Raw genomic sequence first — 60948 nt, forward strand, 5'->3', positions numbered from 1 at the left:
TTGTCTTCCCAGAAATGGAGGAGAAGCTTTCTTCTTCTTTTGAAAATAAATGGGCTTTGTTAACCCCACTTTTATGTCATTGATGTTGAGGAAAACCGACTGTTGTAGTGTTGAACGGTCAAGATGAGTGTGTGAGGATGATGATGATGATGATGATGATGGACCATGATCATCAGCATTATGCATATGCATATGGCCATGATGATGATGATCCTCATGATCTTCTTTGCTAGCACTTGGAAGTCTTATATGCGAGCTGTATTGATCTCCATTAGTCTCTTGATGACATTCACTACTCCAAGAAAAGTACTGCAAAATTCATATATATTAACTGTTATAAACTGATCCATATTACTATACTGTCATATTGATCTTTATGATGAACAGCCAAACATATTATTACAAGATTAACAAACTTCTAATAATTAACTAAATAGATTTCATGTTTTATACTTTTATGTACACAAATAGTGATGATGTTTCATGAGTTGATATAAAAAAAGAATAATTACCAGGAGGACAAGAAACGCACACCAAGAACCCAATCCCATCTTTAACATTTTCTTATTCTGCTCTGCACATTTTCCACTACAACATTATTATATAGTGGAGAGAAAGATAAGTTGACATAATAAATTAATATAATATTTATGTATAATTTTTTTCTTTTTTTGGTTGTGCTAGAAATATATTTATTTATATAGAGAGTTGGTAAGCTGTCACAAATCATCCCAATCCTCATTTAAATTAATTTGTGTGAGAACAATAATGATAAATTTTATCTACACATCACTTAATGCTCGAAATAGAGTATGTATAAATGTTTACACCCCATCATTAAATTTAAATAATTTATAATTGAAGACAATTAATTATATTTAATAATAATCAAATTTGAGTTGAGGTACTATTTTGTACCAATTTTTGTTTATAAGATGCTAGGAAAGTATTATTGGTCTTAGAGGAGTCAAAATCTATATTTTGTTAAAATATATAGGAACGAAAAATTTGGGATAAAATTACCTAAACTTTTAAATGTATTACGTTTAAATACTCAATTTTTTTTAGGAAAAACTACCTATGGCACACTATTTTTTTTCTTGAAATGAAGACACATATCATTTTTCCCATTTGTCCATTTATTGAGATCCATCGAGATTGATCCAGTGTTCATGTACATCATCATGTTTCTGGGGATAACTGAAGCATAACGTGTATCATTTATTTTTTATTATATATCTTGTAATAACTCATGAGATTCATGCAATTCAAATCAACAGACTCACCAAAAACATTCACCACTGAACAAACTCAGGAAGTAAAAAGCTATTTAGAAAGATTTGAATGAAAACTACTCAGAAGCATTTGATGAGTTGCTTAGTTGAGTAAAATCTTATTTGTATATGAATTAGTTATAGGAAAACAAGAACATAATTAATACAACTAATCTTGTAACTAATTACATGATTAAGCTAAGACAATAACGACTGAAATAACAGACTAACTAATCTATAACAGAAGGTCTAACTGTCTTGGCTATCATCCCCCTCAAGCGAAAAGGTGTAGAGACCACTTTGAGTTTGGACTTTAAGTAGAGAAAGCGATCAATGGACAAAGACTTCGTTAAAATGCCAGCAACTTGGTCAAAAGAAGGAACATAACGAACATCAAGTTCGTTGGCCAAAATTTGATCCCTCACAAAATGTAGATCTATTTCAATGTGTTTAGACAAGGCATGAAACATAGGGTTAGCAGCTAATGAAGTTGCACCTTCGTTGTCTGCTAAAATAATAGGGGAAGCAGGAAGAGGACATTGCAATTCTTTGAGCAGAGAAGTGAGCCATTTTATTTCAGCAGCAGTGTTTGCTAAGGCATGAAATTCACTTTCTATGCTAGTCCGAGCCACAACCTATTGCTTCTTGGCTGACCAAGATACCAAATTGTCACCAAACAAAACAACATAGCCCCCAGTAGACCGTCGATCATCTGGACAACTTTCCCAATCGGCATCCGAATAGGCGTGAAGACTAAGATGCAAAGCTGGTTTGATGATAAGACCTTCATGAAGAGTACCTTTGAGATACCTCAGCAAAACATTTGCAAGCCTCCCAGTGCACATCAGTAGTTGCATGAATAAACTGACTTAGTTTATTTATAATAAAGGCAACATCTAGTCGGGTTAAGGTGAGATACTGAAGAGCACCTAACACACTTCGATACAGAGAAGTATAAAAAAAAGGAGCACCTTCATGAAGAGATAGCTTTTGAGAAGAACTAGTAGGACTTGGACCGGCCTTTGCTCCTTCCATATGTAACTTGGCAAGAGGATCTGTGATATATTTGGTCTGAGACAAATACATTCCAGCAGTTGTTCTACAAATTTCTACACCAAGAAAGTAATGCACTGGACCAAGGTCATTTAAAGAAAAACCATGATTAAGGTCGCTAATAAGTTGAGTAATGAGAGACTTATTTGGACCTATGAGAAGTATATCATCAACATATACAAGAAGAATTACCAACTGCTTTCCTAAACCATAAACAAACAAGGAGGAATTTGATTTTGACATAATAAAACCTTTTTTGAATAGAGAAGCTTTCATGTTCAGGTCTTTCTGTATGAAAAAATACTTCAGGCTCTTGTGGTCAGTAGAAATCTCACACTTCTCCCCATAAAGATAATGTCTCCATACCTTTAATGCAAAGACCACTGCTGCCAACTCTAAATCATGATGAGTGGGATACCTCTGTTCATACTCTTTCAACTGATGTGAAGCATAAGCAATCACCTTCCCTAACTGCATAAGAACATAACCCAAACTCTAATGTGAGGCATCGCAGTATATCACAAACTTCTCCTGATTTGTTGCGAGACTCAGAACTGGAGCTGTAATTAACCTCTGCTTCAGATCTTGGAAGTTGTTCTCACACTTGTAACTTCTGATTCTTGCGTGTCTGCTCAGTCAATGAAGTGGCAATCTTTGAGAACCCCTCCACAAAACGCATGTTGTAATAACCAGCTAACCCAAGGAATCTTCTAACCTCTGTAGCATTCTTTGGCCTTAGCCAATCCCTGACCGCCTTAATCTTGGCTGGGTCCACCTTAATCCCCTCCTTACTAACAATGTGCCCAAGGAAAGTTACCTGAGGTTACCAAAACTCACACTTCTTGAATTTTGCAAACAACATGTGTTCTCTCAATCTCTGTAAAACCAACCTCAGATGTTGCTCATGTTGTGACTCTGACTGAGAATAAACCAGAATATCATCAATGAAGACGATCACAAACTGGTCCAAATAATCCTTGAACACTATATTCATCAAATCCATAAAAGCAGTTGGGGCATTAGTCAACCAAAAGGATATGACTAAGAGCTCATAATGCCCATATCTGATGCGACTTCAGTATATCTCCCGCCTTGACCCTCAACTGATGATAACCAAATCGAAGTTCTATCTTAGAGAATACCCTTCTACCTTGCAACTGATCAAACAGATCATCTATTATTGGCAGAGGATACTTGTTCTTGATTGTTAACTTTTTCAGTTCTCTGTAATCAATACACATCCTCAGAGAACCATCTTTCTTCTTCACAAACAGAACTGATACACCCCACGGTGAGAAATTAGGTCTGATAAAACCTAAGTCTAACAGCTCCAGCAGTTGTACCTTCAATTCTTTCAATTCTGTTGGGGCCATTCTGTAAGGTGCTCTAGACATCGACTCCATCCCTGGTGTCAATTCAATCACAAATTCAATCTCTCTATGTGGTGGAAATCCTGATAAATCTTCTGGAAACATGTCCAGAAACTCACAGACTAGTCTGGTCTCACTGGCATGACCTAGGTTGTATCAATTACACTGGCTAAGAATCATATGCAACCTCATTGCAATAGATCTCTGTAATGAAAAACTAATCTAGACTCTTGGACCATTATCAAACTATACATACAAATTCTTACTAAAACATACATTTGCAAAAATACCATAATTTATTATAAACTTGTAGAAACAAAGGTTACTTTCATAAAAATAAGTAGGATATGGGTACCCATTTTCTTTAAAACAAAAATAACTTAAAGTGAAAAGAGTTACATAGAAAATGCGGAAAATACATGTAAAACCATAAAAAGTAAAACAAGACTACATCCTCAATCGAATAACGCTCGGCCCCTTGACTCCATTCACCATCAATACACATCCTCTAAGCGTCACGAATCTTACCGCCTCTAAAACTATTTTCCTGCACATAAAACAAAAAGGAATGAGCCTAATGCCCAGCAAGGAAAATCTAACACATAGTCATAAACATAAATTTCATAATAAACGTAAAGACATATCATAACACTTAATACATACACTTATTATAATGGCCATTATTACTTGGGGTCCCATAGACTAAACAAGCTTATGCCCATGAGATTAGTGGGGTCCTACTAGCTAAGTAGGCATATGCCCATAATCTTTTGGGGTCTTGTTAGTCAAATAGGGCATAAGCCCAAGCCTACAAACATACACATACATAACATATTCATAACATAACACATAAGCAATACACATATAGATTCTACCCTATTTTCCTTACACTACAAGAAAACGGGGTCTTTACCTACCAATTGTAAGTGTAGGTAAAACTAGTCTAATGGTGGGTAATATGGTTTACCTACCAATATTGAATTGGTAGAGATTGGTAGGTAAAGGTTAGTGGGGAAAGAGTCTTTACCTACACTTATTAATACTGGTAGGTAAAAGAATCAGTGGACCCCACTAAGTTATAAATCAATTGATGAGTCAGCAGATGACGTGTTTGATGATGTGGCATCCTACATGTCTGCTGACATGGTGTCCATATTTTATGTGTCTGATGACATGGCATCCTACGTGGCATACATCAAAACTACCACTTGGCATCTTGTGATTGCACCACGTGTCAGACAATAATTTGTCCACGTGCTACAAGAAATTTGAATGATTGTGTTACTTATCCCCTTTTTATTGGTTATGTGGCACTAATGATTGGTCTACGTGACATGTTGACATGTTGTAGTATATTTATTTTTACCTACACTTATTTATTTGTGAGTAAATATAATATTTCTATGTAGGTAATTTTAATTATATATAAATTTTATTTAATATAAATAATAAATGAAAGTAATTAATTTGAAAAATATTTAACATTATTAATCAAATAAATTATTTAACTTTAATAAAAAAAATAAGTAAACATATATTATACAATATTCATTGCTTATTAAGAAGCACATTTCATAAAAAAAAAATATCTATACATTATTTTTAGGTCATTGAAAACTCAATAATGTCATTTTTCTTGACATTCTTCCTATTCTTCACTTTGGGATCATTGCATGAGAGCCTCCTTTTCTCTGACTGAACTCATTATGAATGTCGATGATGACTTTGGGAGGTGGACACCGACAATGGCCGAAGGTGGGGTTCGAATTGGCGCCAGTGAGAAGGACTTTATAATTAATTTCAGCAAAATAAATATCCCCAATTTAATCATCATAAGGATTTCATAAAATATATGACTTATTATTATGGGCATTTACGACACTTGGGATACCAACATATATTAAAAATAAAAATAAAATATGAGCACATCAAGTGTCATAATCACCAACATAAAATAAGTATATTTATTCTTGAACATCATAGGCCAAAATAATTCAAAGTAACAATGACACCTACCACAACAGATTGCCTAACAACAAACCAGAGCAACAAAAAAGGATCGATACATATTATAAAAAATTACCTCAAACAGAGCATAAAAAAAATTGCCACAGAATTTTAATACAAAATTTTAATGAACTGGACACACATAAAAAGCCAAGTTTCACATATATTTACTATGCTTCTGCATAACCAGCAAAAACTTGGATGGACATTAGTTAAAACCTGCATTCCTAAGAGTTTAAAGAAGACAAAGATAAACAAAATTAAGTATGAGCATGAAATATTTTACATAATAAATTAAAAAATTCATAAACACAAAGAGAGACCTCTGTCAGTTTTGGTACAATCTTATGGAGACACTGGGACAATTGCTCAGGAGCACAATAGGCCATTGCACCAAGTAATTGAACACTATTTTGCTTTGTTGCTAAGCTTTATACTCAAGACCCTACAAAAGAAATGCATTAAATTAAATCCTTCATATAAGTACTATATTAGGACAATCTTTCTCTAAGCAAACAAAAAAATCTCTTTCAACCCCAAATCACGTCTCTTAATTGGCAACCTATATTACTAACAAAAAACCATTGAAAAAAATTCAATTTCAGCATCAAGTGGAAAGAAGAAAACTGGGTTTACATAAAAAAAAAATGCTCGACAAATATGTAATAATCAGAACCTAACCTTTTTGCAAACAAAACAAAGAAAAAAGATGAGGCTTTCACCAACAAGTTCCAACCCGAGCTGTCATGGGATCAAAACACATAAGCCAAGCATGACAAATGAGATTTAGATGCAGAAGGCAAATTGGAAAAGATAAACAAGTAATTCAGGTTCAGTTAAATCAATCGTGAAAAGCACTTTAGAAATTATTTATAAACACCTTCTCAAAGGAGTAGTTTAGAAATTATTCATTGTTTAAAGTTGTTAAAAAACAATTTATTTTTACATTAAAAAAATAACATATAGATAGGTTCAATGCAATGCAAGTCTCTCTTCAACTATACCCCTACTGCCCAAGTAGATCCAATTGCAAACAATAGCAAAATCTTTTCTTTTTCTAAGTGTTATTCTTTTCATAGGGATTCCCTAAGTCAACCATGCATATTAACATATACTATAAATATTATTTTCATAGGAACACACAAACACATACAATAGTGAGCTCTTCAAGTATAAGAGATATACAAACTAAGTAATACTGAAACTGAATAATATATTATACTAAGTACTACTTCCAATACTATATTATACTAATAATAACTCCTAGTTCAATCTTTTCCATATCCAAAAATCTCTAGGACCAAAGTCAACTTAACAGTTAACACCTAAATAAATGGTCAGGATGGGCATCCCTCTTCTAGTCATCAATCAAAACTTGCCATAATAAGACAAGAAAAACTTTCACTGAAAATGAGCAGCTAAGTATTAAGAAAATAATTTATACTTCACTGATTCAACGTGATGTATCAATAATAGGAAATTAAATTAGAAGGGTACGAAAAGAATCTCCTAACATGGCTGAATGTGAGATCAAATGTTCATTGTCAAGCAGGTAGGAGAGCTGGCAGGAATTGCGGTAGGAGCAACTGTTATGCTCAATATACTTGTTGCAGGGTATGTTTGAACTCCGACCTTCTATCTAGCTTCCTGAGTAAAGACATAAGTACACATAATTAACTACATTAGCACATTTTTAAACTCATACAAACAAAGTAGATAGCATAAATACATGCATGTGGGATAAGATATATAATTATATATTTTTTTGAAAGAAGGTAAAGATGTCTTCAACTATGACTTGAACTCATCAACCTTTAATTTTGTAGGGAGACAACAGGAGCTTCAATGAACCCTGTGAGGACTTTAGGGCCTGCAGTAGCTGCAAACAACTATGAAGCAATATGGGTCTACCTCACTGCTCCTATTCTTGGAGCACTTTGCGGTGCAGGGGTCTATTCTGCTGTCAAGCTTCCAGCGGAAGATGGAGACAATCATGATAAGCCTTCAACTAGAAGGAGCTTCAGGAGGTGACTGATTAAGTCTATCACAAGAAATATCTATGAATAACTCAAGTTCAGAGAGGAACGCAACTCTAGAATGAGCTCTAGTACAGATAGAAGTCCATCTGGGAACATAGACATAACGAATAAACTAAAACCAATCATGTGCATCATTAACAATCAAGTAAGGAATTCCACTCATTCCTAGTTGACCTTTCTCCACTTAGTATAGAAATATAGTCTTTTTATAATTAAATTGGAAGCAGAGGAAGCTTATATTAGGAGGCTCAATTTCACAATCCTAGTAATCTTGGGCTCTTTTCTCCTTTCATAAGTATGGTTGATCATGTATGTAGTAATGCAAGTTACAGAAAACTAAAGGATTATCTTAACATTATGCTTATAACACTCCAATCGGTGTGCTTATTTATTCTATGAATTGCCTTCACATAGATAATAAATTTTAAAACTACCAATCTTCCTTTCCGTAAGCTGGAATCATGGTTGTCTCACTAAGACAATCTAATCTAGCTTGGTTGTATTAAATAAACAAATTAGCTTGGCTCCTCACTATATTTAACAAATTCTAAATCACAAGTTCTGTGTTGTTTTTTGCAAACAAAATTCAATCTTTGCAATCCTTTCAGTTTCCAAAAAGGCATAAAAATAATGACACCATGCTATCAGTTAGAATGATGAACACACAGTTTAGAAACAACATTCAATAAGCGTACCGAGATAATGAGACTAAATTTGTAATACATTACGAAGTGAAATGTAAATCAACAAGAAAATGTCCAAAAGTAATTGTTCAGTGATTCCTATTCAAGAACCTTGTTTCACCATTGGCCTTGCTTACATATAATATTGTGTCAAAATTACTAAAACCCCAATATCAAAATTGTACCTTTTGCAATTTTCCATTCTGAGATCCTTGAAACTTGTTACACGAATAGGTTGTTCAAAAACTGGTCTCATCACACTTTTTTTACACTGCATATATATATAAATGTTTATTCCGAAAAGATACAATGCATAAACATATATAAATGAATTTAATGAAAAATGATACCTAAAACTTTGATCGAACGTTGGAATCAGTCAGAAAATCAGGAGAAGACGACGTCGTAGAAATAAAGGGCAGATCGCCATGTACTTGTGTTGAAACGGCGTCGTTGGGTTGAGTGGGACTTGGACTGGAACTGGTCGTCGTCAACAAGTTCAGATCTTCGTCGATGGAGTTCTGCACGTTATTACACAGAGAGTCTCTTGATCATGTTCATTTCAAAAAAATATACGTATAATAAATAAATAAATATGGTTAGTGAAAAATGATAACCTGTTCTTGGACGATGATTCTTTCATCGGAGGTTATGGAGTCGTGATCATCTCCATAAGTGGTGACGGTGGAAGTCGGAGGAGGAGTAGAAGAAGAAGAAGAAGGAAATAAATAATCTAAGCACTCGGCAATGTCACCCGAAGTTTTGGGGTCTGGTTCGCGTAGAGCCCCGTCGCAGTCTCCATCGAGCCTCCCGCGCCAGCCACCTGCAAGAGAAAAGGGTGAGACAGAGAGAGGGAGAGAGAAGGAGCTGAGAGGTTAGATGTGAGGGAGATTGAGAGGTGCAGCTGAGAGGAAGAATGAGAAACAAATGAACCCTAATCCCTAAAGCCCCAATCTGATTTTTAGGTCTGTTTTTTTTAATTAAAATTTTCTTATTTAATTAATAAATAAATATATTTTATTTATATTTTTTCCAACTATGTACACACGTGGCATGCCACATGTTATACAATGTGTACACATCATATTATTTACTCCACATAAGCTTCCAAATAAGCATTTATAATAATAAAATAATATAATGAAAATAAAAAAATGGGGGGAAAATTGAGCGGGAATGGTTAAAAAATTTCCCTCCATAATATACGTAGGTAAATATCATTATCTACTGATATTATTGGTAGGTAAAGCTATGTTCTGAAATATAATATAATGGACTAGCATTTACCTACTAATATTATCTACCAATAAATATTGGTAGGCAAAACATTACTTTCCCTACCAATATATATTGGTAGGTAAAAATCAGATTTCTTGTAGTGTTACCAAAGTTACCGGGATATGTGGACTGAGTTGGGAGTTTTTGGAACACTCCTAATAACCATTAAAAAGAGTGAGTCTAAAGAAGAAAAGAGATGAAATGAAAGGGATGGAAAGACTAAACCATTGAAAGTTACACTTACCAAAACTTATGTGCTCAAGAGCTTAGATTTCCTAACCAAAATAAAATGGGGTTAGGAGACTGAGTGGAAGATTAAGAGAAGGGAAAATAACTTAAAACAAATTAACTAGAGTTTTGGTTACCTCAAAGACTTGAAAGACCAATCTATACCACAACCGAAATACTATAGAACCTCACTTCCCAAAGTGTTTGATAAGCTTATGATGTTTAAGCTTATGATTTCCCAAACTAGGTGTTTACACTCTCACACTCGCTTAGCACTAGCAGCTTCTGAACTTAGAGCAAAAGGTGAATAATGGCTGGGTACTAGGTCCTATTTATAGAGTTTGGGAATGAAAGTATCTTGATTTTACTTGAATAAAAATAATGGCTTTTTAGGTGAAAATCATTTGAATAATCGTTCAGCAGAGGCTGAAGACTCGTTCAAAAGATATTGGACTTTTGAAGAAGTTTGAATGGCTGAAAGGAAAAGAATTAAAAAATGTTTGAATTTATGCTGGAGGAGGTGATATATCGCCTGGACCATTGTTCCCGAGGCGACCGTGCATCGATTCGTGTTTTCCGTATCTACGTGCTGCGATATATCGCCCCCTATAGCTGCGATATATCGGCACACACTGAATATTTAAATACGAAATTACACATTTTTAGCTAAGTTTGAATGGAGTAAACAGCCTTGACTAAGCCCTCAACGTATTCAAAGCTGCTGACTGACCCTATAACATTCAAACTTTACCCTTATTTAATTTAATCCTCAAAAAACACTTAATCCTTAATTACCCATTCATAACATGTGCTTAAAATCCTATTGGTTGATATCTAAACCTTATAGTATAATAAATATATAATCCTTAATTATCAGTCATATAATCAAACCTTAGGTTATACTTAATATTCTTAGACTATAGGTTAAACTTAGAAAATCTATAAGTACTACTATGAGTGTCCAAATAATTCCCGGTCTGAACCAAAAATCCACAGTAACAAAGATAATACTAAACATACTATAATACTACTAAATAATTAGCTAAGTAAAGTTCTTGGACTCTACAATCTCTAGCCCTTAGGATAGATATCATAGGTATAAGGGGTCCATGCACAGTGCCAACAAACACAAAAAGGATCCTCACCTTCAGGCTCAAAGGCTACTATTTTCCTTCTGCAATCTATGGTTGCCCCATACTTCACCAACCAATCCATACCCAAAATCATATCAAAGTCGGTCATAACCAACTCTATCAAATCAACTGATAACTTCCTGCCCTCCACTATCACTGGCAATGATCTGACACATCTTCTCGATACTACTAGCTCCCTAGTGGATAATAAGATTCTGAACTCCACAACATAATAATCACATGGTCTACACAGTCTATCAATAATCTTACTAGCAACAAAAAATGTGTAATACAATAATCAAGGCAAAGTTATCCTTTGAGGAGTAGCCAGTCCAGATATGAGACAGAAAGAATAAGGTTCTGAGGAACAAAGTTATACCTTGAGTCAAGGTAAGGTTACAGAGATAGTGAGCTCGGGGGAACGACCTGGGAAACTGGAATCAGTTGTGCGGAATTCTTATTCTAGGCGGTTCAGATAAATTTTGAGGACGAAATTTCTATAAGGAGGGGATAGTTGTAATGCCCCAAAATCCCTAATAAGGTTTAGGACTTTGATTAGGAAGCCGGAAGGGTCATAATTGATTTATTATGCCATTAAATTATTATATACATGTTTATGTGAATTATATTATAATATGATGATAAATGCATGCATATGTGTCCATTTTTAATTATAAGGGCATTTTGGTAATTTGGCCCATCGAGGGCGTAATTGTGTATTTTCATGCATATGGGTAAATTATGAATAATACCACATTATATGTGGATTTGTTCGAGCCATTCGTTATGAGATGATCTTTGAATGCAAGTTATCGGTCTGGTCATAACAGGGTTAATTTCGGGGCTCGGGGTGAGTCTCGGGGTAATTTTGAGGATTAGAACATTACTGGGAATTAAAGGGTAATGGGATATGATTTATTAGAAATTGAGAATATTATAAATAATGGGAATTGGAGGGTGTTAATTATGATTAACGAGATAGGCGGGAAAGGACGATTTTGCCCTTGGTGCCTGTTAAGGGTTTTAATTAGGCTTAGGGGCAATATGGTCTTTTCACCCTAAGGATAAATATAACCAAGGAAAGCTGTAGAAACCTTCCAAAGCAAAGTATCATCTTTTCCTTCAATCGATCATCATTTTCTTCTTTTGAACTTTGAAGCTTCTTTTGAGGAACCAAGCTTTGATAATCTAAGGTTGTGTTCCACCATTGAAGAGGGTTCTAAGCTGAGATTGAGGTGAGTTTCTGGCCATTAAAACCTTAGTTCTTGCTTTGTTTTAATTTGGTTTTCAGTTTGGTTTTTGAGTTGGAAAGTTGAGAATTTGATGGAAGTTTTGGCTAGGGTTACTTGGGTTATGATGCATAGGACTTGTGTATATGGTATTTGGGTTCATTTGGGGATTTGAAAGAAGTTTGGAAGCTTGATTTTCATATTGGAAATGGAGGATTCGAAGGAGGGGAAAACCCAGGGTGAATCTGCCTAGTCCTAGGGCTACAGCGCCCAAAGGGTGGCGCTACAGCGCTAGCCAGGGAAAAATTCCCTTGCTTGTAGCGATGTGGAGCTAGGGGGCAGCGCTGTAGCGCTACCCTATTTTTCCTAATGCATATTTTGGGCATTTTTGAGGGTTTTTGGCTCGGGGTTTCAATTCCTAAGGCTCGGGATCGAATCTACTCACCGTTTGGGTACAATTCGGGGTCCCAGGAGTGAGATTTAGGTCAAGTCCCCTTTTAATGTTGATTTGCTTTAATGGAGGTTATATTTGGTTATGACTAAGTGACTGCTAAGGGATTAAATGATCGATCTTTCTCAAGGATCGTTCAATTGTTATTTCTTGCTCGAACCAAAGGTAAGAAAACTTCTTACTTGTGCGTGGCACTGACTTATTAGTTAGAATCGGCAATGGTGACAAAACTGACTATGAAGCTGTGACTTACTAGTCAAGTTCGACAGTAGCACTGAGCACTGGTCATATGTTATTGACCTATGAGTCAAGAATGGCATAAGCGTCATGAACACAGAGCCGAAAAGACTAGATCAAATCGATATCAGCATTGAATGACTCATCATGAGCATTAATGTCGAACCAACCTCAAGTTTGATGAAAACTAAAAGCGCTCGTCTAGTTCTATGACTAGTCACTCAGAGCCAGGGACAGAAGGCCTAGGTGACTGCATCGTCACATGGCTAAGGGTACGAAACCCACACTAGTGACTCCCTGATCACTCATTTGGTTTACATAGTGACTTACACACCAGTCACTCATCTGAGGGTGCGGAACCCATGTTAGTGACTTGCTCATTAGTCACTCATCTAAGGGTGTGAAACCCATGTTAGTGACCTACTCCTCTGTCACTCATCTGATTAGGGCTATACGCCCCATCATGGTTATCAAAACCTCCAATGTTAATCACTCATCTGTTTAGGATTGACTTATAGTCATCCTTACAGGAGGGCATGGCCCACAACCATCATTGTTTGGACTTATTTGCATGCATGAATAGGGCTAATATTGCTAGGCATGCACATTATGATTTAGTAATATGTTATTACTATTCATGAGCATATTGAGTTTTCTTGCTAGGCTTCGGCTCACGGGTGTTATGTGGTGCAGGTAAAGGCAAACAAAAGCTAGACCATCCTTGAATTGGAGAGCTTAGGTGACGATGTGTACATACACTACAACAAATTTGATATACAATGACTCCCTACAATGCCTTACACCATTGGTGTAAGACATTAAAACTTATCAGGGTTTTAAATGTCTAATGGTGGAAGACATTGAAAGTTTATATTAATGGCTACAATTGGAAGACATTAAAAATGGTGGAAGACGTTGGAAATAGGCTGGGGAAGTGGTCAGGGGTACATCCAATGTCTCCCACTAGGAGACGTGCCACGTGTCCCACGTCTCCCAGTGGGAGACGTTGGATGTCCCCCTGCACATTTAAACACTTTTTGCCTTCTTCTTCCTCTCATTCGAAACCAGAGAGCCAGAGAGCAAAAACGAGAAGGGCTGGGTTTTTAGGGTTTTAAAGGTAAGTTTTTTAAATTTTCTTGCTTTTTAGTTAATTATTTGGAAAAAAAAATCATAGGTTTAGTATTAAGATGAGTAATATACATGATTTTGTGTTAATTTTTTATTTTTATGCATTATTTTATATACATTGCAGGATTAGTTTTTTATGGAAGTTTTTTTTATATATTTATGTCTTTTAGTTTTTTTTTTTAATTTAATCTATCACATTGTATAGATTTAATTAGAGTATATATGTTCATGATTTTTTTTAATTTTTATCATTTTTTATTTCGAAATTTAGATATATTTTTGTATATATATTTAAACTTTTTTTTTAAAATTGTAACTATTTTGTTATATATATATATAGTTATGTTAAAATAAATTTATTAAATCATTTTTAAAATATAAATATATGAACATTTTTATGTTTTTGTTGATTATTAAGTTTTTAGGTTATGAAATTTTTTATTGAATTTTTGTTTAGGTTATAATTAGTGGTGCATTGGAGTTTTTTTTTTTTTTTTTACCAATCATTTACTATTATTAGATATTTAGTGATATTTGTTTAGTAATGTTTAACACATTAATTAATTTAATTTCATAGGTTGTGATTTTGGTGGTGAGATTTTAGAGAGTATTTTGCATCAAAATTCCTATATCAATCACACATTTGAGGTAATTAAATTTCTAAAATTACAATAATACGTTATATATTGCTAGATATTTAGTGATATTTTATTTATTATTTATTAATTTAATTTTATTAGTTTGTGGATTTAATAGCGAATTTGATTACTAAGTGAAGTAATTTTGTTAGCTTTTGGATTATTAATTGCAAGAGGTATATATATATTCTCTTACTTCTACTTTTAATATTATTAAACAAATGTTAGAGGAGTTTGAATATCTTAAATACTCATCCATAGTGAAGTAGTTTCTGAGATTAAAATTGTGTGCTGCGATGATAACAGAAGGTTGAGAACTTGTGTGTTTTAGTGAAGTAGATTCTGAGAAATTTGGTTGTGTGCTACGGAGCTATAAGGAAGAAACTTATTGTATGCTGTTTGAATTATTTGTTTTGCTATTCACATGCAGATGGTTAGGTTACTATTATAGGGGAAATGCTGCTCGATTTTATCTAGGATAATAAACAATTAGTTTAATATAGACATCCTATAAGGAAGGAACTTATTGTGTGTTGTTTGAATTTTTTGTTTTGTTATTCACATGCAGATGGTTAGGTCACTATTATAGGGGAAATGTTGCTCGATTTTATCTAGGATAATAAACAATTAGTTTTATATAGACATACAACTTTATCGCGTGCTTATTTAGTGTTGTTTCTTTTCTTTTCCATAGACATAGGAGAATATATGGATAAACAGTGGATGTCAGCGAATAGGTTATCTGCAGAATATAAGAACGGGGTCGATTTGTTCTTAAGGTTTTGTTCAGAAAATGTGAAAGACCCAAATTTTACTCTTTGTCCATGTCTTAAGTGTGGAAATGTTAAAAAGATGGATCTTAAAAAGATTAAAGAACACTTATATTTCAATGGGATGGACAAGAGTTACACAATTTGGTATTACCATGGGGAGATAGCTCCGATTGCTCCAACTCTGCCAAGTAGACCAAAAGGAGTGAGGAGGAATATAGTGGAGTAGAACTGGGATCCATTAGATGAAATGATTGATGACGCACATTATGGATCAGGAGTAGACCCAAATAAGTTTGAGACACTCCTTAATGATGCCGAGAAAACAATTTACCCTGGTTGTACAAGATTTACAAAATTATCTGCGCTTCTTAGGTTGTACAATCTAAAAGCTAAACATGGCTGGAGTGATAAAATCATTACTGATTTATTTAGTTTTTTGAAGGAGCTATTGCCTGAAGATAATGAAATTCCAATTTCATTTTATGAGGCAAAGAAGACTTTATGCTCATTAGGCATGCAGTGCAAAAAATTCATGCATGTCCTAATGATTGCATATTATATCGAAATAGTTTTGCAGATGCAAAATCGTGTCCTACTTGTGGTGAGTCACGATGGCAAAAGCAAAGAAATGGTGACGATGTCAGGGAAGGAGTACCTGCCAAAGTTTTGTGGTACCTTCCGCCAATTCCTCGTTTCATCCGATTGTTTAGAAATGTCAAACATGCTAAAAGTTTGTCGTGGCATGCTTAATGAAAGAATAAAGGATGGTAAATTAAGACATCCAGCTGACACCCTTGCTTGGAAGAGAGTTGATTTGAAGTGGCCTTCTTTTGGAAATGAATCTCGTAATATTCGTCTAGGTCTTTCGACTGACGGGTTTAATCCACACGCATCATTTAGCAGTAAGTATAGTTGTTGGCTTGTTATGCTTGTTATTTACAATCTACCCCCATGGTTGTGTATGAAGAGAAAGTTTACGCTTTTGAAATTATTGATATCAGGACCTAAACAACCTGGTAATGATATTGACGTCTATCTAGCTCCTCTTATAGATGACTTGAAAACTTTGTGGGATGAAGGGGTTAAGGTTTATGATGCGTATAGGCAGGAAGAATTTAATCTTAGAGCGGTCTTATTGTGGACAATTAATGACTTTCCTACTTATGGAAATTTATCTGGGTTTAGTGTGAAAGGATATAAGGCTTGCCCCGTTTGTGAAGAAAAAGCATGTTCTGAATTCTTGAAACACTCTCGGAAAATATGTTATATGGGACATAGGAAGTTCTTGCCTAATACGCATGAACTTCAGACTTGGAAGAAGGCATTCAATGGTAAAAAAGAGTTTGAGGAGGCTCCTGAGCCATTGAATGGGATCCAAGTACTTGAGAAGATGTCTAAAATTGTGTTCAAGTTAGGGAAGCCTAAAGTTCGTATACCTACAAAGATGAAACGTAGTCGCAAGGCCAATGTTGTGGAGGAGCGAAAAGGGTGTTATAAAAAGAAATATGTTTTCTTCGAACTTGAATATTGGCCTTTCTTACTTATACGCCATAATTTAGATATTATGCACATAGAGAAAAATGTATGTGATAGTTTGATTGGCATTTTGTTGAATATTCCTGGGAAAACTAAGGATGGAATTAAGGCTAGACAAGACTTGGTTGCAATGGGTATAAGGGATGAATTAAATCCAAAACCAGATAAGAGACGAACATATTTACCTCCTGCAGCTTACACTCTTACTAAAGAGGAAACAATGGCAATTTGCAGATGTTTGTTTAATATAAAAGTTCCAGACGGATATTCCTCAAATATAAGGTCATTAGTAGACATGAAAAGTTGCATTCTGACTGGCATGAAATCTCACGATTTTCATATTCTAATGCAACATTTACTACCAGTGGCCATTCGATCTGTGTTGCCTAGGAAAGTTCGAGATGTAATCACAAGGTTATGCTTGTTTTTCAAGTCATTGTGTTGTAAGGTGATTGATCCGCTTAAGTTGCCTAAGTTAAGAGATGAAATTGTTGAGGTATTGTGTGAGTTGGAGAAATATTTCCCGCCGGTATTTTTTGATATAATGATCCATTTGACAGTTCACTTGGTTAGAGAACTAATATATTGTGGTCCAGTTTATTTAAGATGGATGTATCCATTTGAGCGATATATGAAGATTCTTAAGGGGTATGTTAGGAATAGAAGTCGGCCAGAAGGATGCATCGTCGAATGCTATATTGCAGAAGAGGCAGTTGAATTTTGTTCTGAATACATGACTGGTGTACAGAAAATTGGGTTAAATGATGTTGAAAATGTTGAGATTCAGAGGCGTTGTGGTAGCGTTGTATGCACAGTAAGTCGAGATCTTCTGGATGAAGCGCATCGTCTTGTGTTGCAGAATATAAATTAAATTCAACCTTATATCGAGTGAGTTATATTCATATAATACATTAAGTTTAAGTTGTGTAATTTTGTATATTCAATTGTGTTAACAACATATGTATAATTGAAGGGAACATTTTAATTGGATAAAGACCAAATTTCCATCCAAGTCAAGGAACCCAAAATGGTTACAAGACAAACATTATCGAACTTTTAGTAGTTGGATAGAACAAAAGGTAAATTGTGTTGATTATTGAAAGTTGTCATTAATTAGTAATTAATTACAAGATGACATTTTTGGTTGTTTTTAGTAATTTGTTTTTGGTATGTTGATTTGATAGGTTGTGTCAGAATTACAAAACACATCAAATAAGGTTTCAGACATTGCTAAGTGGATTTCTCGAGGACCTTCGGTTAATGTCATCAAGTTTTCATCATACATGATTAACGGTACTCTATTTAACACTAGGGAGCGCGATAACAACAGAAACACACAAAACAGTGGTGTTAGCCTTGTTGCTAAAACTGTGCAAGTCTCTAGTGCAAAAGATAAAAATCCAGTTGAATGTGATATGACTTTTTATGGAGTAGTTAATGAAATTTGGGAGTTAGATTATATCACAACTCGAGTACCTGTTTTCTTTTGTGATTGGATGAAAAGTGACAGCGGCATAATATATGAAGATTTTGGTTTCACATTAGTTAATCTAAAACGAATTTGGCACAAATCTGATCGATTTATATTAGCTTCATAAGCCAAACAAGTATTTTAAGTGAATGATCCTTCAGACAACCAATGGTCAATTGTTCTTCCAACGCAAACAAGAGAATGGAACATTAAAGATGGTGATTTACATAATATACCTCTCGAAGAAGAACTTGTCACATTCACCGCAATAGAAGATAATGACGAAGTTGATGATGATTGTATTTGTTTCCGTGAAAACGGTGAAGGATTATGGGTTGATGATAATGGGTCTTGAGGTACCATTTAATAGGTTTCATATGTTTATGATACGTGAAATTTTTAGTTTCATCTTTTGGTTTCATCATTTTTTTCATCTTTTGATTATGAGTGTCCAAAATTGTTATAATAATGATATTTATGTTTCACAGATGGAGGCTGGTCCTTTTGGTGGTAGATCTAATGAGGGGGAGCAACGCCCTCATTCTCAGCCAGTGGAACAAGAAAATAAAACTGTGAGAGGACGTACATGGATGTCTAAAAACACCAAAAAAAGGAGTGAAAGACATCTTACTCGTGTTGAATACAATGAGTATGGTCAACTAGTGGGTGAATCTAGAAGTAATGTTTCATCACAGCTTGGAGAAATTATTCGAGCAACTATGTCCATCAACATTAACAATTGGAACGATGTTAGTGTGGTGGATAAAAATAAAATATGGGACACAATGAAGGTATACTTTTATTAATTATATTTCATTTAATGTTTTAAAAATATATATTGTTTTGATAATATGCTTCTTATTACTTTCAAACTTGCAGAAATTTTTTGATTTGGACCCCAAACAAAAGAAACAGATGTTGATGGATGCGAGAAAGTACTTCCGAAATTGGAAGACTAATCTTACAAGGGTACACATTTACGACGCTTTGAAAAAATACCCAAATGAGTTCCCGCTAGCTATGCCATTTGGATTTGAGAATGTCATAACTCCGGATGAATGGTTAAAGTTTGTGAACTCAAGATTAACTCCCGAGTGGCAAAGAAAGAGAGAGGAGATGCAAAATTATCGAGCATTGAATAAATACAATCGCAACCTCTCTAGAGGAGGCTCTGTGTGTATTGAAGAGATGTTAATGGAACAAAGTGGGAAAAGTCTGACTGAACTTGATAGGGCAGACTTATGGAGCGTGGGTCGTCGGAATGCAAAAGGAGAGCTAGTTGAAGAGGCCTCTGAGATTCAAAAAAATATTGTAAGTGCTCATATTTAATAATGTTGATATATCAAATTATTAGCTTATATATATAACTTTCTGTGAATATTGTTTCACAGGATCATTACCGGCAACTGCAAGCTAAGGGTAAATGGGCACCTGATGGCCCTGATAATGTGCTGACGAGGGCGTTGGGCACTCCTGAGCCTCGAGGACGTGTTAGGGCTGGAGGACACGGTGTGTCTCGCTCAGTACACTGCAATACTCCAACACCTACCTCAACAAAAAACAAATCAAAAGCCTCTTCTTCGAATGACGACATTAGAAAGGAGTTTGAAGAAAGATTTCGAAAACAAGAAGAAGAGCATCGTCAACAAGCACAACGCCTAGAAGAGTGCCTTTAGCAACAAGATGAGCTCTTGAGAAAATTATTGGCCCAACAAAGCAAGTCAGGATCTAACATTGGAGTCCCACCAGCGCCATCATCATACTATGTGCCCGACCCACTAGTGCCACCAGCGCAGGCGTCCTACTATACTCCAGACCCAGAAGTGCCTCAAGCAGAACACCACATTATTGCACTACATCCGATTTTGCAAGAGGTAATTAAACTTTCTTGAATATTCTGAAACCAAATAAATTTCTTTACTGCTTCAACATGATTATTTGTATATAATATGTTTCTTACGCAGAGCCGAGCATGCCAATTAACAATTGGTTCGGTTTCAAACATTGTTGCATTAGGTAAACTCATTGAAAGAGAGGCAGGCAACAACTTCCAAGTTATGATTACGAGTGTTCTTAAGCCAACCTGTCCTCTCCCTTTTGCATATCCTGATTTGAACATGTACATAGTTGCTCAGGCCATTGGGACGCCAATAGCGTGGCCTAAGGATTTTGTCATTATATCTGAAGATGTATATCATGAGGTGATGCCATATTTTTACATAATTATCTTTACAATTCTATATTTGTTTGCAATTTTTTTAATTGTTGATATTATTGTATACAGACTCCCTCTACAAGTAAGACCAAATCACAACGACCAAGAGTTCCATCAACACAACAACCTCGAGAAAGAAGATGACAACAAACTCCTCCAACACAATTGGCCCACACTCCATTGGAATGATTACACAATATCATATCTCATTGGGATGATGCCGAGTGTGTCAATCTAGGCATAGAGTCTGAAGTTTTTGATCAGGATATGTCTCACTGTTATATATTTAAGGATGACATACTTCAGTTTGCTCGAAAGGAGAAGATTGGACAAGCAGTAGTCGTCAGCTACATGAGGTATATATCTCACAAATAAGTTTGTTCATTTAATTTTCTAATTTGATTTATTCATTCATATAACAATTTTTTGTATTTTTGTATTAGGTTCATTTACAGATATGTGGTGCAGCAAGGTCGGCAAAATAAGTTTTTATTTGTCAATCCTAATATCATCGCCACTCAAGGGAGTTCATTTGACGATCTTGTTCAGAATCTGTTCAGACGTTGCAATGACGTAAAATCAAAATAACAAGTTATGCTTGTCCCTTGGAACCATGGGTAAGTTTAAAAAGTTGTCATTTTTCTGACCCATATCAATAATTTCTTTGTTTAACATTTGAGCTATAATTTTTTGGTTTTTCTTATCCAGTGAACATTGGATGTTGCTTATTTTGGCACCATATGCATATCATGTTTATTGTTGTGATCCGGTGAATTCAGAGCTAAATAACCGTGAGGAGATTGTATCAGTGATCGTCAGCGCTTTCAATCTTTTTTTCTCTATGAATCTTCCTGATGTCGAGATCCCTGATACTTTACGCATTAAGCAACCTCAGGTAAGTAACTTCAGCAGAAATTTTTGAACATTTATAATTATTAAGTAGAATAATATGTATGCATTTTTTAATAAGTTTCAATTTAATAATGAATTACTCATACTCTTAAATAATTAGTGTCCACACCAACCGGACAATGTGGCATGTGGATACTACTTAATGAGGATGTTGAAGGATTTGATTAAACATGCGAGTCCCGGACATTACTTGAGAACGGTATTATTAATTAAAATTTACAAATTATTTTTGAAACTATAAATGTAATCAAATAATTAATTAATATATTTACTTTATATTTTTTGCAGCTAACAAGCGCATCATATACAAAGGCACAAATTGATGAGTTGCGACAAGAATGAGCGACATATATGTTGCCGATAATCCAAAGTTACCGACCTCGTTGATAGGTTTTTATTTTTATTTTTTACCTCTTTCTTCATACAAAATGCAATATTTGTTCATTTGAATATGTCTAACAAATATTGTATTTCTTGTATATGTCTAACAAATATATTGTGTTTCTTATATATGTCTAACAAATATTGTGTACTTTCAATTTAATTGATTATTAAATCAATTTAAATTTAAATTAAAATCATTTCAATTTAAATTAATTATTAAATCAAATTAAAATAATATTAATTATAAATTTATTTTTTTTAAATGTGGGAGACTTTCAATGTCTCCCACTGGGAGAAGTGGGAGACTTCCCACGTCTCCCAATGGGAAGGTTGACTGGGAGACGTGGGAAGTGACTCACCTCTCCCAATGGGAGACGTGGGAAGTCTATCACCTCTCCTATTGGGAGACGTGAGATATACACCTACAATGACCCTAGCGACAACGTCTCACCAATTGGGAGACATTGTAGACTTTCAATGTCTCCCAAATAAAGTCATACAACTCTTATTTTCTTGTAGTGATATGCAACTACTCGACCGCCACGGCCGAGGGTTGAAAGAGGAACTAGGGTTAAACCCTATTTTACTGCTTAGGTCGACTGGTTGTAAATATTTTCTTGTAATTAACATTTAAATTATATTTTTGAGATCTTAATGTATACAATTAAAGTTCTAGTGAAACCTTGCATCTTAACCAGAATTTTTAACCCTAAATCGCTAATCATACTTAGTTACACGATTATGGTCAAATGATTTTATTAGCGAGTTTAACACTATTTAAAATGCACATCATAACAGTCACTGGAGTTTAGGACGTTACAAGTAAAGTGAAGGAATCAAAGATGTTATTTGAGAAATAAAATGATGCAGAAAACCATAATTTCTTCAAACACTATGATCTCTGTGTATTCCAGGAATCGAGAAATTGATAAGGCTATTGATATTTTTGAACAACCCAAAGGTACAAAGGATTATGTGACCTGCAACTCAATGGTGAAAGGTTTTGTTTAAAATTATCAAGAAGAAAAGGTTTGAAACTATATGTGACAATGCAAAAATTATCAGTCGACTGTACAAGATCAACAATCTATGTTCTGTTTCATGCATGTTCATGTCTTGGATCTCTTCTACTTGGACAATTACTTCATGTCCAGATGAATAAGACTCCAATTGGAAGTGTGCACCTCTTCAACAATATCCTTAATGAGTACGGAAGAGGAACTCTTCTTAACACAAATGGGGAAATTGGCCCAGTAAAAAATTGTTGCTTTGGAAAAAGAATGTTGGGCTTTGGGGACAATACTCAATAACTTGAGTGACAAAAAATACTTTGTATTTTCGATTGGGTTCACAAGTTTTACCAAAGTGGGCTTTAAGAAAGAAGCCCATAGATCATACTTAGAAAATTGCTTCTGGCCCACTCACCAAAGCCCACGTGCTTGTCCCAGCAAAGCCCACCTCTTGTTTTAATAGAGGCTACCCACGTGTCCCTAATGTTTGACACATTACCATAGAAAGAGTCAGATTTAATAAAATTCCTACTTTTCTTTGACATATCGTTTTCGTAATCTTTTGAAAACCCTGGGCAAGTCAATCGTATTCAATGCTTTCCTATTTGAGAGAGATTTATCTATAACCTCCAACTGAATTTCCCTAGAAATTAGAGATTGGCATGATTCCTGAAAATCTGGAAAAGTTTTATGCGATGGAAATCTAGAAAAGTTTTATGCGATGGCTCCAAATCAGGCTTTCCCGCTTCTGTGCTGAACACCCTGCAGAGTTGTAAATGTGGGTCAGTCCGGCTTGACACGACTTATATTTTCATGCTTCCAAATAATTTGGGTTGGGCCTGATTGGACCCATATTCAAATTCATGTCGGGCTAGCCCATATTTGAAAGAGTAAGCCTACTACGGCCCATAGGCACGACCCATGTCGTGCCGTACTTCGTGCCATATCGGGTCGACCCACTTTTCTTTTTTAGATCGGCCTACTTTTCTTATTTTTGCCGAAATTCAAGCCCATTTTATTATTATCAAAAAATGTGAGGATGGGGAATTGAATCCCTCACCTTCTCTTTAATAATTAATGGAGTCATCACCAATCCAAATATATTTCTTTGTTTAAATTATAGTTTGAGATACTTTTATAAACTTTTCAATAATATTTTACACAAAATTATATCAAAAATAATTATTAGAAAATGAATACCTACTAATCAATGCTAAAAATTTTAACTCACACATCTTAAAATAAATTAATATAATTATAAAATTATAAACATTGAAACAAATAATAGACTTTTATTATCATTTTAATTTATAGATAATTGACAAATAAGAAATTATTATCATTATTAATGTCAAAATATCGAGTTTTTTTATCGTGTCATGCTTTTGGGCTAGTTTGTTCGTACTTTCATGTCGTGCTTTCGGAATTGTTGTATCATGTTGTGCTCAGGCCCGTGTCATGTCGTGTCGTGCCAATTTTAAATTCATGTCGTGTCTGGCCTAAGCCTATATTTTTTGTGTTGTGTCGTGCTCGTGCCTCCCAGGCTCATGCCAGTTTTGTGTCGTGTTAGAAAGCTCGACCCGTATTTACAGCTCTACCATCATGGCCACCGAAAAAGCTTTAGATTTCATCATTCGATCTGAAAGCTCAGGCGATCCTGTCACTTCACCCTCTCCATCTCCTCCATCATGTTTCTATTGTCCACCCTCAACTTGTACTAATTTGGAACAAGAGACTGCATTCTTCCTCACCCAAACGCTCCTAACTCCTCTGAGAGGAAGGTTGATTTGTTCACTCAAACTGAATAATTTTAAGGTGATAAAGATTCCATCGTAGGGCAAAGTGGTGGAAGCTGGAATGAAGCCTTTCGAGTTTCCAACCATTCTCAATCAAGCGTAGGACACCTATTTCATCTCTAACATTCGTTTGTCCACTTCCATCAAACCTCTACACAAAGCCCTTATAACCTTAAAAACGTGAATATTCCAAATATTCAAACAAATCCCATAAAACCCAACCCAATTATGATAATAGCTAATTTTCTTCTCCTCCATCTGTCGACTCCAACTCCAAGGGACCACAGATATCTTAGTGTCATCTGAAATGCGCACCATTCCCTTAGAGATCAAGTCTTTTTGCAAAGCTTCGGTAGGGCACCAAAGGATGGCTCTATCATCAAACATTAGAGATGTCTTGACCTTTACTCCTAATTCCCTTTGTATGCATGCGAAAATAGTTTTCCAAGAAGATTGACTATCACTCCGTAGCAGCACCACCACATATCCCTTCTTGCAAGAAAGCCCATGACTAGTCATAGGACTTTTAACGTCCTCGCCCTTCCCTGTTACCACGGAGACCCAAGACTCTAGCTTTTACAAAAGGATGAAAAACAATACCACATATACTATAACCAAAACAAATTATATAAAAGCTTAAATCCCTACATATTGCAATTTATTAGAATTTTCAATGTTAATATATTATTATCTATATCTTTACAAACACTGATCAGTACTTTTATTCAATTATTATTTTTTCTCATTATTTTTGTGAAATTTGATTTTGATGCATAATAGGGGTGATATGTCAAAATAATACCTAGCTAAAATAAAATCACATTTTTATCTTAGTATTCCCTTTCATACCCAAAATGTCCCTGACATAAGTTTCCCTCTTTTTTTCTCCTATTGTCTTCTCCTTTTCTATCTCTAATGTTTTCCCTCTCTATCTCTCTAAGCTCTCATACACAAAGGCAACCACCATTATCTTAATCTATACTAATTTTCGAGGCCATTTTGTATTTCGGATCTAGGAGCAAGTTGTGAATCCTTTAAAGCCAAGAAACTTCATTTTGGTTTCTCTTTCGGATCTAGGGGCAAAAATTGTATGGGTGAGTATATATTTGTTATATGTAGTGAGAAAACTTGTTTATCTACATTGTTTGTGCTATTTCGAACAGATGTATGTATGCCTTCATGTTTTATTGTAATTTTTCACTGTCGGAATGGATTTTCGTTCCTTTCTTGGTTTTTCTAGGTTTTTTGTCTATCTCGATGAGACTCAATGGTCCTTGATGGACCTCGATAAAACCCTCATATGTTTATGTCAATTGGCTACCTCGATATGCCTCGATGAGACTCGATGGTCCTCGATAAAACCCTCATACGTTTATGTCAATTAGCTACCTCAATATAACTCGATGGTCCTCGATGGACCTCGATAGAGGCATAGAACTTAATGTATGTAGTATATGCCTCGATGGGCCTCGACGAGGCTCGATGGTTCATAAGAAATTTTTTTGGGTAGTCTGCCTCGATGTACCTCAACTGTCCTCGATAGACCTCGATAGGTAATAAGAATTACATTGGATTGTCTGCCTCGATTGTACTTGATAGGCTTCGACATATCTCGATAGAAATTGATTTTTTGTTGTTTTATGTTCTAGTTTTAATTTTTGACCTTTTTTTTATATAAATTCGACTGTTTCCATATTTGTTGCATTTAATTGTGTTTGGGAACTGGAAAATAGGTATTGGATTTTCAGGGATGCTGAAAATCAAGTTATGCCATTGGAGAAGGATGTGACATATGAGCAACTGCTTGACATTCTATATGTTGAGCTTGAAGTAGATAAATGTGTGTATGACTTGAAAATTGAGGTTCCGTACACATGCCTCTCACAATCCGTCAAACCTACCATTATAAAAAATGATATGCATGTGCGTGCATTAATTGGGTTAGCATCAAAATCTGGGGAGAAGTCGATTCCTCTATGTGTAACATTAGTTAAGAATTGAGGTAAAAGAAATGCATCGACCTCTCCCAACGTTAATAAAGAAGTTCGATTTGAAGAGAACATTTCTCCCCCGTGTCATGGTTTCAAAAGAACTCAAAGTGAGGTTGAGACATTTGTTCTCAAGAAAAATCCGAACATTATAGTCCATGATGATATCCCTGTTAGAGATCTGCCATATTTTCATGACACAGTGGAGTACGATCCCTATGGCTACGATCCTTTTGTCAACGACGATCCAGTTGCTAATGCAGCAGATGTTGGTGGGCCAGATATCCACTTATGGAAGCTCTTCTCTTGTTGCGGGTCACACTTCCTCAAAGGTTCAGTAACTAGCCTCTGCTTATCTACTCTTAACCTCTTCGTTGGGTCGGTGAAGTCATCAAAATGCTTGTGCCTGCATTTCTTCCTGACAACTTCAAGGCCAGCTTCCTCCTCAGGTTGTAGTACTCGTACACTGGGACTGTCGGCATCACTAGAAACAAAAGATGTCTAGGCCTGTGGAGTGGAAGGTGGATCACTGGGCTCGTAGTCAGCAGACAAGATATCAGACTCTGTATCTGATTGTAAGTGGGTGGGTCGGCTCTGTTCTGTGGATCGATCTGAGACCACTAAAATCAGTTGCGCCAACTGAGCCATGATTGTAGTCTGATTCTGAAGTAAGGTCGTGTCGTGGTAAAGCAATCTACGACCCCAAGGCTCCAAGATTCACCTGCAAAACAAACCAAGAACAAATATACACAGAAAAGTGTACTAAAACACAAACACTTAGAGAACAACAATAAGAAAGGGGAAGGAAACGAATCACACAGAGAGATTTATACTGGTTCAGCCTTAAAATAAGGCCTACATCCAGTCCGAGCACTTCTCCACTATAATGAATCAATGTTACAATACAAAGCAACCCTTCTTCCTCTCCAAAGTTTCTTGAACACTTTTGTACAACTAAAAAATGAGCACTTAGTTTACACCACAGTAAACTCTCACACACTCAACAATGTACAAAGAAAATTAACCCTTGTTCTCTCTTTCTCTCTTTTCTAAGCCTCTCAAAACCTCTGAATTTCTTTTCTCTTCAACTAATGAAACCCCTGGATATATATAGCTGCAGCTCCAGTTCTTTCACGTGTTGAAAGAAAAATCAGTTCTGTTTTAACTGACTAAAAATCTGTTACAACTGACAAGGCAAAAAACGTAACAGAAGAGAAAAGTTGTTTAATGATCTCTTAACAACACACGTCATTTGCCAATTATATTAGGATTACTCCAACATATTCCACCTTAATCCTCATATTAATGGCATAAGACACTTCCTTAGATCAGTGGAGAAGTATACTCGAATTTCGGTCTCCATCATTCTTCAAGACCAATCAAGTTCAAACAATATTTGAACTTGTTCAAAGGCAACACCTTAGTACCCAAGTCTGCTGCATTTTCTTCAGTAGGGACCTTTTCCAAGTCAATTTCTTTGTTTTCAATTTTCTCCCTTATCCAGTACATCCTAATGTCAATGTGCTTTGAACGCTCATGGTAAACTGGATTTTTGCTGAGATGAATTGCTGACTGACTATCTGAATATACAGTAACTCTTCCCTTCAACATCTTTAGCTCTTTGAGTAAGCCTTGAAGCCAAATTCCCTCTTTAATAGCTTCAGTTACTGCCATAAATTCTGCCTCAGTTGTAGATAATGCCACCACAGGTTGTAGTTAAGTTTTCCAGCAAATACAATTTCCATTCAACAAGAAAATAAATGAAGTTATTGACTTCCTATTGTCTCTATTTGCTGCATAATCAGAATCCACGAATCCTTCCAATTGAATCTGTCCCTTGGCTTTCTTGAAGTGCAATCCATAATTCAAAGTGCCTTTGATGTATCTTAACAACCATTTCAAACCTTCCCAATGAGGTTCGCCTGGATTAGCCATATACCTACTTAGTACACTTATAGGATAGGCTAGATCAGGTCTGGTACTCACCATTGAGTACATTAAGCAACCTATTGCTTTTGAATAAGGAACACTTTTCATTCTTATTGTATCTTCATTAGTCTTTGGGCATTGATCATTTGAAAATTTGAAATGCCCAGCAATAGGCATGCTGACAGGTTTACAATTACTCATGTTGAATCTGTCAAGTACCTTTGACAAGTATCCAGTTTGAGAAATAATTAACTTCTCCTCTTTGTTCTTCCTTGTAATGACCATGCCAAGAATTTTCTTTGCTATACCTAAATCCTTCATTTCGAACTCCTTACTGAGTTGTCCTTTTAACCAAACAATTTGTTGCTTTTCTTTTCCAATTAGTAACATATCATCCACGTATAAGAGTAAGAAAACAACATCACTTGTTTCTAAATTCTTGTAGTATAAACAAGTATCAAACTCAGACCTTTTGAACCCCAAACCAGTCACAAAATTGTCAAACCTTCTATTCCATTGACGAGGAGATTGCTTCAGACCATATAAAGACCTCTGTAGCTTGCATACAAGTTCACCACTTGGTTGTTCCACCTCAAAACCTTCAGGCTGACTCATGAAAATGGTTTCTTCAAGCTTTCCATTCAAAAACGCTGTTGTAACATCCATCTGTTCCACCTGAAAATCTAGCTGGGTTGCTAAAGCTAACATGATCCTTATAGTCTTATACTTAACTACTGGTGAGAATACTTCATTATAGTCTATCCCCTCTTCTTGTGTAAAGCCCTTTGCCACAAGTCTTGCTTTATACCTTTTTGCCTCATCATTTGTTGCCCCTTCTTTTAGCTTATAAATCCATTTACAAGCAATTATCTTCTTGTCTTTAGGCTTTGAAACTAACTCCCATGTCTTATTCTTCCTTAAGGAGTCCATTTCTTCATTCATAGCTTTAATCCACCACTTTGAATCTCTGCTTTTAATTGCTTCCAGATATGTTGATGGCTCACTTTCATCAAGTTGTCTCGCCACATTTAGAGCATATGAAATGACATCTGCTTCTCCTAATTTGCAAGGAACACGAATGATCCTTCTGGTTCTATCTCTAGCTAATTGATAATTAGCAAGAGTTTCTTGAGGTTTCCTATCATCAGGATGTTGCTCAGGTTCCTGACTTCCACTTTGACTAGTAGACTCGTCTTCTTTTCCTTGAGACTTAACTGACGTAAACTCTATCTCTGTACTGGTACTTGTTCATCTGGGTTTCCTCCATCACAAGAAACACTACCTTTCTCTTTCAAGTGTGGAAATTCTTTCTCATTAAAAACAACATTTCTACTGTTAATTATTTTGTACCCTGGTTGTTCTAATGAGCATAGCCTAAAACCTTTAACACCACTTGGATATCCTAGAAACAAACATTTTACTGATTTTGAACTTAGTTTATCAGTGTCTTGGTGTGCATATGCTGCACAACCAAATATTCTCAAATGACTTAGGGATGGGGGATGACCAGACCATTTTTCTTCAGGGGTTTTTAGGCTAATTACTTTGTTTGGACTTCTATTTACTAAATAGGCAGCTGTAGTGACAGCTTCACCCCAAAATTGTTTAGGCAAACCAGAGTTTATAAGCATGCATCTCACTTTATTTAAAAGAGTTCTATTCATTCGCTCAGCCAGCCCATTTTGTTGTGGTGTGTGAATTATTGTTCTATGCCTTTTTATCCCCTCCCTTTTGCACCAAGTATTAAATTCCTTATTATCAAATTTTAGGCCATTATCTGTCCTAATAACTTTCAGCAACTTACCAGTTTGTTTCTCAACATAATTTTTTTCCACTCTTTAAATTTTTCAAAACAATCACTCTTGTGTTTTAAAAGATAAATCCATACCTTTCTGCTGTAGTCATCTACTATGGACAAAAAAATAGCGATTTCCACCTTGAGTAGCTATTTTGCTCGGCCCCCAAAGATCCGAGTGAACATACTCCACAATTTGAGATGCTTTATGTTTTCCAACTCCAAATTTGACTTTGTGTTGTTTACCTCTAATGCATGTTTCACAAAAAGGCAGAGAAGAAAATTTTATGTTAGTTAATAAACCTTGTTTACAAAGTTCAGTCATACCTCTTTCACTCATGTGGCCTAGCCTTTGATGCCAAACTACTATCTCTGAGCTATCATGTTTGGCCATTGATGCTTCACCGGCTGTGACAGTACTACCAACAAGTACATATAAACCATGTTTTTTTATGCTTTTCATTATTACTCTTGAACCTTGTGAGATTCTGAAATTTCCATCACTTCCTTTGAAGCACAACCCTTGAGAATCCAGCGCACTAATTGATATTAAATTCCTTCTTAAATCTAGTATGTACCTCGCATTTTCAAGAATCCTTATTACCCCATCAAAGTGTTTTATTGCTATAGACCCAATTCATTCTACTTGACAAGTTTGATCATTTCCCATGAGTACTTTGTTATTGTGCAATTTCTTGAAATCAAAAAATCATTCTTTTACTGGGCTCATGTGATAGGTACATCCTGAGTCAAGTATCCATTCAGTTATGTCTCTTGTTGATGTCACGTTGAACATTTCTCCATCAGAATATTCCAGACTTGTTCCATCTACAAGTGCAGTAGTTTCATCTGTGTGTTGATCGTCTTTCCCTTTCTTCTTCAAATCCCAACAAAACCTTCTAAGGTGTCCAATTTTTCCACAGTGGTGACACCTTCTTGTTTCTTTTCCTCTTGACTTTGATCGAGCAGGAGACCTCCGATTTGAGTTGTCTTTCCCTTTACTGAAAGATCTTCTTGGTTGTCTTCCCCTCATGAACAAAAACTCATCTTTTTCTTTCTTGCCTTTCTCAACATTCAACTCAAATTCTTTAGTCTTCAAAATAGACAGAACATCTTCCAAACTCAGAGTTTCTTTACCATATTGAATTACTGTCTTGAGTTCTCTAAATTGATCAGGTAAGCTATATAACAGTATTATAGCTTGGTCTTCTTCATCAACCTTCTCACCTATATTACTCAAATCTAAAACAATCTTGTTAAAATCATCAAGATTCTGGTTTAAGGTTTTAGAAGAATCCATTGTGAATCTATAGAATTTTCCTTTCAGATATATTTTGTTAGATGTAGTCTTAGTCATATATAATTGTTCAAGTTTCGACCACATACCAGCAGGAGACTCCTCTCTTATTACCTGTCTCAACACATTATCTGACAGATGCATCACAATTGCATATCTGGCTTTCTTCATCATCACCTTTGTCTCTTCAGATGTTTCTTCAGACTTCTTTTTCTCACCAAGCTTGGTTTCTCCCATAAGAGCACCATCAAGATTCTGATGTATGAGAACAACCATCATTTTCTCCTTCCAAGGACTGAAATCCCCAGTTCCGTCAAACTTGTCGAGATCGAAACGCAATGTCGACATCCTTTCTTCTCCTTTCTTTCTGTGTAGTAATCAAGAATCTAATCTGAGCCTTGTTCTTCAATCTCCGCAACCTGGGCTTCTAATACCACTGTCGTGGTAAAGCAATCCACGACCCCAAGGCTCCAAGATTCACCTGCAAAACAAACCAAGAACAAATATACACAGAAAATTGTACTAAAACACAAACACTTAGAGAACAACAATAAGAAAGGGGAAGGAAGCGAATCACACAGAGAGATTTATACTGGTTCAGCCTTAAAATAAGGCCTACATCCAGTCCGAGCACTTCTCCACTATAATGAATCAATGTTACAATACAAAGCAACCCTTCTTCCTCTCCAAAGGTTCTTGAACACTCTGTACAACTAAAAAATGAGCACTTAGTTTACACCACAGTAAACTCTCACACACTCAACAATGTACAAAGAAAATTAACCCTTGTTCTCTCTTTTCTCTCTTTTCTAAGCCTCTCAAAACCTCTGAATTTCTTCTCTCTTCAACTAATGAAACCCCTGGATATATATAGCTGCAGCTCCAGTTCTTTCATGTGTTGAAAGAAAAATTAGTTCTGTTTTAACTGACTAAAAATCTGTTATAACTGATAAGGCAAAAACGTAACAGAAGAGAAAAGTTGTTTAATGATCTCTTAACAACACACGCCATTTGCCAATTATATTAGGATTACTCCAACAGGTCGCATGTCCCTCCTTAACCCTCTATAGCCTCTAGGCATAATCAAACTGGCCCTCCTCAATCATTTTGAGCTTCTGCATCAACTGCTCATAATCAAACTGGGCAACCTGACTAGAGGAAGGTGCATAGGCTTGTGAAGTGCCCTCCTCAACCCTCAGGACATCCTCGTAAAAAATAGAAGCTTCCTTTGCAACCTCTGCCAGCTTCTCTGCCTCCTTCTCGGGCTCTACACCCTCCGATGTAGTCCCAGCCTCCACTACAGTGGATTCCAACTCAGGGAATAACTTGGAATCAATGTCAGGGAGGCTATTGCAGTAGACTACCTCGTCGGGACGTGGCTTCAGCATGGAAAATACCACTAAATGCATGGTCGAATAACATATGCCAGAAAAACTTTAATAAAATAAACCGTTAATCAATTAATTTATGACATTTAATAAGATAAAGTGGAACTTACTCAACCCTTGGTGAACATAGGAACCAACTCAGTTGTCGAAAGAGTGATATCGATCTTCGTAGCCCAACTAAGCATCCTGGGAATCTAGTTCCCACTATTCTCACCGAACTTACTCCCAATAACTGGCATGGTCTCAAAAGCCCAGTACAGAAGTGCATGGGCATAGCCATAGAAACTATACTTCGACTCCTTCTGCTTTTTGCTTGAACCCTCTTTCTTCTTCTCCTCACAATGTTTCAATTGCTTCTACATGTCCTTCTGAACTCCTCTAATAAACTTCTTGACGGACAGCTTCCCCCACAGATACTTGAAAAAGTAATCAGAATCCTCAACCATCTTCAGGGAATCACCCTATATCTGTGTTGTCTTCTCTGGGGCATTTAGTATCCCCTCTATCAAATAGCACAAACCCAGCTTTAATGCATATTCTGGGTTTGTCGAGGCCTTCAAAGCATCTTCCAATGCCCCGAAACTAACCTTCGAATCACCATTAAAGTATTCCTGGATGATTTGATCACTTGAAAGATGCTCTCTCAACTCATCTGGGGACGGTGTGTTTCCAAAATTCAGCCCGATAACTAGGGCAAACTCTGCAATCCCAAATCTGCAAAGAGTGTTGCCTAAGTAGAACTGGCCCTCTTCAGGCTTCTTGCTTTCCACCTTTTGCAACATAAGCTGATGCAGTAGAACCCCAGAAAAACTAAAGGGCTTCACCTTAAAGAACTGTCCCAATGAGCATGCCTCTGCCCGTTCAATAAGTCCATGCCTCCTAAACTGCTCTATAAAGGTATCCAAGTAAGCACTACTCCTATAGGTGACACGACCAGGAAAATGCTTCTCCAACGACATAATAAGGTTAGGCATCTGAAAAAAAAAAACAAAAAAAAACTATTAGGAATATATTTTAAACAATCTGGTAAACATCAAGGACCATCGAGGCATGTCAAGGCCCATCAAGGTTTAAAAAAAATCAAACGACAGATAAAATATCGAGGTCTGTCGAGGTACCACACAATATTGATGCTGACTATTACTGTCGAGGCCTATCGAGGCCTGTTGAGGTCTATCGAGGCACAGGTAAAATAAGAATATACCTAATTCTAACTAGGCCTATCGATGCCTATTGAGGGCTATCGAAGCCCATGCAAAATCATAAAATACGTAAATCTATCGAGGCCTATCTAGGTTTCAAACAATATAGATGTTAGGCACTACTGTCGTGGCCTATCGAGGTAAATGCAAAATAAGAATATATCTAACTCTATCGAGGCAAATGCAAAATTAGAGTATGTCTAATTCTATCAAGGTCTATCGATGCACAATCAAATCCAAAACCTAACATATACTATTGAGGCTTATCGATTTCTATCGAGGTGAACAAAAATCTCGAAAAAAACTCAGATTTCTTCATTCCCCAGCCTCGATCTATCCTATGAACAAAAAATTAACAAATAAACCAGACCCAGACAATTTATTGCAGAATAAACAAGTAAATCCCTCACCTTTGACTATTTCAGGGTTGTTTCGTCGATCTCTTGAGTTTTCTCGCCTACTCCGGTCAAGATTTCTTACCACTGATGTGTGGTTGTGGTCGTGGAAGACAATGTCCACAGAATAGACAGTGAATGCAAAAGGAGAGTGAGAGATTTTGGGGATTTTGATTTCGAAACCGAGAGAGTGAGGAAGAGAATAGAAAGTGTAGAGAGAGAAAGTCGTAAACAAATGACAAGATTATTTTTAGAACTAAAAAAAATATAGTAGGTAAGGTATTTTTGTTATGATACTTATTTAATGCATCAATAGTCAGATTTCCATTATTTTCCCTATTGAGTTATGATAGTTATGGGACCATTTTTATTTATTTATACATTTATTTTTTACATCTATTTTAGGACCAAGTTGATTGGATAGTAGAATAGTAGATGACTATAGTAGACATCATCACGTGGCTCAACCTGGGATCACCTTTACCACCTAACACAACACACCACAACAAACAAAACTTCCTTTTACCAACAAATCCTCAACTTATCTGTGATTTGATCAAACAGCAGATATGGGAAAGAAGAGCATAAGTGAGTTAGGAGTGGAAGACTTGGTTCAGGCTGGTCAGACTACTGAGGAGGCCATTGGCTTCCGAAGGGTCCTTGAAGATTCAATCAGCTGCGCCAATGGGTTCGACCCAAGTGAGGTCTGGAGGCACCTGGTGGCTCGGAAACTGCTCAAGCCTTGGCACCCACATGGGCTGCACCAGCTGGTTTACTACTCTGTCTATGCACATTGGGATGTCTCCTCCAAAGGCCCTCCTCCCTACTGGTTTCCTTCTTTGTAACTTCTCAACTTCAACTACATTTTTCTTTAGTGATTTTTTTTTATCTTATATGTAACATGACTATGGAACCAAGAGAGCTAAAAGAGTAGATTTATATGTCATAAGTAATGATTTCGTTTGTCATTAGAGCTTGATTACAGGTGAATATCCTCACAAAATTCCAACTATTTTAGAATGAAAACGTACTTGCTCTATGAATATGGCATATTCCACATCATATTAATTGAAAGTAAAATGGGGGAAAAAAGTTGAAATAATAATTTTTCATTTCAAAATTGTTATCATCAGTAGGTTGTGTTTATATGTATCTTAAGTTTAGTGCTTACACCAACTGTTTGAGAAATTTACACTTTGTCATGAGAAATATACTATATTGGATATGTCAGCTTGTACTTTCACTTGAATTTTAACTGAGTTTAGGTATTGTCTACTTCTAAGATCTCAGTCTAAACATACAAATTTGGGACGTCTCATGGAGAAGCATGCTTCAAGCTTTCTTGGACCTTTATATAAGGATCCTATAACAAGTTATAGCCTCTTCCAGAAGTTCTCTGCTCAGCACCCTGAGGTAAATTTCAAGTTTCATGTATTGTCCAAGCCTTATGCTGAGATAGCAGTTTTTTTTTTTTTAAAAAAAAAAAATACTAATTGTCTTAACTTAACACAATTGGTAGGCTTATTGGTCGATTGTTCTGAAAGAGCTTTCACTTTCATTCCAAGAAGAACCAAAATGCATCCTAGACAGATCTGATAAATCCAAGTATGGTGGATCATGGCTTCCGGGTGCAGTTTTGAACATTGCTGAATGCTGTTTGTTGCCCACTTCAAATCCTAAAAAAGATGATGATAGTTTGGCTATTGTATGGAGAGATGAAGGCTGTGATGAATCTTCTGTAAACTTTATAACACTAAGGGAACTCCGGGAGCAAGTAATGTATGCTCTCACTTCCTTTACCTTGGTTCATATCTTGTTATGAAAGTGTTTGAATTGTCACTGCATCATGTTTATAGTATAGAGAAATGTTCCTTACTATTTTTCACGGCCTCGATCAATTTTGAACTCAGCATACTATATTCAAGAGTAAAAGTTAGACATTAACTCATCTTAAAGGTTCACAATTGCAATGACTCTCCTTGATGCTCTTTTTAGATTGCACTAATCAGTATGATTTATAATTTCATCTTCACAGCTCTGCTGCTAAGGTGCTTGATGCCATGTTTTCAAAGGGTGATGCAATTGCAATTGACATGCCAATGACAGCTAATGCAGTTATAATATACTTAGCAATTATACTATCAGGTCTTGTTGTTGTATCAATAGCTGACAGCTTTGCTCCAAAGGAAATCGCAACTCGCTTGCGTGTGTCACAAGCAAAGGCTATCTTTACCCAGGTCAGTGCTTCTTTCCTTGAGAAGTCTAGTTTAACGTTTAGAAATCTAATCCCAAGGAAAGATAATCCCACTTATTCAATCAATGTTTATCTGCATATATGAAAAAGTTTCATTACAGCAAAATGAAAAGAGAAACAGATTGCTGCTGAAAATACCAGCTATTGTAATAACATCATAATGAGTCACACACATATAAGATGTAAGATTTTGTGCACTCTTGCTGTCTTAAGTCTCGTCATGTATCTTCAGTTGTTTAGATTTCTGCCTTAAACTGCTGATTTAGATGGAACCTCTTATTATTGCCATGATATGTTCTGCATTTGTTCCAAACTAGTAGAGACTGTAGAGGTTGATCCAGTCCAGTCATGTGGTTATACAAGAAACATTTTTCCTTTTAGTAAGCAATCGACCATTGGAAAGACTTTAATTCGGCTTGTCCCTGTAATCATGCTTTCCATTTCACTTTAGTTTTGGTTCTGTTTGCTTTATGGTGATTATTTTCTTAAAACAAAATTAAATTTCAGGATTTCATACTAAGAGGTGGTCACAAGTTTCCTCTATACAGGTAAAACAAAGTTTTGACGCAACATATCTTAGCTCATTCTTCTTTATTATAGTTTAGGTGGTAGAGACACAAATACATGTCATAATAGAATTCAAGAACAGAAAGACAGAAAGGAAAAAGCAACTTCAATGCTTAGGTTGGAAAAAAGTGAACAAAGATATTAATGAATGAAGACAATGGTTCTAATCCTTCAATGCTTATTTCATGAAATTTCTACTAGTGATCTACAAATGTATTAGCAACTTAAACAAATGATCAAACAATGCCAAAAGAAATGGACTACTGTAATCTACTACTAATTACTTGTTGTGTCATGCTCTTTTACTTGTTGCAGTCGAGTTGTGGAAGCTGCACCAGCTAAAGCGATTGTCCTCCCGGCAACTGGAAGTAAGATAGGCATTCAGTTAAGAGAACAGGATATGTCATGGGGAGACTTCCTCTCCAATGCTAGCAATCTTTCAAGGTAACACGCAAACCAAAGATTCACCATTTCACAGATTAGAAATTTTAAATGATGTTAAAAAGACATATCCCAGATGACATTTAAAGTTTTTCATGCCGTTTTCTCTCCTTTTATTGGCAGAACTTATTCTCCATGCTATCAACCAGTTTACTCCTTGATAAATATACTGTTTTCATCCGGAACAACAGGTAAATAGATTTTTTTACAACTTGTAATTAGCGATAACTATGCTTCAACATACACTTAACAAGGATTTTTCAATTCTTATTTTTCATATTCATCAGGAGAGCCAAAAGCTATTCCATGGACACAACTTTCTCCAATTAGGTGTGCAGCTGATTCATGGGCCAATATGGATGTCCAAGTTGGAGATGTTGTCTGCTGGCCAACAAATTTAGGATGGGTGATGGGTCCAATTCTACTTTTCTCGTGCTTTTTGTCTGGTGCAACACTTGCTCTCTATCATGGATCTCCTCTAGGCCATGGCTTTGGCAAATTTGTTCAGGTATAACACCATTAATAACAGCTTCCACTGCAATTCTTATGTGTCTTGTTTTGAGATGGATTAGCCTTTGATAAGAAACATGTCATGGTTTGAACAAACTGTCCTAACAGTATAAAAAAGTAAAAGAAAGCTTTTTGTCATTGTTATTTCTATGCGAGGTTATGGAAAATTCCGTTTCTGTTTATGAAAGCTTAAGCTTATCTGTACACTTATGATGGAGTTTGAACACAAGTAAACTAAGCAAAGAGGAAAGAAGAAGAAAAACATACAAGCATTGTGCTTGGTAGCAATAGTTTTTTCAAGAGGCTATCACATCTGATCCAATTATCTACTGGTACTTTTCTGTTGTACTTGTCCAGGATGCAGGTGTGAATATTTTAGGTACAGTTCCAAGCCTAGTGAAAGCCTGGAAGAATACACAGTGTATGAATGGCCTGGATTGGACAAAAATAAAGTAATATTCGATTAGAACTTTTGGTATGTTTGGTTGCATGGTTTTCGCAAGAACAATAAATGTCTGAATTTATGCAGGTCCTTTGCATCCACAGGAGAAACATCTAATGTCGATGATGACCTTTGGCTATCTTCGCAAGCATATTACAAGCCCATTGTCGAATGTTGTGGAGGGACAGAGCTTGCATCGTCTTACATACAAGGAAGTCTACTGCAACCTCAAGCTTTTGGTGCATTCAGCACTGCATCAATGACAACTGGCTTTGTCATCCTTGATGAACATGGAAAACCTTATGTAAGAACATATATTCAAGCTTGTTTATGTTTATTGGATTTCATCTTCAGTGAAATGGTGACAACAGTTCTTGTTTCTAGGAATTTGCAAAGTGAATTTAGAGTATGTTTCTTTATGAATTTTTTTTGTTTCTTTATGAATTTGTTTGTTTTCTCTTTTCTTTGACTAAAATGACAGCCAGATGAGCAAGCTTGTATAGGTGAAGTGGGCTTATTCCCTCTATACTTAGGCGCAACTGATAGGTTGCTTAACGCCGATCATGAAGAAGTTTACTATAAGGGAATGCCATTATACAAAGGAATGGTATGCCTAGAACTATTCTTTTTTTATCCTTATAGACCCAGCTCTTTAATTGTGTATAGAAAATAAAATAGCTGCAACTTCTCATTTGAAACATAAGTAATTCTTTGTTAAGTTTCATCAGGGATTTCTTCTACTATTCTTTTTATGCCACTCACTGAGATGTGAGAATTTTTTGTCAAGTTTCTTCTAGGATTTCTTTTCTAGCAAGCATAGTAAAGATATTTTTGTAAGAAACTTGTTACAACACGAGCTATGAATTTGCAGCGCCTCAGGAGACATGGAGACATCCTCAAGAGAACTGTTGGAGGCTATTTCATTGTACAAGGTAGAGCTGATGACACCATGAACCTTGGGGGCATTAAGGTATCGCTCTCATTAAGATCCTTACAATCTCTTTTCCATGGGGTAGTTTTACGAGCTTAAACTCTTTTAATCATGCTGACGTCCATATTGTTCTTGATATGTAGACAAGTTCTGTTGAAATCGAACGTGTATGTGACCGAGCTGATGAGAGCATCTTAGAGACAGCAGCAGTGAGCGTGTCTCCAGTTGATGGCGGTCCAGAACAGCTGGTTATGTTTGTGGTATTAAAGAATGGATATAACTCTGAAGCTGAAAATCTAAGGACAAAATTCTCAAAAGCCATTCAAAGTAATCTTAATCCATTGTTCAAGGTTCCAATTTCAACTCTCTCAATTTAACTGACATTACAGTACTAAATTTCATATAAACCATAACAAGCTTTGGTTTGTTTGCATACAATACATTGCTGTTTTCCTTCATTATTTACCTCATCATTAGTTTGATTTTTCCAACACTTGAAACGGTATAACAGGTAGGTTCTGTAAAGATTGTTCCCGAGTTTCCTCGAACAGCATCGAACAAGTTACTAAGGAGAGTTTTGAGAGATCAAATAAAGCGCGAATTCTTGGTTCGAAGTAGGATTTAGTGGAATGGAATGGAGTTCACTAGCATTTGATATGGATTATGAAAAAGAGAAACATGAAGTTTGTTGAAGAAGGGTTGTATCAAGATTATATTGCTATTATTGATTGTTATTTGTAAGGTATCAGTCTCCTTACAGGAGTTGTGGTCTTTTATTGGTTGTAAGCAAGCGTTAATAAGAATTTTTTTTCCAAATTAATAGGAAAGATATAAACATGTAAATGTCATTCTCGAACTAATTAAAAATAAAGTTTCATACGCGTTGAACTCGTAATGTTTCTTAATATTTTTTTTAGAAAATAAAAGGAAAGAAGAGTTCTGAATATAAAATATATGGCAATCAAAATTAAAAATCAGGACCTTGAGACAATAGAAATCAACCCTTAATTGAAGACAAAATAGTAATGTTTGTTTTGTGTTTATATTATTAGCATGAGATATGCTTTTCTTCATTTGTATGGTATACAGATATAAATGATTACGTATAAGCCAAACCTAATGAAAAGCAAACTTGAACACTCATCTTTCTATTTTACTAAAAGGAAGATACAACTTGTCCGTATCAAAGAACTTTCTATTAATTATAAAAACTTTAATTAACAAATTAAGTATATTAACAAAATTCAAATGGTACAACTCAAAAGGTAAATTCATGTTGACAAAATTGGTTGGATTGGGCAGAGTTAGGTTTTACCAATCCATGTTTCACTCTTAAATTTTGTTCATGGAGCTTAGCAATTTGAGAGCCAAAGCTTCTTGCTCCTGTAAAGATATTGAGTCAGTGTTAATAACAGCTTTACCCTCATTTTCTTCTCCATCACTTTCGCTATCGAAGTACTTCTTTGATCTTTTAGCACCCTTCTTCCCAGAGTCGTCTTCATCAGAGTCCTCGCCATCTTCTTCTTCCTCTTCCATTCTACCCTTTCTCTTCATCTTCTCCTTGGTTCTCTTTTCTTGGAGACGGTGGCGTTCGAGAAGCTTGTCTTCCTTGTCTGCAAGCTTCATCTCTTCCCTCAAATTTTTGTAAAATTCTTTCTTCTTTTCTGTAGGGAAATAAATAGTAAGGGAGTTGCAAGTAAAATTAATATAATAAGTTGAGATTGACAAGCCATACCCTGATCAAGCAGTGCTGAATCACCACCATTCTTCATGTTAGCTACCCTTGCAAGTGGAGGTAGTGTGTTGCCCTCCTCATCAAAGACAACTCTGGTTCCCACCGGTCGATGGACATTGATCTTCAACTTCTTTTTCTTCAAAACTCGAGTTGCTGGTCTGCAAGGAGGAAAAAATATATGATAAATGACAGCATGTGTATAAGATTTATGAAGCCCACTTTTCTACAAAATAACACCCATTTTGAGATTATTGGATCAATCATTTGTCAACAATCAAGCAGAATTTTCAAAAGCACCTTTAAAACCCAATTATGCACTGGCCACCAACAAAGAAAAAGGAAAAGAAAAAAAATGGCATACATGACATCTGCAATTTTGCTTGCTGAACCATCCTCATTTGTGGTGTTGTCTATGAGAAGCACATCGGTATCCACTTCCTTTGTCTTGAATTCACCAATATCAAGTTCTTCTCCAGGACGATCCAATTCATCCTCCTCATCATCAGTAGAATCTTCTGGTTCAATAACAGAAGGTTTTCCTAATATTTTCTCTTTCTTGATTTTTTGATTTAGAAAACGCAGTTTTGGAGTTAATGGAAGACCAAGTGATGCTGAAAACTGATCAATAGGCAATTTCATCACATCAAAAATCTCTTTGTCCCTATTTTTAAGAATAGACCGTACATATGTTGTAACAGCCCTTTGAGCTTTAGACTGCAACTCTGGATACTTGACTAGCAAAGCCGCCAACAGCCCTGAAACTGGTTGCAGTCTCTCTTGTTTTACCTAAACAATTAGAATACTGGTTACTTTGGCGTGGCAATACAAACTATTCAGACTGCAATGAATATATATGTGTGTACCTTATACGTTTTTATGGGTATTTTCTCTTCTCGCAATTTATCGAGCATTATTGTTTCCGAGGGCAAAAGAAACATAACTGATTTCCCGCATGACTCATAACGAGCTGTCCGTCCAACTCTGTGTATGTATGTTTTTATGTCATCTGGGCAATCCACCTATGCACAAGAAGACCATCTTATATCCAATCATAACAAATACTTTTATTCAATAGAAAAATTCTGTTTGAATACGAAATCCTCACCTGAACAACCCAGTTAACAGCCTTGTTAAAATCAAGGCCTCTTGAACCTACATCAGTGCAGAATAGAATGGATCGTTTTTCCTCACAGAAATGTGAATATATAGCCATTCTTTTTATCTGCTTCATTTTTCCATGAAGGCACTTCAAGGGTATTCCAGGACGGAGCTTTTTGAATGCTTCAAAGACAAATGTTACCTGCAAAAATAGTTCAAAGATGGTAAAAAAAGATACCAAGACACAAGCCTATCTAAATATTACTTGGCTTTTCACAAAAAAGAAAAAAAATAAACACTGATAAAACTAAAGCAAGAAGATAACCTGTTTGCGACTAGCGAAGAACACTAAGATCTTGGAGTTAAGATTTGACTTTATGAAACTCCACAACATGTCCAACTTTTGGTCTAGAGGAACAATAGTTGCCCGTTGGTTCAAACTTGTAGGAGTGGCTGTATCAGACTCCTCATGCACACTGAGGTACTCTGGATCCTTTAAACTGAGTCTTGCAAGGTCTTGAACAGATTTTGTTTGAGTTGCAGAGAAGAGAAAGGTTTGCCTTTTCTTTGGCAGCTGCGAAATGATCGCATTTACAGCTTTCTTAAAACCCACATCAAGAATGCGGTCTGCCTCATCAAGGATCAAAACCTGTTCCCTGGCCAGGAGAGTTCTCCCCAAAATTAGCAAAACAACAAAAAAGAAAATGGAGCACCAAAAACGAGAAAAGGAAGGAGGAGAAAAGGGGTCTCTTTGACGACTAAAATTTTATAGAGAACAGATATGACAAGAGGGGTTTCTCTGACGAGTAAATTACATATATGTAAGTTTTTGTTAGATCTTGCACAACTAACTTTTATCATCTGAGATAATTTGTGCACATAAAACAATTGAATGTAACAATAAGAAGAATAACAAAGTACTTCAGCAAAAAAAAAAAAGTTAAAAAAAAGTTAAGACCTGAAGTTGTGAGCAATCAAAATTTACAGTCTGATCCATGTGCTGCAGAAGACGTCCAGGAGTGCAGACCAATATATTCATATCATTCACATGCTCTTTCTCCATGTCTACATCTTTGTGACCACCAATTAGAAGACCAGCACTAAAATTATGGTGCCTTCCAACTGATCTTAATACATCAAAAGTTTGATTAGCTAATTCCCTTGTGGGAGACAGAATAATGCTGCCAACTCCATCCTCGCGGTTATATCTCTCTCGGAACAGTTTCTCCAAAACCTGAAATCAACAGTTACAGAATGTACGAAAAAACGTTGACTTTCTAAGCATTGAAAAGGGTTTACAGAAGAAGACGGAAACAGGGAATGATTAGGATGTGAATAACATTTACCGTTTCAACTTTTCTATTTGATTTGAACATTGAGAGAAATGAGCTACTTTCAGACTGTCTTTAGGAAGGAAAGGTAAAAAAAATCCAAATCTTACTGTAAGCATGAAGAAAGAGCAGCCCACTGACTTTAATCTTCACGTAAAAAATGATTTTACTATATACAGGTAATGCTTTAACTTATTGTTTAGTGATTCCACTAGATAGAATGCAATAATTGGGTTCTGTTGGCTTCTTCAGGCTAATATGCCTTAACAACATAATTAAGAGCTCACCTTTAAAATCAAGGAGCCTAAATGCCAGTAAGCCTCAAACACTATCCCAACTTTGCCCATGAAAAATATCCCCCAATTAGCCAATAATCAGCTATTAAATAATGCTACTAAGTAACACCTCTTCCAACAATTTGGCAGCAATATCAACCTAATATTCCTGTGTTTACATGAAATAGGTTTTGATCCATACACTATAACTGAAATTTAAAAAATTCCTCATATTCATCGTCTTCTTCTTTCTCATTGGTAATTGCCATTATGATTATTTACCTTAGTGACTAGCAAACGTGCCCTCAGTTCTCAAAATTCAAAAACTAAAGCTTTAACTTGCATCGTCTTCTTCTTTCTCATTGCTAATTACCATTATGATTATTTACCTTAGTGACTAGCAAACGCGTCCTCAGTTCTCAAAATTCAAAAACTAAAGCTTTAATTTTCATCGTCTTCTTCCTTCTCATTGCTAATTACCACTATGATTATCTTCCTTAGTGACTAGTAAACATGCCCTCAATTCTCAAAATTCAAAAACTAAAGCTTTAATTTTTCCCGCAAAATGCTTTCATATTTCTCAGTTACTCAGCAACCTCAAACATTAAACGAAACAGCATCAACAAAAAATTCAACTCACCGGTATAATAAACGCAAGAGTTTTCCCAGAACCCGTTTTCGCCGCACCGAGAATGTCCCTACCGCAGAGTGCGTGAGGCAAAGCCGCCCTCTGAATGTCAGTCATCTTAATGTATTTGGACTCCTTCAAACCATCCTTCGTCTTCTGAGAAATAGGCAACTGGTCGAACATGGTGACCCCCGAGTAGCGCGAGAACGACGCCGCTCCGTCGAGTCGGCCAACGGGTTCGCCGGAGCGAAGAGGAGGAAGAGCTAATGGGTTGGAGCCGGATTCCGGCTTCTGCGATTCGATCCATGAGTTGAGAAGGTCGATTTCGTTGACCTCCGAGAGTCGGTTCTGCTTGCGGAAGAACTTGGATTTGGGCTTTCTCATGGTGTCCACTGGAGCGGAGAAGGAAAGATGGCCACTCTTCTGTGTTTCAGTGAAGCAGAGACGAATTTAGGGTTTTTGGCAAAAGCGACAGGGTTTTGGGAAAGAGAAGATATATGATTTTAAAATATTTAAAAATTTATAATTTTAAGTTCTCTCATTAATTTATTATTATTATTATTATTTTGGGAAAAGGCATTAATTTTCAATTATAATTTTTATTTGGAAATCTATAAAGTTTCAAAATGCATTTGACAAAATCTTGTTTAAATTTTTAATAAATAAATAATATTATATATAAAAAAATGACATAAACATATTAAAAAAAATTATAAAAAAATTTATTTATAATTTTTTAATATATATGATCAAATATAAATGATAATTTTTTAATAAAAATAAAAAAATATATATTATATATTATTTTTATAATGATATTTTATAATATTTAAATTTATATTAATATAATTATTAAATATATAATTTTGTATTAAATATTATTATAATATTTGAATTTATATTAATATGCTTAATAAATAGTTTTTGTTTGCTCCATTATTCATATAGGAATAAAAACGGCACGCTATTCGGTGTCGTTTTGAGTAGCGAAGGAAATCGGTGAAGAAAACTCGACCGAGAGGGTACAGTTCCTTCCGCATTGTTCGTGCTTGCGAGTCCCACCTCTCTTTCTCTCTCTTCTGTAATACCGTGATTTCAGTACCTTAGAGAGAGAAACTTCAGAGAGAAGAATTCGATTCGGATCAGGAACAAAAACCAAGATATGGATTGCAGAAGCAGAGAGTTCCCATCCAATGACAACCCTTCTTCTTCTTCTTCTTCACTGAACGAAGCCTTGCTTTTCGCCACTATGTGCATCATTGGTCTTCATGTCGATGTTCATGTGAAAGACGGCTCTGTTTATTCTGGAATCTTCCACACTGCCTCTGTCGAGAATGAATACGGTACAAATTGTTTGTTTGGAATCTAATGCAATAGAATTGTTGAAATTTTTTCTTGGGCTGTTGTTGTAATTTGGAGTTGGTTCCTTCTTTTTTTTGAAAAAAAAGAATTCCGTAGGTGAATTGTTTGATCTTATTGGATTCTGATCTGGAAGTTGGGAATGATTCTTCTTTTGGCTAAAGAATCAGATCTTTGTTCTTTATGAACCGTTCAATACTTTTGTATGTTGTATCTACTTGTTATTTTGTTTTGAGATAAAGAAGATTCATTATTAGTTTTCACATTAATGAAAGCTCTTTCCACTAATAAAGAAGAAAACTTGGTCGTGTTTGCATGTATTTGTTGTAATTATGATATTCTTTTGCTTTTGTTCATTGGAGTTTCTTAGGAAAGTGTGTTGAATTGATGATCTTCTCATAGGTATTGTTTTAAAGAAAGCGAGAATGACTAAAAAAGGGCAAGGCAATTCAAATATAGTAAATGGGGAAGTGATAGATACACTTGTAATTCTTTCAGGTGACCTTGTTCAAGTTGTTGCAAAGGTATGAGATTTGTGCCATTTGTTTATTTCTTGAGATCTTTAATGAAGAAAAAGCCTGATTTTTTTTTTTATAATATGTTACCTTGTTGATGCTATTCAGGGGGTTCAGCTTCCAGCTGATGGTTATGCTGGGAATGTGGCTTGTAACAATGCTGAAGCTGTTCTGGAGTCTATTCCTTCTGCAGAATTTTCAGTGAATGATGTTGAGAAATCTATCAAGTCCACTGTGTGTAGAGAGAATGGTGAACAGTTAAGGTATTGTGTATTATTGAATGAGTTCTATGCAAATTTTTGGCAGTAGATCCTGTTGTTTATTTTTGCTATTATATATGAAAATAAATAATGTTTTGATATCTTTATCACCTCTTCACGCCCTTGTGATTGTACACCGTCTTTCTTTCCAACAGAGGACAATATTTGTTTCTTGTTACGTACCAATCCATGAAAACATTATTGAAACTTGTGTAGCATCTACACTGGTATTTATGAATGTCATGAATGATGATGAATATTGGGTTTGTATATTTCTCTAGAATTTAATATGCAATCGTCCTTTAGGACTAGTCTCTGACTTGTGCTTGTAATGGAGAGGAAGAGGCACTCAGCTTGGTTTTTGTTTCCTTTCATTTCGGTTTTAGAATCAGTTAGTTTTGTTGTGCATTTGGTGGATATATTTTGTTTAAGAAAAGTCTAGAGACCTGGTTTCTCTTGTGTTGCTTTATAATATTTCAGATTTTTATCACTGTATGCCTATTATGTATTCACATTTTCTGTGTTTGGTATGTATGATGTGATTATGTCATGGTGTGCTATATAATTAATTTTACTTTAAATAGCAGGAACTCAATGGAAAATGAGAATGGATTTCTTCCAAGTTTGATGCCCTCAAATGCTAAAAAGGATCTTGAGGGGAGAAATGTTGCCGAGGTACTTTCTCCTTTCTGCATAATTATTTAGTTGTATGCATATTTTTATCATGCTTTGTGTCAAGGAAAAAATTGGCTGGATTGGTAAGTTCGAATAGAATTACAAAAAATTGGAATGTATATGCTGAAAACTCAGGAGTTAAAAGGAAGTAAAATGAAAGAGAGGGAGAAAAATAGTAAAGAAGAAAAATTTCTGAAGTTTGGAATTAAGGAAATGTTTGAAAGTAAGAGCTATAGTTCCAAGAAATCCTATTTTTAACTCGTCAATTGATTCAATCTTGCTTGTTGAAGCATTGGTTCTCTATCTAGAAATACATTGGATGAAATGAGGGGAAAATATCTTTTAGCAATCAGGGTCCTAGTACTTATTTTCCTCTCGCTGCTTGCAAACAATCCCATCTTGTCATAGGTCTAACCTTGTAAGAAGTAAACATGAAAGAGAGACAAATTACATAGGTCTATCTATGATGTTTATGAACTTATACGAACTCTCTCCAAGTCCTTATTTTGCTGTGTTCTTTTTCCCGCCTTAATGCAGATTAAAGACACCTCTGGTGCTGCAAATGATGGGAGGTATAATTAGCTTCTAATTTCTCTCCCACTTTTCTTTTCCAAAATATTTGGGAAGTTGGACCTTAACCCTTTGTGCCTTACAATGACATCCAGAATGCTTACATATAGTTTTGTCCTTTGTTCTACTATCACTTTTGCCCTTTGAAATTAACCATGCATGTCTTCTAAGGAAATTTCTTGTCCTCATCCTGTTGGACATGAAACATTGGCCCTGATCATGTCAATTAGAATGTATTTGTCTTTCGACACTGTTGCAGTGCTATATAGTGTCACCTTTGTCAAGTCTTTCCGTTTTTTTATTTCCTTGGAATTAAATTTTGACAGACAATGTGGATATGATGGATTGCAAGAGTTTTCTAAGGAAGAAAGTGTATGTTAAGATAAAATTGTTTACTCTTCATAATAAGTGTGTCACTTTATCTATGTTGGATTAACAATTTTCAACTTTTTTTTTTGCAGGCTACTAAAGATTTAGGCTCAAGTTCAACCTGTAAGTCAATATCCATGTCACTTGTCTCATTGTTTAAAATGTTTTGATATTTAGAAGTTGCTTAATCTCTGTGATATTTATAAGGAAGGATTCTCTGTAAGGATAATATTAATTGGAAAGCCTCTATTTTGACGTGGACGTCCTATGTTAAGATTATCAATTAGTGAAGGAGTGAGATCAAAGAAACTTGACATTGAACATTTTCCTATTTATTTATTTTCACCATGTTAACCAAATAACTTATTAAGGACCTGATTTAAAACTAGCATCCTTGGCAACAGTTGATTGATCTATTTTTTGAGTGCTTGGTCTACACTAATGGCGATGCATGTTTCGTGGATAGTTTTCTTTGCCATTGACATATTATACAAAATCAATATTCTTCTGATGGAATAACCATACATTATCTTATTCTAGTTCTATGATATTTTATCATCCATTAATTATCTTGGTACTTTTTTTTAGAAGTTTTTACATGTTATGACTACCTGTCTGTCCCAGGACTTCTTTTTCCTAAAATTCTTTAATGCTTGACATACAGGTGTCACCCAGATAAATCCTGCCAATGAGAGACAGACAGCTACAGCAGAGAAGCTACTACCTTCTGGAGCATCTTGTGGTCCTCAATCACTAAGAGCAGATCTTTTTAATGGAAGGAATACTTCGGTTTCATCAAGTGTCTCTACTTCAACAAGTTCAGTTGGGGATGTTACCTCAGAGTCTTGGCATAAGTCAGTAGCAACAACTCAAACGGACCAGCCTCAAATTTCACAATCTCATAATAGAAGTGCTAAGGTGAGTGATACGTTTGTTTTAAGTGGCCACTTAAAAGAATGGGAGAATTTCTTTTGCTTGATGTGAGTGATCATATTGGTTTGGTTATTGGTATAAACACTGCTGGCTAGCAGAAACAACTAATAATTCAAGGCATTTATCTCCGCTTTATTTTTGGCAGATTCTTCTTATTTTTTCTACGTGCTCTGTAATTGGGTTATATATATTTTTTGCTCTTTCACCACAGGAATTTAAACTCAACCCAGCAGCCAAAACATTCTCCCCATCTTTTACAAATTCCACATCAACAACTCCTGCGATACAAACAGTTGCTGGCTTAGGTTATATGCCAAACCACTCTTCTGCGACACCTGTTCCTGCCCAGTCAGAGCTTGGATTAAGCCCTTTTGGATCTCATGCATCTGTACCTGTTAAGATTCTCCCTTACGGTAATTTTCCAACTGGAAATGTTGTCGCGGCTTCTCAGTTTCCACAACCTGTAAGTATCATTAAATGTTATTGAATTCCTTTGAGTGATATTTTATATTGATACTTGATCTAGCATGTCCTTTAGACTGATCTTCCATGTTTGAAACAAACTTTTCGAGAAAAGTAACTTGAATTTAAGTATTTCTTTGATATTAAAAAAATGTTTAGCTGAGTTGCCTTATGGTTATTATTCTTATTGAGAGTTTTCTTTCTGGCTATAGATTGTGGGACATATGGGAAGCAGGATGCAACCACTTAGATATTCTAGCCAATATCCTATTCAGGCTGGACCAGGCATTGTGCATCCAAATTCTCAATCAGTAAGTGCATCACTTTTTAAGTATTCGTGTTTGATGTCCAAAAAGGATTTTTAGTATTTATACTGAATTGCCAAAAATGTCTGTCTGGATTCTGTTAGATGGTTGTTCTATTTTACTTTTACCTCTTGTGATTGAGTTAATAAATTCCTTCTAAAATCTAGGTCATGGTTGGACGACTTGGGCAGCTAGTTTATGTACATCCAGTTTCTCAAGTAAGATACACTACATCAATGCAATGGGACACTGGATTTAGTTTTTCAAATGCATATGAATTGTTTGCTTTGGTTTCAAAATTAATATTTTTTAATTAATTTTTATCCAGTAGCTTAATCGTCTTCCACTTGTATATTGTAGGAGATGGTTCAGGGTGTGACAGCTCTCTCTTCACCATTTGCACGTCCATTGTCATCTCCCCATCAAACTCAGTTTCCAAAGCACCAAGGTATTATTATTGTATAGTTGCTACTGTCTTTCATCTACTGAGTAATATGCTGTTCTCGAGAAATATATATTTAGAATGATTTTCTTGATAATATGACTATATGTGTTATCTTCTACATAGCAAAAACTAAGAATTGATAAATAAAATTTCTTTGACAATGCAAAATGATATGTTCACTACTAGAGTGCATTTATAACAAATGATTTAGCTTAGATAAATAAATGGCATATAATATATGAAAGTGTAATGAGAAAAGCAGCATCAGCAATGACTTACAACTCAGAAATTTATTAATATTCCAATATTTTAAGTTGGACTTTTCTTTTATATTGGAATTTGGAACCACTATGCTTTCATGTAAAATAATAATAATAATAATAATAAAGAAAGTAGAATGTTTATTTTTGAAAATTTAATGCAGGAACTACGGCAGCAGGCCAAGCAATGCAGCTAAGAGTTGCTCCACCTTTGATAGCCAGTGGAGAGCAACCCTATGCAGTGCCACTCCCAATTCCGATTTTGCAACAGCCGGTCCTTTCTAATCGGTATATTCATGTTCCAGGATCTAACAACCTCTTGAACACAAAATTTTTGTGAACATTTTTGTGTCCTGTTTGATTGGTCTTTCTAGTTCCTCAAATTATTACTATTTAAAAAATATCCAGAAGTTTTGACATGATCATTATTGGTTGAAGAAGAGTGATAGTATAGGCTGTATTCATTTACTGTTTTCTTCACACAAGAAAGAACTATACAAGGTTGAGTTTTGTAAGAAATGGCTTGAAAGTAATGTAATATTTGTTTTGAGGGGTGAGAGCTCTCAATGATGTTTCTGAAGAACTTAACTGCTTGCTGTTTCAACTTTCAAGTTCAAATAGTTTCCATAGAAAGAGAGATGCATAGGAATATCTTGCAAAAGTAGCTTGATTCTTTGACACAGGTTGATGGGACTACACTTGCTCTTGAACATATTGTTATATTAATTAATAAGAAACTCATCTACATTCACAAGAAGTATGAGAATAACCTGCCATGTGATGAATGAAATAATTGTGAGCTTGTGAGTTGGTGAATCCCAGCAGAAGAAAGATCTTTGCAACTTATTGAACATAAATCAGTCTTTCAAATTAGGGCTTGTATAATTGTGGTGAATAAAAATCGTGTATGGTTTTGCAACAATGTGGATTTTCTTTAATTACTAACTATTTGTGGTTTCATTCATTTCCTTCTTGCTAACAAAGGCTAATACTAGTACTCTATTTGAAAAGAGTAAGGTCATCTGAGTTTGTCGTCTCCAACCCATAAATTCTTTATGGGTTTTGCGGATCAAATGTTCACCCTAGAATAAAGTATGTTTAGTTGGCGGAAAGAAAATATGGTGAAAAAGAAAACTGGGTAGAAAAAAATGTAGGTGGACCCTACCAAAATCTTTCCTCCCAAACTATGAGAATGAATTTTTTATAACATACTAATAAATTAAAATTACTCATTTACCTTTATTTTTTATTGGGTAAAAATTATTTTGGACCATGTGATTTGAAAAAGTTATTGATCAAACTTTGTGTTTTGTTAAATGATAATTTGGACTCTGTATTTTGCAAAATGGAATAAAAGAGTACCATCGATCAAATTTTGGTGGAACACATAAGATCTCCAACCTAAAACACACTTGATTTACTTTTATCATTTTTTCCTTCCTCCTTTTCTACCAAACAACTTAAGAGAAAATCAATTGTTTTTTCCTCACTTCTATTTTCTACCCCTCATTAGTTTGTGATTACTTGCAATGAGATTGTTTTAACAAACTAGGTAGCTTATAATACTTTTTGACAAGAAAAAAAGAAGAAGAAAGTAGCTTTCAATACTTTGTGCTAGGACTTTCTTACCTGACCAAGAAAAGATGACAATGAGTACGTTCAGAGCCGATCCTATGTAATTAGGGGCCTATGAAATTTACATCTTATTTTTAAGTTTTTTTTCTTCGAGTTTCTTTTGATGTTAAATTTTTCAATGCGTTTTATCTTTTTTATTTTGGAAACTTCTTTGGGGTAGAGGCTTTAGGATTCGACTTGGGCTGTTTATAGTCATGTCTTCTTCACATTATCTTTACCATGTTTGTAAATCTCAAATTACTACTGGCTCTTATGAGCCATCAAGTGTGTTCTCTACCTACTTTGAGGTGTGTCCTAGATCATTATTTGTTGTAGCAATATGCAATGCACCATTACTTTCTTTAGCAACTCTGCTAAAGATACTCTCATTTTGGGAATATTTCTCGAGCAAGAATTGGTACAATTTCACTTTGGTATTCTCCCAAGCCAACAATTCTTCTCATCTTTGTTCCAGTGACAGATGGCCGTTGGAAATGCTTTTAGGATTCTCTTTAGAGCATCTACAATGGGAGCAACATTAAAAATTGCTTAAGTTGTCCCATCATAATTATTTTAATAAACCTAACCAATCAAAAAAAAGAAAAAAAAATTAAAAAAACAAATATGAAAGCAACCACTACTACAAAAAAGAGCAATTATGTCAGTCAAACGCATCAGTAAACGCAGTTGACTGACGCTGTTGACAAAGAATTAACATTTGTGGCAGTTGGATACTGCCACAAATGAGGGCCCAATTGCGTCATAACGTACACTGACGCTGTTTAATGGAACCGTTTGTGTCAGTGGGGCACTGACGCAAACGGGCTGTTAACGGCGTCAGTGGCCCACTGACGGTAAAGGGTGTTTGCGTCAGTGCCCCACTGACGCAAACGCCCTTTACCGTCAGTGGGCCACTGACGCAACTGAGTCTCCCATAATAAAACCCTCATCGTCCCAGCCGAGCCCCATTTCACTCATACCATAATTTCATACCGTTTTCCTCCCAAACCAGCGGCACCCAATCGAGGTTCTCCCCATTTAGGTACGTTTTCAGCCATTTTTTTTCAATTTTAATGTTAAAATAATGATTAATATATGTTTATGAAACTTATATATAGTTTTTTTGGATTTTTTTGTATAGATTTTGTTTTTTGAAGATATAATTTGAAAACCCATAATCTTCATTGGATTTTTGGGGTTTTCTACATCAAGAACCCACATTGCACAATTACCACAAGTAAGTGTAATTTTATTAATTTTTATGATTTAAATATAATTTTTGTGAATTTTTTTTTATAAATTGACTATATTTCTGATTTTTAATTTTTAGATAATTTTATTAACTTTTTTTTTAATTTAATTAAATTTTGAATTTACTATGTAAATGAGTATATATATAGATTAATGTATATATTTTGTATAAGTTTCATTTTATTAAATGTTTAGTTTGATTATTATTAGTAAATTTTTGTTTATATTTTGTTAACTTTTTAAAATTATTTTTAATTTTTGGGTTTAATTGGTTAAATAGGTATATATTAAATTTTATTGTTTTTTTAAGTTATATTTTATTATTGATTTAGTTAGGATATTTATAGTCGATTTTTATTTATGTGAGTTGTTAACTTTTTAAAAAAAAAAAAAATTATTTCGGGTTTAAGTAAACAAATGTGTACATATAAAAAATTATTTGTTTTCTTTAATCATTTTATTGTTTATTTAGTTACAATATAGCTTTATGATATTTTTTTTTTTTATATTTTGTTAACTTTTTTATTATTTTTTTGTATATTGTTATATTTGAGTAGGTATTTTGTTGACAACTTTGTTGGTGAGATCAAGCTTTGGAGGATTTTATATTAGAGGTAATATTTTAAACCTTAATGTATAATTAATATATTGAACTTAGTAGCATGTACGAATTATAAAATAGTGGAGATAGGATCTGGGACTGTGTGCTGCGGTGATATAAGGCTGTAATTGTGCATGTTTGATTGATTACTTGATTTGTTGTATTTATGTGATGAATATATGTTTATTTAAATTTTGGGAAATATGATAGAAATAGGGGAAATGTTGTCCAATTTTTTTTTAAGATTTAGTAATTTGGGAATTATGCATGTTTGATTGATTAATTGATTTGTTGTATTTATGTGATGAAATATGTTTATTTAAATTTTGGGAAATATGATAGAAATAGGGGAAATGCTGGCCAATTTTTTTTGGACATATTGTTTCCTTTATTTACTTTTCAATTAAGTAATCCACGAACTTAATTGTTAATGTTTGTTACTTTGTTTGTTTTTTTTTTTTTGTGAAGTTTGACAATGGATAGAGATTGGATGTCAGCGGATAGGTTATCTATGAAATATAGGAATGGAGTTGAGTTTTTCTTGGAATTTTGTGCAAGAAATACTCAATCTCCTAATAGTATTCCTTGTCCATGTGTTAAGTGTTGTAACGTTGTGAGGATGCCAATTTTTAAAATAAAAGACCACTTGTTTAGGAATGGAATAGACAAAAGTTATAAAGTATGGTTTTTGCACGGTGAAAGAATGAAAGGAGCTGATGAGGGACCATCTAAGAATAATAAGTATTTTGATGTTGATTACGAAGTTGATGATGTTGCAGAGATGATTGATGATGCACAATATGAATCACATGTGGATCCAATTAAATTTCAGTCAATTTTAGAAGATGCTGAGAAACCCATTTTCCCTAATTGTATAAGGTTCACTAAATTATCAGCACTGCTTAGGTTGTATAACTTAAAAGCCAAACATGGGTGGAGTGATAAGGGAATGACAGAGTTGTTAACATTTTTAGGAGAATTATTACCCGAAGGTAATGAAATGTCGTCTTCATTTTATGAAGCGAAGAAGACATTGCGTTCGTTAGGCATGCAATATGAAAAAATACATGCTTGTCCTAATGATTTCATCTTATATCGAAAGAGATTTGTTGATGCAATTGCATGTCCGACATGTGGCGAGTCTAGATGGCAAAAGAAAAAAAATTCAGATGCAGTTAGAAAAGGTGTCCCTGCAAAGGTTTTATGGTATCTTCCACCGATACCTTGTTTGGTTAGGTTGTACCGAAATGATGATCATGCTAAAAATTTAATTTGGCATGCTAAAGATAGAGTAAAGGATGGCAAGCTAAGACATCCAGCTGACTCGCCAGCTTGGAAAACAGTAGATGTTAAATGGCCGGAATTTGGGAATGAACCGAGGAATATTCGTTTGGGTCTTTCTGCTGACGGAATTAATCCACACAATTCCCTTAGTAGTAAATATAGTTGTTGGCCTGTAATGCTAGTCATCTATAATCTACCACCATGGTTGTGTATGAAGAGGAAGTTTACCATGTTGACCTTGTTGATATCTGGTCCTAAACAACATGGAAATGATATTGATGTATACCTAGCTCCTTTAATTGATGATTTGAGCACATTGTGGTATGAGGGGGTTAATGCTCACGATGCTTATAAGAAAGAAAATTTTAATCTTAAAGCAGTGTTATTGTGGACTATTAATGATTTTCCAGCCTTAGGTAATCTTTCTGGATTTAGTGTGAAAGGGTACAAGGCATGTCCCATTTGTGAAGAAGGGACTCATTCTGAATATTAAAAACATTCTAGAAAGATTTGTTATATGGGACACCGAAAGTTCTTATCCGAAAAACATAAATTTCGAAGTTTGACAGATGCCTTTAATGGTAAACCTGAATTTGGAAAGGCTCCACCACCTTTACTTGGAGGACAATTGTTAACAAAGTCCAATGCAAGTTCGGAAAACCTAGAAATTTTACAAATAAGAGAAAAAATGTTAGACGTGAAAAAACAAAGGAGGTTGTAGATGGTGCGACAGGTTGTTGGAAGAAGAAATCGAATTTTTTTGAGCTTGAGTATTGGGAGCATTTGGTTTTGCGGCACAACTTGGATGTCATGCACATTGAGAAAAACGTGTCAGATAGCTTAATTAGTACATTGCTGAATATTCCTGGTCGGAGTAAGGATGAAATCAAAGCTCGGTTGGATTTAAAAGTAATGGGTATACGCAGTAAGTTACAACCAGAGATTGGTGAGAGACGAACCTATTTACCACCTGCATGTTATACCTTGTCTAAGGAAGAAAAACGAAGTGTATGTCATTCTTTGTCGAATGTGAAAGTACCGGAAGGTTATTCTTCAAATATTTCTTCTCTGGTAGATATGAAAATTTTGAATTTAGTTGGAATGAAGTCTCATGACCATCATACACTACTTGAACATCTTCTACCGGTAGCTATCCGCTCTGTGTTGCCTAAAAAAGTTCGATATGCAATTACCAAACTATGCTTTTTCTTTAAATCTATTTGTTGTAAAGTGGTAGATGTGTCGAAGTTGGACACTCTTCAAACAAATATTGTGATAACTATGTGTGAGTTGGAGCAGTATTTCCCACCTTCATTTTTTGACATAATGGTTCATTTAATAGTTCATTTGGTGAGAGAAGTAAAATTGTGTGGACCAGTATACTTGAGATGGATGTACCCATTTGAATGGTATATGAAGGTTTTAAAAGGTTATGTTAGAAATATAAGTAGACCTGAGGGTTGCATAGTTGAATCCTACATCGTTGAAGAAGCAATGGAGTTCTGCTCAGAATACTTATCAGGTGTTGCGAGCATTGGACTATGTTTTTCTAAAATTGAGTTTGAAATAAGTAAAGGTGGTAGAGGTGGTGTTATTTCTGAAGTAAATAAATCTGATCGAGATGAAGCACATCGCCTAGTCTTACAAAATATTGATGATGTTCAACCATACATCGAGTAAGTTCTTATACATATGCATGATCAATCTTATTTTTCTCTTTCATTATATTGACAATGATATAAATGATATTTATTGAAGAGGACATTTCAATTGGATCAAGACTACTTATCCTAATAAGTCTCGGAATAAAAAATGGGTACAAGATGAACATTATCGAAATTTCAGCACTTGGTTCGAGAATGAGGTAAAATACTTGTGTTGTTCTTGTTTGAGTGTTATTGTATTTTAGCTTGTTAGAATTTAATATACTTTGTTTTATTTTATTGTATTCTAGGTTCTGATTAACACCACAAACAAAGTGTCTGAAACACTAAAATGGATAGCACGAGGTCCTTCAATGAGCGTAATTAAGTATAAATGCTATTTTATTCACGGTATTCAATTCAACACCGTAGAACGTGATAACATTAGAAATACACAAAATAGTGGTGTTACTATTATCGCCCAGACTTTTCAAATATCTAGTTCCAAAGATAAAAATCCCATAAATTGTGATATGACATTTTATGGGGTGATCAAAGAAATTTGGGAACTAGATTATGTGACTATTCGAATTCCAGTCTTCTTGTGTGATTGGGTGAAAAGTGATAATGGGGTCAAAACAGATGACTTAGGATTCACACTGGTGGACTTAAATTGAATAGGACATAAATCTGACCGATTTATAATGGCATCACAAGCCAAGCAAGTATTTTATGTGAGTGATCCAGTAGATGCTCGATGGTTAGTTGTCCTAACAAGTCAACCGAAAGATTATCTGATCAAAGAGTCTGGGAGCGATGACATTATACTTGAACAAGAAACGTTTACCATTGATTCACCGCCTATTGATGTCACCATTGACAATGACGATGACTATATACGCGAGAATGGTGAAGGGTTGTGGGTAGAAAATTAAAGGTATATATATTAATTTTATGATTTTGTTTTTATGTATTTTGTGAAGTTTATACCAGATAATATTTGTGTTTACTAAATTGCAGGTACATTGATTATGGATCCATCATATGATGAAGATGGCAATCCGTTTGTTGATGATCATGGTAATGGTCTAGAGGGGATTAATCCTACCGCACCAACAAATACACAAGAAAAGAAATATAGGGGTAAATCAAACTGTAGTGATGTATTCAAAGCAAGAAGTGAGGGTCGCAATTATGAGGTCGAGTACAATCGTTTTGGTCGAGCGATGGGAAAAGGGGGGATCAAGATGAACAGCACCATCGGTCTTCTATCACGCACAACCCTTCCTTTAGATATCGACAATTGGAAACAAATGCCAAAGGATAAAAAAGAAACTTTATGGGGTCAAATACAGGTAACCTATAATATTGACTATTAAATTTATCATAATGAATTAATATATTGAAAAAAGTTTAATATTTTTGGGTTCGTTTGTGCAGGAAACGTTCAAACTTTCAAATTCTTAAAAAACAGACGTCCTCAAAGAAGCAGGAAAAATATGGAGAAATTGGAAAACAAGACTAACAAAAGATCTTATATATGTATATAAGAATGTAGCTCCTGAGCTTCTTGCCAAGCCACCATCAGAGTACATCCAGTATTACAAACCAGAAGATTGGAAGAATTTTGTTGCAAAAAGACTAACCCCAGACTGGGAAGAGATGAGAAAACAAAAACAAAATGCTCGGGCTCAGAACAAGTATCCACATCACTCAGGGCGTGGTGGTTATGCACTGGTAGAGAAAAAAATGGAAGAGGAATTGGGTCATGAGCTGACCGAATATGACAGAGCTGAGATGTGGACACGGGCACGGATGAACAAGAATCGAGAAGTTATTGATGAAGAAGCTCGAGATGTGGTCAATAAGATTGTAAGTGTTCTTCGATTTTTTAAAATAATTGTAATGATTAATCTGTGTGTTAAATTCTAATCGATTTATTTACTATGTATATAGGCGGAATACAGGCAAATAGTAGCAGAAGGCGAGTTGGTGGAGGAAGGTTCAAACGATATACTAACAATGGCATTAGGCACTCTAGAGCATGGGGGACGTGTTAGGGGGGTCGGTGCACATGTCGCTCCCCGTCAATTTTTTCATGTCCCACCACCAAAAAGATTCAATCACAAACAAAAAGGTGTGGAAGATACTCGTTATAAAGACCTTGAAGATAAATGGCGTCAATCTGAAGAAAGGGCACGTCAACAGGAGGAAAAGTTAAACCAGTTGATGGCGCATATTGCATCTCAACAGAGCGGTGCATTTGGATCATCAAATGCATCTGGTTCGGGTGTAGGAGGAGCCTCAAACACACCACACGCACCATATGCCCCTCCACCACTGACACAGGCACAACAGGCTCCGCCACCACCGACATGGACATCATATGCTCACCGACCACCCTCACAGCTACCACTTGCTCCTCCACCATCGACGCAGGCACCATGTGCTCCCCCACCACCACAGTCAAATTTTCCTGAGGAGGTAATAGTTTCTTATTAATTCATTATTGCATATATTTGATACAGTAAAAATAAACTAGTTTATCGAAAAGTCTAACAGATTAATTGGAATGTAACAGATTAATTGTAAGTTGTGTCTTGGTTCGACACAAAATATAGTTGCAGAGGGGAAACTTGTAAGTACCTGTTGCACAGAAATACATAGCGTTCAACTGCCTCCTGGAAATTATCGTGTCAGAGTTGAGGTAGCCATTCAAGAGAATGCTAGTTTACCATATCCGCTTACAATGGAAGGTTATACATTGGTTGGACAAGCAGTCGGGTATGATGTTGGATGGCCACAACATTGGGTTCTTACTAATCAACAAACGAAAGAGCCACTTGCGCCCTCTACTCAACAAACAAGACAATAAAAAAAAAGAATAGAGGCATTGACACAGGAGCCTACAGAAGTGCATTTCTAAAAAATATTGAGGTGTTTGGTGAAGTTTATTGATAAATGGCAAGCTGATCGCGTGGTAGAGATTCCAATTGTTGAAAGGGTATTTGGATTCGAAACTATCGCTCTATTAAGGAAAGATGATATCCTTCACTTGTGCAACTATGAGATGATTGGACAGACCGAGTTAGCATTATATATGAGGTACAATGGTGTTTATAATCTTAGTTTATTTAGTTTAACTTGAAATTTAATAGTTTATTAACTTTTTTAATTATATGTAGATTCCTCGATGATTTGGTGCAAACGAAGGGATTGAACCACATGTACACTTTCATGCATCCCGCTTTAGTGTCCACTAATGCAGGAACCAATGAAATGCGTGCTAAAAATCTCTTTGATCGGTTTCTGCAGATGGAGCTAGAGACACAGTTTCTAATTTGTCCTTGG

General features: G+C 35.4%; 4 protein-coding genes and 1 long non-coding RNA gene across 9 annotated transcripts in view; 2 read left to right on the forward strand and 3 right to left on the reverse strand.

Moving 5' to 3' along the window:
- LOC133783769 (BURP domain-containing protein BNM2A-like) overlaps positions 1-626 on the reverse strand; it is a 1474-nt gene extending 848 nt beyond the window's left edge. Inside the window, exons 1-2 of the mRNA XM_062223400.1 lie at positions 513-626; positions 1-309 (exon numbers count right to left, since the gene is read on the reverse strand). The exon at positions 1-309 is cut by the window's left edge and continues 848 nt beyond it. Of these exons, the coding sequence (XP_062079384.1) occupies positions 1-309; positions 513-560 (357 nt within the window). The 5' untranslated portion in view covers positions 561-626. The remainder of the gene's footprint in view (positions 310-512) is intronic.
- Positions 627-5835: 5209 nt separating this feature from the next.
- On the reverse strand, positions 5836-6534 carry LOC133783770 (uncharacterized). The gene is made up of 2 exons (XR_009870950.1): positions 6386-6534; positions 5836-6149 (listed from the first exon to the last, which is right to left on the reverse strand). It is a non-coding gene; the product is annotated as an uncharacterized LOC133783770 (long non-coding RNA).
- Positions 6535-35354: 28820 nt separating this feature from the next.
- Positions 35355-40879, forward strand: LOC133781622 (probable CoA ligase CCL12). Its single transcript, XM_062220670.1, has 14 exons — positions 35355-35680; positions 36123-36252; positions 36359-36618; positions 36875-37076; positions 37601-37641; positions 37976-38104; positions 38225-38292; positions 38389-38609; positions 38969-39063; positions 39141-39357; positions 39535-39660; positions 39925-40023; positions 40128-40334; positions 40496-40879. Exons 1-14 carry the CDS (start codon positions 35409-35411, stop codon positions 40607-40609), a joined length of 2181 nt encoding a protein of 726 aa, XP_062076654.1. The 5' UTR covers positions 35355-35408; the 3' UTR covers positions 40610-40879.
- Positions 40880-41104: 225 nt separating this feature from the next.
- On the reverse strand, positions 41105-45535 carry LOC133781623 (DEAD-box ATP-dependent RNA helicase 32). Its single transcript, XM_062220671.1, has 8 exons — positions 45064-45535; positions 43776-44051; positions 43143-43466; positions 42825-43019; positions 42583-42738; positions 42081-42505; positions 41720-41877; positions 41105-41648 (listed from the first exon to the last, which is right to left on the reverse strand). The coding sequence occupies exons 1-8, from the start codon at positions 45433-45435 to the stop codon at positions 41317-41319; spliced, it is 2238 nt and encodes a 745-aa protein (XP_062076655.1). The 5' UTR covers positions 45436-45535; the 3' UTR covers positions 41105-41316.
- Positions 45536-46018: 483 nt separating this feature from the next.
- Positions 46019-51837, forward strand: LOC133781624 (polyadenylate-binding protein-interacting protein 3). 5 transcript variants are annotated; one of them, XM_062220677.1, is made up of 13 exons: positions 46019-46394; positions 46909-46934; positions 47034-47188; positions 47770-47860; positions 48398-48432; positions 48757-48802; positions 48892-48922; positions 49464-49717; positions 49944-50195; positions 50407-50505; positions 50667-50717; positions 50860-50947; positions 51369-51837. In XM_062220677.1, exons 1-13 carry the CDS (start codon positions 46214-46216, stop codon positions 51542-51544), a joined length of 1485 nt encoding a protein of 494 aa, XP_062076661.1. In that variant the 5' UTR covers positions 46019-46213; the 3' UTR covers positions 51545-51837. The 5 variants fall into 5 exon arrangements, with proteins under 5 accessions (XP_062076661.1, XP_062076656.1, XP_062076658.1 ...); XM_062220672.1 differs by having other exon boundaries at positions 46021-46394; positions 46813-46934; XM_062220674.1 differs by having other exon boundaries at positions 46022-46394; positions 46813-46934; positions 47773-47860.
- The last annotated feature ends 9111 nt before the right edge of the window (positions 51838-60948 follow it).

The sequence above is a fragment of the Humulus lupulus genome, chromosome 6, assembly GCF_963169125.1.
Source record: "Humulus lupulus chromosome 6, drHumLupu1.1, whole genome shotgun sequence".
In the NCBI taxonomy this organism is placed as follows: domain Eukaryota; kingdom Viridiplantae; phylum Streptophyta; class Magnoliopsida; order Rosales; family Cannabaceae; genus Humulus; species Humulus lupulus.

What these genes read in the sequence shown, in the direction of transcription:
- LOC133781622 (XM_062220670.1), top strand. Translation starts at nt 35,409, where the DNA reads ATGGGAAAGAAGAGCATAAGTGAGTTAGGAGTGGAAGACTTGGTTCAG. An exon ending in AATGCTAGCAATCTTTCAAG is followed by an intron (nt 38,105 to 38,224) that starts GTAACACGCAAA and finishes TTTTATTGGCAG; the next exon opens with AACTTATTCTCCATGCTATC. An exon ending in ATGAACATGGAAAACCTTAT is followed by an intron (nt 39,358 to 39,534) that starts GTAAGAACATAT and finishes CTAAAATGACAG; the next exon opens with CCAGATGAGCAAGCTTGTAT.
- LOC133781623 (XM_062220671.1), bottom strand. Translation starts at nt 45,435, where the DNA reads ATGAGAAAGCCCAAATCCAAGTTCTTCCGCAAGCAGAACCGACTCTCG. An exon ending in TACCCATAAAAACGTATAAG is followed by an intron (nt 42,506 to 42,582) that starts GTACACACATAT and finishes CTAATTGTTTAG; the next exon opens with GTAAAACAAGAGAGACTGCA. An exon ending in AGCAAAATTGCAGATGTCAT is followed by an intron (nt 41,878 to 42,080) that starts GTATGCCATTTT and finishes TCCTCCTTGCAG; the next exon opens with ACCAGCAACTCGAGTTTTGA.
- LOC133781624 (XM_062220672.1), top strand. Translation starts at nt 46,214, where the DNA reads ATGGATTGCAGAAGCAGAGAGTTCCCATCCAATGACAACCCTTCTTCT. An exon ending in TTGTTCAAGTTGTTGCAAAG is followed by an intron (nt 46,935 to 47,033) that starts GTATGAGATTTG and finishes GATGCTATTCAG; the next exon opens with GGGGTTCAGCTTCCAGCTGA. An exon ending in GGTGCTGCAAATGATGGGAG is followed by an intron (nt 48,433 to 48,756) that starts GTATAATTAGCT and finishes AAATTTTGACAG; the next exon opens with ACAATGTGGATATGATGGAT.